General features: G+C 34.8%; 1 long non-coding RNA gene across 1 annotated transcript; it reads left to right on the top strand.

Moving 5' to 3' along the window:
* The first annotated feature begins 27,966 nt into the window (after positions 1-27,966).
* Positions 27,967-61,556, top strand: LOC127562140 (uncharacterized). Its single transcript, XR_007953616.1, has 4 exons — positions 27,967-28,450; positions 28,758-28,865; positions 31,290-31,391; positions 61,507-61,556. It is a non-coding gene; the product is annotated as an uncharacterized LOC127562140 (long non-coding RNA).
* Positions 61,557-72,089: the final 10,533 nt, after the last annotated feature.

Below are 72,089 nucleotides of genomic sequence, written 5' to 3'. Positions count from 1 at the left end.
GTTCTATTGCCCCAGGCTGAACCCTGCTCTGTGCAGATTAGAGGCTTCCTGGCTGTGCCCCGCTTCCCTGCAGAATTGTACCTGTCCCCACAAAAGCCCCGAACTGCAGGATGTGGCTGTAGGGCTGCGTTACAATCTACCTGAGTCATTTCTGGATTTGAGTGATTACAAACAAATCTTGTTAGATTCTGGCATTTTTTAGAGTACCCTCTGTTTTAGGCTTTAACTTCTCTGCCAGTTTACTGCTTTGTAATCAAGGCAGAGCAGTTAGCCTATAGCAGAATTGTCTCTATAACTTCTCTAGCCACAGAGATCACCCCCGCCCGTGGTCTGCTCAGGATGCTACTAGCCTTTCGCTGCCTACACTAGTCTGTTCCTGGCCCCTCAGAACAAACCTTTCCTGGCCATCTTCCAGATTATCTTCTGCTGGTAAATTGTATGCTTCTAATCTTCAGGAATTTTAGCAGTGAAGAGCTATTTTTGAGGCTGAATTAAATAGTTGGTTGAGGGATGAGAGGAGCTTAGAAAGTGGTGTATGCCTTCTCCGCCATCTTGGCTCTGCCTCCCTCCACCTCCCCCTTTCTCCCTTCCCCCTCCCTCCTTTTCTCCCCCGTCCCCCCATTATAGTTTTTAATGTATGATTTTCTTCAGTTAGCTTTTGCATCTCTTTCTACATTTTAAGGAATTGTTTTCTTCAGACAATTTTTTTCCTTCCCTTTCCAAGCTGTTGACTTTGTCATGGAGACCTCTCATTTCCTTTCTCATTTTTCTTTTATCTCTCTTATTTGCCTTTTAAAGTCTTTTATAAGCATTTCCAAGAAGCCTTTTGGGGTTTGAAACCAATTCATATCACTCTTTGAGATTTCTTCTGTGGACATTTTGTCCTTGTCTGAACTTGGTCTGCCCTGTCTCCATAGTAGCTTTCTATGGTTAAGGTTCTTTTCTGTTTCTTGCTCATTTTCTTTTCTTTCCTTTTGATATTTCCTCTTTCTTATGGTAAAGCTCTGCTGGGTAAAGGGGACACTATTTTAAGCTTCCTGTGTAGCTCTGAGCCTTGGCTTTGAGCACGAGGGCCTCTTGAGCTTGCAGGTACTAACTTTGCCTGCTCTTTTCAGGAAACAGTCTGGTTTCCCAGAGTTTGCCTTGTGAGGTAGGACTGGAACTTCTCCACTGATTTGCTCCTTTATTGAGCTGTGAGGATTTTAGTTGCTGATTTGCTGTGATTAAGACTCTTTCACTGGCTTTCCCAGAGTCTTTCTCAGATAGGCTGAATACCCCTTTCACCCTAGTGTGATTGACCTTTCATGAAGTTTTCCCAATCTATCTGAGTTGGGGAGTGGTTTCATTCCTTTTTAAAGTGCCTTTCCCATGCCTAGAATGCTCTTCATTTTTACTTCTACTTCATAACTTATTCCTCTTCCTTCAAGGTACAGCTCTTTCTATATTCTGGAATTCTTGATCCTAACACATGTTCCTTCTTGTATACAGTGTATTTATTTGCATTTATCCTCCTCCTCCTCCTCTTCCTTCTCTCTCTCTCTGTCTCTCTCTGTCTCTGTCTCTCTCTTTCTCTCCTCATCTTTCTCTGTATCTTTCTTTCTTTCTCTCTCTGTTTCCATCTCTCTTTCTTCCTATTCACTCATGTTCCTTCTCTTCTCCTCTCTTCTCCTCTTCTTTGCTCTTTTCTCTCTCTCTCTGTCTCTTTGTCTCTTTCTCTACACACACACACACACACACACACACACACACACAAATACGCATGCACACACGCATAAAAATGCACCCATGTGTTTGTAGGAATTGTTTCATCAGTTGCATTGGTATTACAGCACTAGCACTGAGCCTATCAATTAGTAGATATTTAATAAATACTTGCTTGCTAGTTTGATTCATATTACATGAGATTTGTATTATAGTGGAGGTGTAATGGTATTTTAAAGTATTTGAAAGTCTGTCATATGGGAGAGAGAATACATTTTTCTTTTTTGGCCAAAGAGAGAAAAACTAGGAACAATGATTGAGATTTGTAAAGAAGCAAATTTAGTTTTGATATCAAGAAAAATTCCTTAAAAATTAGCAGTAAAGTAGAAAGGGAAGCCTTGGGAAGTTATTGCTTCTTCTTTACTAGAAGTGGTCAAGTAGAGATGTAATGACTTCTGGTTGAGAAAATTATAGGGCAGAAACATGTTCAGGGAAAGAGTGTATTAAATGGCCTCTGAGATCTCTTCTAGCTCTGAGATTCCATGATTATATGCCATAAAACTATTTTCCTAGTAGTTTTTGATGAAAATTAATTTCTTTGAAAACTAGTTTTTGTATATTCAGTAAATGAAGTCTATTCCTTGTAAGATCAAAAATTTGCTTTGGTAGTAATCATCATATTTTAAAGAAAAAAACATATGCATGTGTATATATATGCATATGTATGCATAACTATTCAATCTATTAAAGTTCTACTCAGAAACCTCACTATGATATGGAGGTGACTCTGGATTCTTGAAGTTTTACTAGAAGAACACAAATTAGGAAGTCTTCTCAAGCTGACTATGGACTTGGTGACTGACTGTGTATTTTCTGAAGATTCATGGATTAGTTGTCCTTCTTTCTAAAAGAAGACCAAAATGGCATCACTATATTAGAGTCAAGTTAGTGTGTCTGACTGTGGCTGATCAGACAAATATGAGCTTGGAATGCTCTGCCACATAGTCCCTATGAACATTTGGGATGGTTTTTTTAACTTTGCTCATTTCACAAATTTTCTTAAAACAAGCCTAGCTAAATTCAGTGAGAATTATCACTAAAAGACTGGCCACCAGGAGGTGGAATGTTTAAAAAATTACAATAAACCATAAATCTAAAGACCAAGGTCTTAAGAAATTATCTATGCCTATGAAAGGTATTCTTGTGCTGATGAAATCATGTACATCTGGAAGTATAGAAGGTAAATAGAGACATAGTAAATGGAGATATAGATACATACATATATACTACAGAACAGGTTGAGAAAAGGGCTATGGAATTAATAGTCCAGGGTCCAAATGTTTGTTCTATCACTAACTACTTGTGTGACATTAGGCAAGTCACAACTTTTTTGGGTCTCAATTTCTACAAGTATAAAGTGAGCTTCTACCTCAAAATCTCTGGTCCTTCATATTTCCAAAAATCTTGGTGGATTTTTTCTGAGGTCTTCTTCAGATCTCTTGATAGTGTCTGGTTACTCAGGAACACATAGACTGTACCTTGGCCTACCCTTGCTCTATGACTTGCCCAACTCCCTAATCCAATTCTACATCTCTCTGATAATGTTCTTTGTATTGCTTTTCCTATACAATTATTCATCAATGATATGTTGCAGCTTACTTGTGTCCACCATGAGCTTCTTGGTTTTTCTTTGAAAAGAGCTGAGAGTGTTACTACTGGGCTTATATCCCAAAGAGATTTTAAAGGAGGGAAAGGGACCTGTTGTTGGGGGCCCTGGACCTGAACCTCCTGAAGTGAGTTGAGGACTCCTTTGTGCCAGGACCCACCCTGGCCCAGGATTCCTTGATTACCACGCTGAAGTGGTGGAACCTGGCCCGTGGCAGGGGAGGCACAGAAAGGATGGGCTCCTCCTTCGGGGAGGGATTGGGGAGGAGTCCCTGCCCCTCTAGATGAATTACAGGTGGAGGGAAAAGGACTATAAAAGGAATGGACTCGGGATGGCTTGCGGGAGACACTGCTGACTTGTAACACCAATAAACATCGTTGCGTCTATCCACCTCAGCTCCTCTGTCTGGTATTTCCCTCCTCCCATCTCCACGAGGAGGGCCGGAGACGTCCGAAGCCCTGTCCGGCTCGGGGAAGCTGGAAGAGGCAGTCTCTGTTAAGGTTCCCAGTGACTAGGTCTCGGCCCCTGACAACCTGTATGTGCAAGAATGTTTGTGGCAGCCCTCTTTGTAGTGGCCAGAAACTGGAAACTGAGTAGATGCCCATCAATTGGAGAATGGCTGAATAAATTGTGGTATATGAATATTATGGAATATTATTGTTTGGTAAGAAATGACCAACAGGATGATTTCAGAAAGGTCTGGAGAGACTTACATGAACTGATGCTGAGTAAAATGGACCAGGCGATCATTATGTACTTCAATACTATATGATGATCAATTCTGATAGACCTGGCCATCTTCAGCAATAAGATGAACCAAATCAGTTCCAATGGAGCAGTAATGAACTAAACCAGCTACACCCAGCAAAAGAACTCTGGGAGATGACTAAGAACCATTACATAGAATTCCCAATCCCTATATTTTTGCCCACCTGCATTTTTGATTTTCTTCACAGGCTAATTGTACAATATTTCAGAGTCCGATTCTTTTTGTACAGCAAAATAATGGTTTGGACATGTATATGTATTTTGTATTTAATTTATAACTTTAACATATTTAACATGTATTGGTCATCCTGCCATCTGGGGGAGTGAGAGTAGGGGGAAAGAGGGGAAAAATTGGAACAAAAGGTTTGGCAATTGTCAATGTTGTAAAATTGCCCATACATATAACTTGTAAATAAAAAGCTATTTTTAAAAAATGAAAAGAGCTGAGATCTGAAGAAGCTATAGAGAACCGTAAGAAAAATTTTGACATTAAAAAATGGGAGGAAAAAAAAGATGGGAGGAGCTTGGAATTATTAAAAGCACAATATAATTTCCCAAATATAATCCAATTCATCCTCTTCATCCTATTCAATTTTGGATTTAATTCATTTTCCCCCTTTGGGCAGTAATGACTTTCCCCTCACCATGAACCTTGGAAAATACCCTATTTGTTTTTCTTATACACTTAACAAATGATGTTACTTCGTGTCTAATTACTCATGCCTATGTTATGTTACCTTTTTAATCTGGAGGCTTCACAAAGACAGAGATCTTATTTTATTTGAACATCACATTTAGCTCAGTACCTGGCAAAGGCTGCCTTGCTAGGCATAAGGTGTATAATGAATATTTGCTGAATTGAATTGGATTGAATATCTCCATTGTCTCTTGAGTCTGGCCACCAGAACCCTAGAGGAGCAAACCTGTAACAGCTGCACTTTTTTGGCACAGGAATAGCATAACCCATCAGGCTTCTTCTGAGGCTGTGTTGAGAAAATAAAATCTCAAGCAGCAGTGCAGGAGTTCATTGTCTACCCACTCTTCTTCAAGCAAGAGGTTAAGAACTGTGTCTGTAGGTAGGCTTCCTAAATTTGTTCTTGTCAGATGAATTCCAGAAGATCCAGCTGAGGCTATGGAACTATAAAGATAATAGATCTCAGGAGTGCCTATAAGAATAGAAGTGTTATGGGATACCTATTTCCTAGTTTCCTTAAAGAGCATTTATGGGATGTTGTATTGGAAACAGTAGAAATCTCTAATCAGCTAAATGAAAAGACCCAATAGATCTGCTACTTCAGAAATCTTTGGGAATCTGAAGTTTTCCATGCTTTTTTGGTCTGAATAATTGACATAGTAGATAAAGAAACTGTTTCATAGTCAGGAATTCCAAACCGCACCTCTGATTCAAATAGGCTGTGTCATCCTGGGCAACTCTAAAACTGTAAGATGAGGAATAGTTGTCTAACTGAATTGGTAAAGGTGTTTCCTAAATGGGAGCTACTCCAATAATGAAATCCCCAGGTCTGGAAAAAAGAAAACAAAAGAAAAAACAAACAAACAAACAAACAAAACCCCGACAATTGATGACTCTAGGAAGAAAGATCCTTTCCATGTGGTGTGTCAAGTCCTTGATTGTGTATGTGAATATGTTTCTTATTTTAACAAAAATATATATACAAAACTAGAACATGTTGGAGGATGCATGATCTTCTATGAAACTAGTTCTAATTATAATCATTCCATTCTCTATTATGAAGGATTTAGGTGAAACAATATGGGGATTGAGATGATTCTAATGGAATAACAGGATTAGACTTTGTTTGTGAGCTTTCTTCTTCTGATAATTCTTCTTTGTATTATTTCTTCTTTACTCACCTGTCTCTATTTAATTAGCCACTAACATATGAACTCATTTTGGGGTATGGAATTCCTTCATGGGATAGACTCATTCTTCTATATTTACTGCACTAGTACAGTCACCTTCCTTTTTTTCCTTTTTTGTACCTTTTGTGGCCTATCCAGTGACCTATCCTGTTCCAAACTCCTGACTGGAACCTAGCTGCTTAGTTAAATTTCCTTACACTTTTCAGTCCATTATTATATGCTGGTGATCTACGAATTATCATTATGGTAAGTCCTCCATTATGGGGTTTTAAAGTCATACTTCCTCATATTTTCTATAGTTCTCATTTTGAAAAAAAAGTTACCTGAAGAATCCTCATAGCTTTTGATCCCATTTGTACACTAATAATATTTCACACATCAAGGAGAAAAGTATAATTTCTCATCCTATTCAAAGCCATTAACTATGTCAATGGAAAGGAATATCAATATTTTATTTATTAATATAAATGACTGATTATTTATCATATTAAAAAATGTAAATAGATAAGTTGGGTTCAAAATCAGCCTTTATAGTTGTTACTTGGTGGGCCTGAGGAAAAGTATTTAACCTATTGACGCTTTGATCTTCTTTTCTTAAAATGAAGGGAGTGGAATTAAGTCCTACACAATTATAAAAACAACTGGAAATAACATTTATATTAAATTTTATAACATTTATGCCTTGTACACATTACTTTACTTGGTCCTCACAGATGCTAAATCCTGTTAGTCACTTAAAATATATAGAAGTAGGAGTTATTACACATGATTCTTATATTCCATTCTAACTAGGTATTCTAAAATTCCTTTCTATTTTAAATTCTGATTTTATGAACTTAGGGAATGCAGAAAAAATAATACAGAGGTTGGGGTTCTAAGACAATTTCAATGAATGTAATAATAGAAAGGATCTAGGAAACTTAATTTAATTAATCAACAGATTTAACAGTTTTAAATATATAAGCAAGATGGTTTCTGTGATCCCTTTAAGAGATATGAATCCCTTTGATTAAGTTAAGAAGCAAACAGCTGATTGGCTAACAAAACAAGCTAACCATACCTCTGAGGACTTTAAATAGAAGGAAAAATTCTAGCAATTGTCCAGTTCAGCAGTTCACTGTATTTTAGGTTTAAATTAGAGCCAAATCTCCAAGAAGGAGAGAATTGCTTTTCTCTCTAAAATTTCTTACCCTCAACCAAGTCATTAGTAAGAAACAATCCATACAGCTGAAATCGCTGTGTCACATAGGAAGCAGAAAGATAATCACCTTAGAGGGAGGCAGCTTAAAAGAGTGTGACTCCATGTACCCAAGAATGTTGTCTATGGACTCAAGAAAGGAATTCCAAGCCATAAAGTGCATAAAGAATTACCCCTTTGGGAATTACCCCTTTGCCACAGGAACCTTTCTACCATTTTATTATAAGCTGGTGCCTACTCCTCTCATTCTTATATTCTACAATTCAGGGGTCCTCAAACTTTTTAAATAGGGGGCCAATTCACTGTCCCTCAGACTATTGGAGAGCCGGACTATAGTAAAAACAAAAACTTTGTTTAGTGGGCCTTTAAATAAAGAAACTTCATCGCCCTGGGTGAGGGGGATAAACGCCCTCAGTTGCTGCATCTGGCCCGCAGGCCATAGTTTGAGGACCCCTCCATAGTTGTTGATGAGTGTGCTCCAAGCTTTTATGGAGATGATGCTTTGCACATGGTATATCTTCTTAGCAAATACCTTTGTTTTCTTTTATAAAATTAAATTTTTTCAACTAATAAACATTTCTTTTACATTTTTACTAAATTTTATCCTCACAGAGAAAATTTAAAAAACAACAACATTGTAACACATATACAAAGTCAAACAAAATAAATTCCCATATTGATCAAGTCCAAATTTTGTTTTCTACTTTTCATTTTTAGTCCATCACTTCTCAATGAGAAAGCAAGTAGTAATCTTCATTATCAACCTTCTAGAACCATATTTGATCACTGAGTTCCTCAGAATTCTTAAGTCTTTTAAAGTATCTTTTTTTTTTTTTTTTTTAGCATTGCTATAGCATAAATTGTCCTCTTGGTTATCTCTTTTTCAGTTTCTACAAGTCTCCTCAGGTTTCTCTGAAACCACCTCCTTTATTGTTTCTCACTACATTTATATACCATAATTTGTTCAGTCATTCCCCAGTAAATAACTATCCCTTTAGATCCCAGTTCTTTAACACCACAAAAAGCTATTTTATTTGTGTGTGTGTGTGTGTGTGTGTGTGTGTGTGTGTGTGTGTGTGTGATGTTCTCCTCTTTTATCTCTTTAGGACATAAACCCAATAGTGGTATTTCTAAATCAAAGGTTGCAAAGTTTAATAACTTTGAGATATGGTTCCAAATTACTTTCTACTAGATCTGGACAAATTCACAGTTCTACCCACATTGCATTTTTATATATCTGTTCCCATAGTCCTTTTAACATTTGCTAATTTCCTTTTTTGTCAGTTTTGCCTGTTTTGCAGGCATGAGATGAAACCTAAATGTTGCTATAATTTACATTTCTCTAATTAATGATGATTTGGAGAAGTTTTTCACACATCTATAGATAGCTCAGATTTCTTCTTTTGAGAACTGCCTCCATATCCTTTGACTTTCATTGAGGGATGAGACAAAGGAAAAATTGTAAAGATTTTTCCACTTTACTATTTTCTTTCTTATCTTACCTCTATCAAGTTTATGCAAAACCATTTTGACTTTATCTAATCAAAATCTTTCATTTCATCCTTTGTGATCCTTTCTGTGCCATTTGGTCTTTAACTCTTTACTTATACATAATTCTGAAAAGTAACTTTTTTCTTGCTCCTCTATCATTCTTTACATCTAAATCACATATCCCACTTGGAGTTTATCTTAGTATGTGGTGTAAGGAATATATATAACTTTTTTCAAAAGCTATTTTCAATCTGGCTTGTTGAGTGTTAAAAAAAACTAATGAAGGTTTGTGACTACTAGTAGTAGAAACCCAACACCTCAATGTTATCATACAATCTTAAAAATAAGTGGGAATTAGCCTCTAGGGGCCTGAAACTACAAGTTGTTAGTTGGAGGGAGTAGCTGAGAGGGAGTCTTATCATAGGAATATGTAAACATTTACATTATTAAGCTTGAGCTAGTGGGCTACCTGCCACTGTTCGTATTCCATTAGAAATTAGTCAGCCACTTGTCTGGGATGTTATAGAATACTGACTACTTGGTTCATAAAGATCATAGCCTCATGGTAGGAGCAGCTTCAGATAGGTCTTAATAGTCATCCACTAAAATATTATGTCAATCAATTAATCAAGCATTTGTTGATTTAAAAACCTAAGGCACTGTACTAAATGCTTTACAAATATTTTATTTAGTCCTCACAATAACCCTCAGAGATATGTGCTATCTACAATTATTTCCTTCACGTTGTAAGGGTTAGGGTTATGGCATGGCAACTCTATGATCTAGAAAATCCTCATAAATTTTTTTTGACCTTTTCTTTATACCAGAGAAGTCTGAATTTTTTCTAGTTCTTTTATGGGATGTTTGCAGTATCTTATCATTAGTTTGGGCTAAGAATTAGGTCATGGGTTCTTTTTTTCTCTGTTAACCTTCATGTTTCCTGAAACTTCCACAAAGCTCCTCCTCAAAAAAATTCTCATTTAATTTCTTATGCCAACCTGATCTATCATCTATCAAATCATCTATCAAAATCGACATGGGAAAATTTGAGATGTGGAAGGGATATAGCTATATTATTAATCCCTATTTTGCATTGAAAAAAACAAGCAGAAATCAAGTTAAGTTTTGTGTCAGAAAGCTAGTAAATGAGTTTGGATTTGAACTCAAGTCTTCCTGCCTTTAGCCCAGTGTTCTATGCATTATGTCATCCAGCTGTCTCTAGATGTCACAGCAGACTAACCTTGAGTGACTCTATCTGTATCTGAACTTGGAGTAACAGTGCATTTCAAATAAAAGTATTTAAATATTCAAAGGTGAAACATCTATTCTCCTGACTAACTCTATGTATAGATAAGATGCAGAAAGGCATTTTAAAACAAGTGGATAAAGACAGTCTTTGGAGAATTCAACACCACTACAATTGAGATGCTCTGTTACAACTAAAGTCTCACCACCTTCACTGCACACTGATCACAACCATTCTGCCTTCTCTAAATGTGAATGCTTAGTTTTCAAACACAATATGTGAGAGTGCTGCCTCTTTTTTTATATGTATTGCCCCAAAACATCTCCAGAGCAAGTAAAAGGCTGGTGAAATCCTATGGGTCTATGAATCTTTGCTGATGCCTTTCCTGCTTTGCAACCCAATTTTCCTACTTGTAGCAATAGGATAACAAATAAAAGCCCTCTCCCCACCCCCCAACTTCTTGAGACAGAAGATTGTACTCAATGACCTTTAAGTCTCTCCTATCTACAAGGTTTATAGCATCCAAATTTTGGCAAGACATTATGCTACTCTATGTGAATAGACTTAGTTTTTGTCATTACAAATCTCCATTTCATTACATTCCACTCTGCTAGACATGCGTCCTTTGTGTATTGAAGAAGGGTTTCAAATAGATGAGGGAAAATATTGCCTGGATTGCTCAGAACTTGAAAAGTGAACAGCAGGTGGCTCTTTGATGTACAATCTTTGGCTTATCACACAGTGATTGCAGCAGTTGCCACCCCAATTGACCACAAGAAATATTTATGAGCTTGGGTGTATCCTTTAGCTAGCAGGAGAATTGCCAGCAATGATGGGGAAGGGAAAATGGAAGAAAGTTCAAGAAGGAAAGAGACCTTTAGTTGTTGTTGAGTTAAATTTGACATTGAGTATAACACCTTTACTTTCTGCAATAAATAATATTAAATTCTTCACATTTTCATTTCTGGCAAATTGCAGTTGAACTAGATGTCTCTTCCAACCCTAGAATTTTTTGAAATCAAGCAATATAAGCATTATTAATACCATTTTAGACATGGGATCATTGAAGCTGCAAGAGATTAGAAAACCATTCACACAGCTAATAAGTGATAGAACCAGGATTCAAACCCAGGTTTCTAGTATTCTTTCCACTATACTAATATTTCCTCTAAGGGTTCCTGTTACAAATCAGGAATCAGGTACTTGGAACTCTTGATACTTTAAGGTAATGTTCATATTTTTCTTTTATATTTTTAAGCATGTGGTCAGAAGCATATCACAATAATAACATCAATAAACAGCTACAAATAACATGTTTAAATAAAAGTTTACCAATCCAGATTGGTAATTCCATGGTAAATGCAATACCAATATTGCATCCAGAAGCCAAAGTATATAAGATAATCAAAACAATTTTCACAGATATTGTCTTTGATTCCTATAGCAACAGAGCAGCCATGCCTATGGATGGTTGAAGTGATTTTTTGCCTCTGATTAATAAAATTACTCATTAAGAGTGAACTAATTTACCAATATGATTATAAATACATGAGTCCTCAGAAAGCTCGGAAAGAGACATAAAAGAAAGTATTGATTTTCTTCCCTCTTTATGTTAGGAGGAAACTTGAATTACTATTATTACTACTTTTCTAAATATACCAAAATGCCAGCTTTTCCAGAATGTCAATCTTAATAAATAAATAGCTAGTTTGCCAATCCAGTGTATACCTCACATCTTACTACTTTTTAGAAATCTGGATTTGTATTTTCTTTTGTGTGTGTGTGGGAGAAATTTAATTATTTTATTAACAAAACCAACAGGTTATTAAATTTAAAAGGATGGTCCTTTGGTCATCTCTTTTAGATAAAAGATAATTAGACTAAAGAAAAACACTTCATCAATGGTTTCTTGGGACTTGTGAAGAGAGACAAAAAAAGGAAAAATGGATGGTGCTTGACAAAAATCAAAGGAGACAGTTCCCTTTGATAATATTGACAAAGGCAAAGAGAGCAATACTCTTTGTTATTATATGGTGATATGAAACTTCCCTGCTCTGCATTTTATAGTCTTCAAAAGTTTTAGGGAGTATTGAAAAGTCAAATAACTTGCCCAGGGTCACACAGACAATATGTGTCAGAGGTGTTTGACCAAACAGTTCTTCCTGATTCCAAAGCTATCTCTATATTCATTATACTAACAATAATCCTCTTAGGTTAGTAGACCAAATATATTATTAGCTCTATTTTACATATGGGGAAACTGAGTCTTGCTAGGGATTACATAGTTGGTAAATAACTGAGTTTGGATTTGAATTCAGATCTTTTACCTACAAATCCAATATTCTCTCATAATTTGCTTGGTGGAAGAGAAACAAAATAAACTATTGTATATCAGCTGCTGGAAAGAAGAAAAAAGTATTCAATGGAGGAAATGAACAGATGCTTTCAATCATGATATCTAGGAAATTTATAGTGCATTTTTATTTATTTCAAGAATACATTGAAAAGTAGCTATTGCAAACTATTATAAAGTAACAGCCAATGACTGCTAGCTTGAGTCACCAAGTGCTGTTCACACTAATGGATTATCATGCTAACAATTCAGCAAAACATTTCTCCAGCATGAACCCTTGATTCAAAAAGTTCAGGTCCTCTACAACTGCTGGAAGATTACATTACCACTTGTAGTAACTACTCATTTATGTTCTTCTAGTCTCATAACAAGGGCTTTCAAAACATTGTTACTTGACACATTCCATTTCTATATAAACAAGATAGTCTTTGAGTGACATGCCTTTCCAAGCTGGGTTAAATTTGAGACATAAGTGCACTTCAGAGTTTAAATGGAGTGGAATACAAATGTGAACAGAAGAAAGAGGCACCTTACATTGATCTACATTTTTGATGTAACCTGTAAGGTAGAAGATACATTGGGATCTTAGATATTGTTTATACTTAATCATAATCCCTACTATTTTGACCTTATAATTATTATTTACAATTTATTCTTCAGTTTGATTCTACAACTTAACAAAAGCATCTTACTTGTGAATTGAGTGGTCAAAAATGGAGTTTTACCAACAAGTTGGTAAAAAAATGTCTATTTCATTATTCTAGGTTCTGGTAATACTGAGGCAAAAATGAAAAGGCTTTTATCTTTAAGGATTTTATATTCTCCTGGGGAAAGATATATAATATATAATGGATACAGATAAGTAAATGAATACATACATATGTGTATACATATATATATGTATACACATACACACACATAAAGTAATTTTGATGGGATGATTAATAATGAAGGGTAAGTAGCCCTTGAAAGACTTAAAGGAAGCTACACATTCCAAGAGACAATAATGAAGAGGGAGAGCATTCCAGGCATGGGAAACTGCCTGAATAAAGACATGGAGGAGAGATATCCAGTGTCAAGTATGGGGAATATAAAGTATGCCAATTTGGCTGGGATGTAGCATACATGAAGGGAAAGTAATGTGAGATCAAAGTGGAAAGATCAGTCTGTCATAGAGTATTGAGAAGTAGAAGGAACTTTAGAAATCATATCTAGTTCTAGGGTCATTAATGTTTTTGGCAGCACAGATCCCTTTTTTGGTCTGCTGAAAGCTATGGACCCCTTAAGATAATATGGTTTAAAAATTCATAATTAAATGGGATATTAAATTTCAACTAAGGGCTAGCACACACACACAGACACACACACACACACACACACACACACAAACATTTTTCCGTTAAAATTCCTGGTTCCCTTGAAATCTATTTGCTAATGCTAATCTGGATCTTAGGTTAAAAAACCCTGATTTCTTATCTTGCATTTGTGAAAACTCCCAGAGAAATCAAATAATGATGTTCTCAAGGCTACACATAAGGATGAGAACAAGAATTGGAATTTGAACCCAGGCTTACTGGCCATAATACATTGTGCTTGGTCCCTTTTTTGAATGGCTTACTTCACTTCCTGGAGCTATACTTTCTTCTTCCATTTTTTAATAAAGAATTTCTCTTACTACCTCTCAAGGTCTGTATTTTGCCTGGATGTCTTATGCCAGAGAAAGGACTGAAGAAATAGGTTTGCACCTAAAATGTTATTCAGGAATCTGAAGAGAGTGCCCAGAGACTTGATGAGCACTAAAGACTAATGGTTATGTATTCTCTCATACTTTTAATATATTCCCTCATGACAGCCTGGAGTTTCTCTTCCAGGGCTGGGTAATGATTTCTTTGCCTGCCAGTGAATGGGGAGGGAGGGGAAAGAAGGGGAGTGTGTGTGTGTGTGTGTGTGTGTGTGTGTGTGTGTGTGTGTGTGTTGTCCAACTTACCAACAGAACACTTTCCTCTAATTGACTCTATAAAGTGATAGATGAGTAACAGATGCTTTCACCAGCCTCAGGCTCTTTTTCTCAGTTTGGGATCCCAGATGGAAATTCACTCAAGATTGCTCAACTCTTCAGCAGAGGACTCTCAGAAGAGGCAGGAAATCTTGGGCTTCCATAAATGTGCTGATTCTGAGTACTGGGGTCCTTAAGAGAAAAGAGTTCCTTTCCCTCCCCTTTCATCACTGTCCCATTGCCTGTAGTACTAGCATTTAGACTGACCATGATCTTTAAACCTAGGACCAAAACTACACAAAATCTGGTCTTTTAGAAATATGATCCTATATCATACATAATGTCAGTGAATCACTGAGATGTCCCATGACCAGGGGGGTTTCTCTCTGTCTCTCTTTGTCTCTGACCATTCTCCATTTCCATTCTCCACTTTCACTAGGAACATTGGGCAAAGCTCCCCTAACTTGTGCCTGACAAGTGACCCAGACACCTGTCTGCAACATTATCCATAGGTCAGTTCTGCCTTGTCTCCAAGAGACCTGACTCAAACCCTTTGCACTTTGTACAGCTTGGCTAGACAACACCCCTTGGCCTGGCTTGTTCTGGCATTGAAAAGTAGGCATGACTCTGCTAATGATCAATTTTCATAGCCTTAATCTAAGAGCAATGCCAAGACCCACCGAATACTTTAATTTAGGGTCAATTTGCACATGGTAGGGAGAAATGTTGGTGACTTGTCTCCCCCATACTTCTAGACTTAATCATGTCCAGGACTCCAAGTCCACTCTAGGTCTCTTTTCCTGAACAGCTGAACTGTTTTTGATGAGTTTCAGTCCTTATACTGAGTGAAGAAGGGAGAGTCTAGGACTGAGTGAACCATCTGCTGCCCATCCATCACCTCCCCCAGCCAGTTGAAGCAGGACATTTCAGTCTGTGGCCTGATACGGCCATCTCTCTTCCCAAGTGCTGACGGTAGCAAACGAAGAAATCATTACCCAGTGGTCAGTGTAAGACAAACACTGGGCTGTCAAGAGGGAATAGATTGACATATGTGAGGATGCATTACAATTAGTACTTCATTAGTCCAAATACCTTCTGAATGTAATGATGCTCCATTTGTTTAGAGGCCTGGGTGGAAAAATTTTAGTTGATCCATTTCAATCCAACAGAAAATTATTAAGTGTTAAGATACTGTGGTAGGTAATACAAAGAAAAAACAAAAAAAATATAATCCTCATCCTCAAAGAGTTTACATATTATGGAGTATATTACATATTACAAGATAATTTCAAAAGATATAGAACTCTAACAGGTAGGGGTATCAAGGAAAGAAGGAAGTGACAGCTGAGCTAAGTATGGAAGGAAACTTACTTCTAAAATATATTAAAATTCTAAAGGATTCTAAAATATATAAAAGTGAGGGAAAAGTGTTCCAGGTTTGGTGAACAACATTTACTCAAACACAGAAGCAGAAGATGGAATCCTTGTTCAACTAATCCAATGAACAGTAGGATACTTTGGCTAAAATGTAGAATATATGAAGAATAGTAATATGGTACAGCAGATAAAGTGCCAGGCTTGAAGCCAGAAGAACTTGAGTTCAAATACAGCCTTGGATACTTACTAGCTGTGTGACTGCCACTTAATCCTGTTGCCTCAGTTTCTCATCTGTAAAATGATCTGGAAAAGAAAATGGGAAATCAATCTAATATCTATCTTTGCCATGAAAATCCCAAATGGGATCACAAAGAGTTGGATACAACTGATTAAACAACAATGTGAAATAATTCTAAAAAGATAGGTGGAAGTTATTGTGTCTTTCAACATCTTTAGAATCATAGATTTGAACTGAGAGCTAGAAGGAAACTAATTTAAGTACCTATTATGAGCCACCTTGTATGTTAAGAAATATGTTAAGTGATTTGTGTTGCAGATATTGTCTCATTTAAGGCCATCTGGTCCAACATTCCTTCACATTATTAACTTATTAGCAGATTTCAGGGATATAGTTTTGAGGTTGTCATTCAACAGTGACAAACTTTAAGCAATGCTTAAAGGTACTGGGAGGGGGGGGAAGTATACTTTAAATATGAACATGAATTCTTTATGATAAGGAATGAATTACAAATTGTACCAAATAGAATCCTAAAGATGAAAACATAGTGTAGTTTATGAATTATTTATATGATGGCCTAACCATTTTTTCATTCAAAATAACATTTGTTAAGTGAGTACTCTATACCAAATATGTTATGCGTATATATGTAGGTATAATGATATATTTAGATCTAGTTATATGTCCTTAGATATCATGTCATTCACTTATCCCATAATCCCTAGAAAATGAATTGTGTTCTGCCTACTGTCACACAGGGTTAATTGGCACAATGAGTATTCAAACCTACATCTTTTAGCTAAAAATTAAAATTTCTTCTCACTCTGTACAGAGATAGTTTTAAAAAATATTTTAAATAGCAACTACTTCATTAATATTTTTGCTTTTTTAATGTTTCTTATTTTCAAAATATATGCAGATAGTTTTCAACATTTCAACATTCGCCCTGGCAAAACCTTGTGTTCAAAGCTTTATCTCCCTCTCTTCCCTCCTCTAGATAGCAAGTAATCCAATACATGTTAAACATGTGCAATTCTTCTATTTCCACAATTATCATGCTGCACAAGAAAAATTTGATCAAAAAGGAAAAAAAGAGAAAAAAGCAAGGAAACAACAACAAAAAGGGTGAAAATATTACATTGTGATCTACATTCAGTCCCCATAGTCCTCTTTCTGGATGCAGATGACTATCTCCATCACAAGTCTATAGAAATTGACCTGAATTCTCTCATTGTTGAAAAGAGCCACAGCTATCAGAATTGATCATCATAATCTTGTTGTTTCTGTGTTCTCTTGATTCTACTCACTTCACTTAGTACCAGTTCATGTATGTCTCTCCAGGAATTTCTGAAATCATCTACTGATCGTTCCTTATAGAAAAACAGTATTTCATAAAAAAGAATTGTACATGGATTACTTGCCATCTAGGAAAGGAGATGAGGGAAAGGAAGGGAAAAAAAATTGGAACACAAGGTTTTGCAAGGGTAAATGTTGAAAACTATCTATGCTTATGTTTTGAACATAAAAAGCTTCAAAATAAAAAAATAACAAAAATAATATTACATAACATGTATAGACTATAACTTATTCAGCCATTCTCCAACTGATGAGCATCCATTCAGTTCAAGATAGAGTTTTGAACAAGGCCATTTTTTTGCTCCCTTATATTAGTGACTTCAGTTTTTAGGACCTCAGAGCTTCTTCCTGCCCCTCCTAATTCTGCTCTGTTTGAATTCAACTCTTCTGTCATCTCTTGCACAGATTATTGCAATAGATTCCTAATTGATATCTCACTCTTCACTCTTTCTGGTCTCCAACCCATCCATTGCACGTTATCAAAATGGTGTTCTTAAAATACAAATCTGATTATGTCACCGCTTTCCACCTCCAATAAAATCACCAATGCCTCATGGTTGCCTCTAAGGAAAAAAATCTTTGGTCTGGCATTGAAAACTCTTCACAACGAATCCAACCATTCTGGAGAGCAATCTGGAATTATGCCCAAAAAGTTACCAAATTGTGCATACCCTTTGATCCAGCAGTGTTTCTATTGGGCTTATATCCCAAAGAAGTACTAAAGAAGGGAAAGGGACCTGTGTGTGCTAAAATGTTTGTGGCAGCCCTGTTTGTAGTGGCTAGAAACTGGAAATTGAATGGATGCCCATCAATTGGAGAATGGCTGGGTAAATTGTGGTATATGAATGTTATGGAATATTATTGTTCTGTAAGGAATGACCAGCAGGATGAATACAGAGAGGCTTGGAGAGACTTACATGAACTGATGCTAAGTGAAATGAGCAGAACCAGGAGATCACTTTACACTTCGACAACGATATTGTATGAGGATGTATTCTGATGGAAGTGGATTTCTTTGACAAAGACTCAATTTCAATTGATAAATGATGGACAGAAGCAGCTACACTCAAAGAAAGAACCCTGGGAAACGAATGTGAACTATTTGCATTTTTGTTTTTCTTTCCGAGTTGTTTTTTACCTTCTGAATCCAATTCTCCCTGTGCAACAAGAGAACTGCTCGGTTTTGCACACATATATTGTGTGCAACATATTTAACATATATAGAACTGCTTGCCATCTAGGGGAGGGGGTGGAGGGAGGGAGGGGAAAAATTGGAACAGAAGCGAGTGCAAGGGATAATGTTGTTAAAAAAAATTACCCTGGCATGGATTCTGCCAATATAAAGTTATTATGAAATAAAATAAAATATTATTTAAAAAAAAGAAAGAAAATTCTTCACAATGTGAGTCAGATCACCTTTCTGGTTTTAATTTCCTATCACTTCCTTTCACATAGTTTCTGTTTTACTCAAACTAGCTCTCTACAAACTACTCTAGTCAAACCACTAGCTGTTCCTCATCCCTAAGAGTCTATTACCTTTGTCTCTTTGTACAAATGATCTTTTGGTATGGTGTGAATTTTCCCCAGGAGATCTTATTAATTCTCCCAGTTATTAACATTTTTCTCTCTCTTAAAATTCTTATTTTTTCATATTAGTGAATATATCATGTCATATTATAGAGTATATGTAATGTTAATAATAATGATGATGACGACAATAACTATGATTTACATAGAGATTTAAGATTTACAAAGAGGTTATCAAATTTGATCCTCACCATAACACCTTTAGGTAAGTGCTATTATCATAATTTCCACTTTACAGCTGAGGAAACTAAGAGAAGCTAAATGACTTTCTTAGGCTTATACAGCTAATGTAATCTAAAGGAAGATTTGAAGTCAGGTTTTTCTGACTCCAAGCTCGGGCTCTATTCCTTGCACCTGACTTCAAATATGTACTGGAGAAGTGTCATTGCCTTTCAGTGAGATGTTCCCTTCCAAGGATGATCTCATATCAAATTATGTAATATGATATGTGGCATGGTATAGCATGCACATATCATATGACTGGTATAGCATAGTGACACAGCAACAACATAACTGCAATATGACAAATGACATTAACTTAATACAAGCTGCATAATACTATACACACTACCACCAAAATGTCAATATGCCATGTGAGATCCATATCAACACACCATCACATTATATCACATATATCAACATGCCACAATATGTGATACATAAATGATGCATGGCATATACAAAATATGTCATATAATGTGATGTCACAAAATATAGCAGTACAAAGGAAATTCAAGAAGAAGAAATAGCTAAGAAATGGGGACATAGGAAAGGTTTCATTGATGAATTGCAAGATCAATTAAATTGATATTGCAATAATGTTGGCAAAAGATGATAAAATCTTGAATTAGAGTGGTGGCCATATTATGGTGGCCAAAGTATGTCATTTATTTTCCAGTGGAATCTTCTTGAAGGTAATGACTACTTAATTGTTGTCTTTGTATCTCCATTGCCTAGTAGCAAGGTCTGATAAATAAGAGCGGCTTAATAAATGTAAGTGAGCATAGCTCACCTTTCTTGGAAAACCATAACATGTTGACTTTCTAGATCAGTACTTGGAAGGTAAAAGTTCATAAAAAACAGTGATACTATTCCCAGTACATTGTGGCTTTTCAGGTCATATTGTTGTAACAGATTGTAGTAGAAAGAGCATTCAATATGGAGTTAGAAGAACTAGGTTTGAGTGTAGTTCCACTACTTACTAGATATGATCACAAGAGTAAGTCTTAGAAAATTCTTTGAACCTTAATTTTCAACTCTGTAAAATTAAGGTGTTCCCACCCCACAATGTAACATTGAGCAAGTTAATTAATCTCTCAGAATGTCTCAGGTAATTCTTTAAGATTATAAATCCCGCAAAGTATTTGGTAGAGAATGTTTCCTCACAGCAAAATGACATTACAGGTCTAGAACAAAAAATAATTTATACCACAGGGTTGCTGTGATAGACAAATGAAACAATGCATTCAAAGCACTTATAAAAACCATAAAATAATATCAAAATATTGTTATTTTGTTTTTATTCATAATATTGTTAAACAATTTGTTTAGCACTTTGAAATTGGAGTCAGGAAGATCTGAATTCAAACCCTGCCTCATATACTTAGTGTGACTCTGGATAAGCCATTTAACCTTTATGAGTCTCAGTTTCTTAACTTATAAAATGGAATAATAATAGCATCTATTAATAGTATCTACTTTGCAGGGTTCCGGTGAGTATAAAATGAATGAATGAGATAATTGAGTTAATGAGTTGCTTACTAATGATAAATTAGTGATACTGTATTATTAGTATATTAAATCATAATTATAATGAATAATTCATAATAAAATTAATATACGCAAAATGCTTTGAAAACCTTGAAATGTTACATAAATGCCATTATTATGATATTGTTAATAGCAATTTAATTAATTAATGTCAATTAGTATGGATTTTATTATTACTTCTTTTAGTGAGAGGTATCTTATCATAGGGTAGAGAAAGTCGTTTGGGTTTAAGTTCCAATTTTGTCATGTGACCCTGAGTAAATCACTTGCCCTCTAAGTATCCCAGGCAACTCTGTAAGACTAAGTTATGGAGCATTCCTTTTTTTTTTTTTTTTAATAACTTTTTATTGACAGAACCCATGCCAGGGTAATTTTTTACAACATTATCCCTTGCACTCACTTTTGTTACAATTTTTACCCTTCCTTCCTCCACCCCCTCCCCCAAATGGCAAGCAGTCTTTTACATCTTAAATAGGTTACAGTATATCCTAGATACAATATATGTGTGCTGAACCGAACAGTTCTCTTGTTGCACAGGGAGAATTGGATTCAGAAGGTATGAATAACCCGGGAAGAAAAACAAAAATGCAAGCAGTTTATATTCATTTCCCAGTGTTCTTTCTTTGGGTGTAGCTGCTTCTATCCATCCTTGATCAATTGAAACTGAATTAGCTCTCTTTATCGAAAAGATCCACTTAGGAAGCATTCCTAAAGAGATTCCTCACTAAGGAATTACTTATATTTATGAAATCCCAGGTCTGGAGAAAACCAAAATGAATCCCACTAATAAACTTACTTTACATTGATAGCAAAAAGAAGAGATGAGCAAAATGTGGATCAGAGTAGAGAGATAGTCACTCTGGAGGGCAAGAGAGAAATGAGCTGAAATAAGATGGGGTGGAAGGATGTAGAAAAATGGAAAGGGGGAAGAAAAGGATGCTCATTATAAGATTTCACAAGATCTAGTGAAAAAAAGAGGAAGGACGCAAGGAAACATGGCTCTGGAAAATGTGCACTTTGAGGTAATCATATTTCTTCATTCTGCCTTTCCAGTATAATCCACCAGAAATCCTTTGATTCTACCTTCTTCTCTAGGTATCTTCAAATGTGGCCCCACTTTCTTGCCTGCCTAAGACCCATGCATGTCTCTCGATACTGTCCCGTCCTTCCCAGATATTGTCTTGCCAAGCTCTCTTCTAATCTCCTGCCTTCCAGCATCCTGCACACTTCACAGTCCACACATTCCAGGAGGTCAGGATACAGTTCCCAGGGCTCTTTCATCACTCAAAGAGCAGTCTACTGCTACAAAGCAGAGGATACTGGGCCAGGAAGCCCAATTAAAACTCATTCACACTATTTTCTGATTGGTTAAAGACTAGCTACTGGTAAGGTTTAAGATCATCCCATTTATTATAAAAGCTGCCATTGCTGGCCCCTGTCTTATGTGCCCTGGTAAACTGTCATTCAAAAATAGATTGGATTCCACGACTTAGATTTGATTGATATACCTATTAGAGAGAGGTGAGCAGAGTGGAAAGAGCACTAGACTTTGCATTTCATTGCATTTGTTTTCAGAGTGCCTAGTACAGTGTTTTGAAAGATTAGACTTGTTGATTATTTATTTTGTCATCTATACTCTGATTCACCATGTTTGCCTATTTGCATATGCATGTAGCATGTAGAACATCTTAACCAGTTCAACTCTGAGTATTCTGATTGTTTGCCCCAGTACATGTCTGACTGAAGGGGAAATAACTCAGTAGGTGTAAGGATTAATCTTTTATCACATTCATAAAAATTTTTATGTTTTATTTTTATGCACATCGATGATAATGGTAGAATTGAATTGAATGACTAAATTGAATTGAATGTGTTTTGTTTTGTTTCTTTAAATAACAGCTATTTGTTTCATAGGATTATTGCCAGGATCAAGTGCTATTATGTATGCAAAAATTCTCTGTTTCGCTTCAACATTCCTCATAAACTGCCTAGCCCCCTTTTCTAGTCTTTTTCTAATCTTACCCTTTCCCACCTTCTCTATGATCCAGTTGCATTATTTTTCTAGCTATTCCTCAAGGAAAATGCTTCTTTTTCTAATTCTTTACATTTTCTTTTCTTTGCTACATGCCAGGACATCTTAAATTTTTCCCACTCACAACTCCTTTTTGCCTGAGAAATTTTTACATGATCTTGAGTATATAAGTATATAAAATAGGGTATACAATCAAACTTTTACTGATAATAAATCAGAAACTTATCCTAAAATTATTCTTCAGTATATGTGTAATTTTGCCATTTATTAAAGATGAAAACATATTTATAAATTAATGAGATAGATGTGCTTGTTTAGTTTTACAGTCAGAATTAAATCTTGACTGATACATTTTACTATTGCCAATTTTTCATGACCCCCACATTCAGTTACATGATTGCAACTCACAGTTTAAGAAGTTTTGATATATGTTATGGCTACCATATTCTCCCTCCTTATCTCTGCCTCCTGTTTTTTTTTCACTTCCTTCCAAAGTCCCAGCTAAAATCCTACCTTCTACATGAAGCCTTTCCCAATCTCTCTTAATTCTAAGGCCCCCCTCTATTAATTTTTTTCCAATTTAATTTTTATTTGGCTCGTTACAGAGTTGCTTGCATAGTTGTCTCTCTCATTAGACTCTGATAAGGAACTGTCTTTTTTTACCTTTCTTCTTATTCCCAGAACTTAATATAGTACTTGACACATAATAGTTATTTTATAAAAGTTTATTGAGTGAATGACTTTAAAGCATGATAAAATAATAAAATTATTATTCATTCCTGACCATGTGACCAGACAGGAATTTTGCAGATATCTTTAAACTTGGGTAATAGTATCCTTTTCATTTTTTCAGGTGACATAAAACTTAGAGGGATGACAATGTCTGGATTCAAAAGAATCAGATTAAGCCAGTCTGTAATATTTGGTTGAATTATAGCATTATGGATTTTACTATTTATGCTTAGTACCCAAGTAACTTTTATGCCAAATTCTGATATTCATGAGTTCTTCTCTCACTTAGACTAACCCCTCTCCTTCTCATTGCCTCCATTCTTCTGTGAAGCTCCTGTGAATTTCAGTCATTACTATTTTTTTCCTTTGGTGTCTCCTTATGTACCAATTCCTTTCTAGCTACCTACAAATTGATAGAAACCTTCAAAGTCATCAAAAAGCATCCTCTACAGTACTCTCAATATGTGACCATTCATCATGATGAAGATCTTCAAACAATGGGGAGTTCACTACTTTGAAAGGTAGCCAATTTTATTTTTGGACAGCTTCAGGTTACTGGAAAGTTATCCTCTACATCAAACTAAGTTCTGCTTTTCTTTAACTTCTATCTATTGGTCTAGTTCTGTCCTCTGGGGAGAAAGAGAATAAAGCTAAATCCCATTCCACACATACAAATAAAATCTTCAAGTATTTTAAGTTAATGATTGTGTCCCCTCACAAATCTGTTCTATTGTCAAAATATTCACAAATCTTATAATGGCATTATTATATTTTTCCTCACTACCTCTTCACTACCAAGGTAATATGATTTGATCAAACAGTTAAAATATTTAATATGGTAACATGATAATAGCTGCATGGTGTAGTGGATAGACTACTCAGGAAGACTCATTTTCCCAAGTTCAAATCTAGCCTTTGTGATTCTGGACAAGTCACTTAACCTATTTTTTTTTTTTTTTGGTTTCCTCAACTGTAAAGTGATCTGGAGAAGGAAATGACAAACTACTCCAATATCTCTGCCAAGAAAACTCCAAATGGTGTCATAAAGAAGTCAAACATAACTGAAATGACTGAACAGCAACAATAATAATAACCAATAGTTACATAGCACATTAAGCTTTGCAAAGCATTGCTTCTGAGGGGTATGTAGAATACTGAAACTGGAACCAAAAGAAAATATGCTAACACTAAGAGTTATCAATTTATAGATTGATTGAAGATTTGCAAAAAGCTTTTCAGATTCACAATACTCTGGGAGCTAAATATGAGAATATGAGAAGGATACTATTGCCCAAGTTTAAAGATATCTGCAAAACTCCTGTCTGGTCACAATTAAATATAAACTCAATCAATCAATCAATAAATTAAATAAAGCAGATTAAAAAGCTTGTCCAAGGTTACAGAGCCAATAAGTGTCTAAGGAAAAATTAAAAATTTGAACTTGGAGTTTTTGACTTCACGTCTAGGAGGATGTCACCTAGTTGTCTAATTAAAAAGGGTATTGGACTCAATAATTGAACTAATGTCCTAATGAATTTAGTCAAGTTACTTAATTTTTCTGAGGTTCATTTTTTCTTCTGTAAAGTGAGAAAATTAGATTAGGCAGCTCTCACTTTCTGTGGTACTATTCAATGTGATAGATCACTAAATATGTTCCTGATCTCAAATGTATGGGTTCATGTCTTCCATTGATTAGAAGAGTAGCCCTAAGCTTTTTTGATTATTCACTCCTATTAGCAAAATATTTTCAATCATGTATCATAAATTCATTAAAAAGCTTTTTTATTGTTATATTGTATATTGTTATATATTAGTTCTATATTATGTTATAATGTATTATTACATATGAATCCATTATATATTATGCATATCATAAAACACAACCTAATTTTAAAAACAGGATAAAAATGAAATAATGTTTTAAAAATATTTTTATTTATTGACATTATGAAAAAAACTATTTGCTCTTAACTATAATGTGATTGTGCTTTATTATTTTTGTCTTGGAGGAATAGGAGAGACTTACAAATAATAATTGTTTCTTTGTAATTAAATATTCAGTTTATTTGTTCTCTGAAGTTAACCACACAGGTAAATTTCTTAAAAAAAGAAAACTTCTAACAATAAAATATATGGCATATTAATCAAATAATAGATTATAACAGCTAGTGATCATTACAGAGTTTTGGCAAGAATCTTGCTTCCCCCTATATAGCTATTTGCTAGCCAGTTGTCTTAGGCATTATTTGATTTCTTTGAACAGTGGCAAGTAAGTGGCCCAATGGCTAGAGGCTGGACCTAGAGTCAGGAAGATCTGACTTCTAATGCTGTCATAAACAACAAACTATATGAACTTGGGCAAGTTACTTATCCTGTCTGCTTCAGTTTTCTTATTTTTAAAATGGAGATATCAATAGCAAAAATGAGATAATACCTGTAAAGTGCTTTATAAATCTTAAAATGCCATATAATTGTGAGTAGTAGTAGTTGTAGTAGTAGTATCAGCAACAGTAGTAATAGTAATAGTAGTAGTAGTAGTAGTAGTAGTAGTAGTAGCAGTAGTAGTAGTTGTTGTTGTTGTTATGAGTCGATTGAGCTGTGTGGACTAAAGCAGATGTATAGCCTTTAATCAACGATACTTGGAATCAGGATATGCAAACTAAATTAAAGCCTGTTTTGGGAGGCAATCCCAGTGTAAAGGAGGACAACTAACTTGAAATTTGATAAACCATTTATTCTTGAGTGGACTGCCATAGTGATTTAGATGTATTTTATTCATCAAGGACTTGGAGAGCTACATCTGTATACCCTTGCTATTCATATTATGTAAAGTCACCTTAAAATTATTTTCCTCAATGCTCAGGCCACTGTTAAGAATGAAAAAAATAATATGCAAAAATGATTTCAACTCAGCAGCAACTTTTTCAAATCAATTCATTATGCTTTCTGTATGTGGTTTGCTTAATTGATGCTATTGTACTTTAAGTTTTTATTTGGGTTTGGATATTTTTGTTTTCTTTTTGTATGAGAGAGAGAGGAATAGAAAGACCAGTATGGTTGGACTTAAAAATATAGGAAGGGAAGTAATTTATAATAAAAGAAAAAAAATAGTTTGGGTCAGGTTATAATGAATTTTTTATATCTAATAAAGGAATTTATATTTGTTTTTAGAATAACTGTATGTGTGTGTATGTGTATGCTAGAGAAGAGAGAGAGAAAGAAAGAGAGGTCCCCTTAAGATATACATTTATTATTGTTAAGAGAAAACAGGGTTTTTTCATTTTTTGATAATGTATGAATATGAAGAGCACAGAACATTGACTCTTCTCTCAACCAAAGTGAAAAAGTAATGGTGCACAGTGGTTAGAGGACTGACTTTGGTCTGTGGAAGTCTAGAGTTCAAAGTTAGCCTTCGATATTTACTAAACTGCTAAACTTCTCTGGGTTTTAGTTTTCTCATCCATAAAATGGGAACAACAATAATATCTGCAGTAATTATTTCATATTAAATGTTCAATATTTCATAGTTGTGAAGTTTGAATGAGATAATATATTTGTAAAGATAATCTTAAAGTATTGATGCTAACACACCATCATTTTGGGTCAATTTCTTGTTTTCAGTGTCATGTGCCATGTTATATAATTCACAATGTTTTTTCAAATTCCAAAATTTTGCTGATAGAGACAAAGTGTGTTGTTTCAGTGACTTTTGCACTGGCCCCCTTATGTTGTCATTATAATAGTCTTCTAATAATTTCTTAAGTCTTTTCTCCCAGAGCAGTCTCAAAAGTGAGTTTCCTTCCATGACACTACAGCAAGACCATCCCCCTAATCTTTTCTGATTCTTGGGACCATCAAACTTGGGTATATCTCACAAGGACCCCACATCTCTCAATCTTCCCACTTCAGAGATCTTCAAAGCCCAAGTCTCATCTAAATATCCAGAATGAGATGACTAAAATATCTAAACAAATTTCCTCCCCAAACACCAGTGATATACAGAGAGACCTCAAGTTACATTAAGCTTTTTAATGAAATGGGGTAAGGTTCACCAAAAAATGGGGTGAACTAATATACATAGCAATGACAGATAATAATAACTCATGCAAGAGTGTTAGAGTAATTTTTAATACACTCATTCATACATTTTTCTCTTCCTACATTCTTACATTCTATATATTCATATACATCTTTCTCTTCCTTCCTTTCTCTCTCTCTCTTCTCTCTCTCTCTTTTTTCTCTCTCTCTCTCGCTCTTTCTCTCTCTTTTCTCTCTCTCTAGCTCTCTCTCTTTCTAACTCTCTCTGTCTCTCTCTGTGTATCTCTGTCTGTCTCTGTCTCTGTCTCTCTCTGTGTGTCTCTGTCTGTCTCTGTCCCTCTCTCTCTGTCTGTCTCTGTCTCTCTCTATGTGTCTCTGTCTGTCGCTGTCTTTCTCTCTCTCTCTGTCTCTCTGTCTCTGTCTCTCTCTGTCTCTGTGTCTCTGTCTCTCTCTCTCTGTCTGTCTCTGTGTCTCTGTCTCTCTCTCTCTCTCCCCCCACCCCTCCATGGGTATATAAATGTATAACAAAGAAAAGGTCTCTTTTTGATACACAAAGTGTATTTATAAGCTTGGAAATAACACACATGGTAAGTACTGCCCTTAAGAGAGACTCCATACATCTCTAGGAGGAGAAAGACAGTGTGGGAATAAATACTTAATAGGAAAGTAAAAATCAGTAGGGGGAAAGAAGGGAAGAGAAAGAACATGGCATTTCCCTCTGACAGGCAGAATTTTCACCATTATTTGTCATACGCTGAGGATGTCAAGGAATTTTAAGGCTGCACTCTCTGCATTTTTCGAGGTTATTAATGAAATAGCATAGCAAGGTGAATTACATTAAACTATTTTTTCGAGCCATTCCAGAAATCTTCGTCCAAGTTGGCACGAAGCTGGAAAGTCGTGAACTTTTGACCGGAGCTCGGATTGCTGGGAGACACATCCTCCTCGTTAGTTTCGGGTGACAGCTCACTGTACCAGAGACTCTCTGCAGAGGAGAGAGAGAAGAGGGGGAGGAAGGTATGTCACTTGCATTTTCACAGGGCAAGAAATTCCACCCAGCTCAAATGTGCGTTTGGCCTATTGCCCGCGGCCTCGCTGAGCACATGACTGTCACTCTTCTGCCTATTTCTGGCCCGGATTTGGGCCCTGGTGGCTAAGCAAACCCCAGCAGCGGCTAAAATTAGGCAGTCAGGTTGTGACAACACTTGCTCATCTCCAACGAAGGAGAGACGTCTATTTAAAAGAAAGAGAAAGAAGCTGGACTGACTCAAGGGTCGGTGTCAGTCACATGTAACTGACGAGTTTCTGTTTCCATTATTTGCAGAACAGCTGAGGCGCCTTTGAGATCAACCCACCTCAACCAAGCACTTCCTGCCAGCAACCATCTTGGAATGGCGGGTTATTGGCAAAACCTAGATTTGCACTTTCTGTAGTAAGTTACGTGGTCCAACTAGAGAAGAGCGATGGGAAGCCTTCCAAATATCATGAATTAGAGGGCTATTCAAATGGGAGAAATGAAAGTGTTGTTGTATGTATTCCATTTTTCATACCTGCCATTCACGTGTGTATGACATATGTAGATATGTACATAAACAAGCACATATGCATATATTTATGTTGGTGTGTTTATATGTCCATGTACACACAATAGGCATGCATGCACACATTTAGGCTATATTATATGCCCAGGTGCACACATGTATATGCATGTATGTACACACAACATACACATGTATATTTATGTTTATAAATATCATCAATATTTATGTATATCTATATATGTACACATACAAATGCACGTGCCTGCCTTTATGTTGGTATGTATATGTATGGTGCACACATACATGCATGTATATATGCATGCACAATATGTGCGTACACATTCATTTGTGTTAGTGTGCACATCCTGCTGGCATATACATGCATGCACATGTACACAAAAGTGTACATGTGCATTTATGCTGGTGTGCACAATGCACACATGCACAATATACGTTTATGCATTTGTGGTGACTCACATATGTGTGTATGCATGCAAGTCACAAACATGTGTGCGCGCATTGGTGGTCATACATGTGCATAGTCATACATGTACACATCTGAGTGTATGTGAGCAAGCATGTGAGTATATGTACATAGCATGCATGTAGGTGTGTATCTATACATGCTACATGCACACATACACATACACCTCAGCCTCTTGAGTTATTTTGCTTCTGCCTCTCAGAATATATTCAGTATTGGAGCTATTTTTCACCATTACATGAAAACTATACTTGAAGGCCATGAGGATCATTATGTAGACTCATAGATTTAGATCTGAAATGGATTTTTATAACCCAGTTAACTCATCTCCCTATATATTATGCTCCACTGATCTAAAAAGTGGTCATCTCAAGATCTGACATTTTCTAAAATTGAGACCGTGCAAATTCGTGTGCAACTCTATGGCTCCATCTGGGTTTTCTTGGCAGAGATACTGGAGTGGTTTGCTGTTTCTTTCTTTGGTTCATTTTACTGAAACTGAGACAGGATCCAGCAGCCAGGAAATGTTCGAGATTAGATTTGAACTCAGGTCTCTCTGACTCCAGACTTGGCATTCCAACAACTACACCACCTAAACTGTCCAATAGTGATATTTACTGTTTTAAGGTTTGCAAAGTATTTTATGATATTTTTTTCATTTTATCCTTCCCATAATCCTGGGAAATAAGTGATATTATTTTTCCTATTTTATAGATGAAGAAACTGAATCAGACAAAGGTCAAATTGGTCCAGGGTCCAGTTTAAGAGTCTGAGCCTTAATTTGAATTCACGTCTTTCTAACTTCAGATTCAGTGCTATATCCATTGATAAAAATGTCTTTTTTTGAAAAAAAAACTGACATCTTATTTGAGTTGTAACCATTGAATCTAGTGAATTACTGTTCAATATAAGTTAAGAATGTAAATTGTTTTTATTGGCTTAGGCTATCATAATATATGTCCATTTTTTTCATAGCAAAAATTCTTAGAAAGCATCTTATGTGCTAGTTATTTCAACTTCCTTATTTCCTGATCACTTTTCAGTTTTTTGTAGTCTGGTTTCCAGATCGCAAATAAAATTGCTCTGTCCAAAATCACAAATAATATCTTCACTACTAAATCTGACCACCTTTTCTCAGTCATTATTTTACTTCTGAACTTACTTCTGAAGTTTCTGACACTGTCATCTTGTCCTTTTTCATTTTTTTTCTAGTTTCAATTTTATTTTATTCCCAGTCACACATTCTCTCCCTCTCCCACCACTCCCCACCCCATTGAAAAACAAGGAAGAAATAAAACCCATTATAAATATGTATAGATGCAAAACAAATTTCCACAATTGCCATGTTCCAAGGAAAACAATCAAGAAATATAAGAAAATGTGGTTTAGTCTGTAGTCAGCCCATCAGTTCTTTCTGGAGGTAGAAACATGTTTCATCATGAGTCCTTTGGAAGTGTGATTGCTCATTGGTTCAGAATTACTGAATTCATGAGCTGATTATCTTTATAGTATTGCTGTTACTGTATAAAGTGTTTTCTTGGTTCTGCTCACTTCACTTTATATAGAGTCATACAAGTCTTAGGATTTTCTGAAACAATTGTCCTCCTATAGCACAGTAGTATCCCATAACATTTCTATACCATAACCATCAGCCATTCTCCAATTGATGGGTATTCCCTCAATTTCTAATTGTTATTTTAATTAAATGAAATCTCTCTTTCTCTTCTTACTAAGTTTTGTTGGTGATGCAAAAATGCTGATGATTTGTGTGGGTTTATTTTATGTCTTGCAAACTTTGCTAAAGTTGTTAATTATTTTGATTATTTTTAAGTTGAATCTCTAGGATTCTTTAAGTCAAAGCTTCTTAAACTGGATGTCATGTGGGATTGCACAACTGAATGGAAGATCCTCAAAAATTTGGAAACAGTAAAAGGTATCAATTGCTTCTATATTTATTATTTTAAGGAGAGCTCTTTTTATTCCTGTGCTTTTGTATGTGTGTGTGTATATATTTAAATAGGAATAGGTATATTTTATTAGAAGCTTTTTCTGTATTCTGTATTCTATTGAAATAATAATATGATTTAATTGTTTTTGTTGTTAATATAACCAATTATGCTTATTTTCCCTATTGCTGAACCAACCCTACTGCATTCCCAGTATAAATTCACCCTATCATATAGCATATGTCTTTGTGATATTATTGCAATAATCTTCTTGCTAATTATTTAAATTTTTTGCATCAACATTCATTAAGGAAATTAGGTTATAGTTTTCTCTCTGTTTTTGCTCTTTTGATTTAATAACAACACCATTTTTATTTATAAAATGTAGATAGGATTCTTTCTTTCCAAATAATTTGTGTAGTTTTAAAATTAATTTTTCTTTAAAGATCTGGTGGAATTTGTAAATTCATTTGGTGCTGGGAATTTTTTTGTTCCTTAGGGAGTTTATTTATGATTTATTTAATTTATTTTACTAAGACAGGTTTATTTAAGTGTTCTATTTCCTATTCTATTAACCTGGACATTTTTAAATTTTTTTTAATAAATATTCATTCATTTCATTAAGATTGTCAGTTTTATAGGCACATTGCTCTACTGAGTCACTACCATATATTGGCCACTATCTAGACAAGAAGAAATGCATTTTGTTTATTTGATAGTGGAATGTATAGACAGTGGAACATTTGTTTTCCTAAGTCACCCCAAGAAGCTAATGATGGCTATTACTAGAGACCCTGGAAATAGAACATGTATCATTCTCAAATGAGCTATTGATATATTCCACATTCTACATCTGAGCAATCATTTAAACAACTATGAAATTATATTTTGTAGAAGAAATTCAAAGCCATACACCACTTAGTTCTGTAAATTTCAAAGAGAAGACAACGTGACTTCCATGCAGGACAGATTATAATCTCTTCAGTTGTCCAAAAAGAACATTCACACAGAGATGCAAGTGTATTTCAAAAACTTTAACTTAACATGAGATCACATTCTCATATTTGTTTGTTGAGGACAAGCTTATTGAGGCAATGACTATATCATAAAGCTTTTTTGTTTTCCCAACAGTTCTTTGAATATGATATACTAAATTAATGCTTTATGTTCATGATGAGATGTTATTGGAAGCCTACATTTTTTAATGGAGATCACACTGAAGTTTAATCTGTTTGCCCCCTATAGAAAGACATATAACAGAGGATAAGTCACTTTCATCAACAAATATTTATTAGACACCTACTAAATGTACTGTAATGTGCCAGGTTCTATGGTTACAACTGCCATGGTAGCTTATGAATACTAAAAAATAGAGAAACTTATAGATAATAAGTTTATTTCTCCCACAAATGTTTATTAAGCACTTGCTATGTGTGATTGATTGTACTGGGATGTAAGGTTGTAGAGATAAAGCAGGATCAGAAGACAATTTGAAGATGGAACTGGAACTCCAGGATAGAGCTAAAGGGTTAGGGGGAATATTAACATGGAGATGCTAATTAAAACCATGCAAGTAGATGAACTCACTCAGGATAAGTGAAATTACTCATAGTGAGAAGAAAAGAAAAGAAGAGGACAAGAAACATGACTAAGGATGGAGCCTTAGGTACATTTGGGATTCTGTAGGATAAAAAAGAATTGGTAAAGAAACCCAGAAAAGGAGTGATCATTTGAATGTGGTATCAAAAAATCAGCATTATTTCTTATTTTCAAGATAAACTATAGGAATTATAGAGAATAATTATTTTTAGATTACTGCAATACTCCCTAACTCTTCCCTCTTAAATAATACTTAACTGTCAGGCTGATCCACATAAATAAAAAGTTTTATTCTATTTTATCATGATCAAGAGCCTATACTGGATCACCATTATCTTTAATGTGAAGTACAAAAATCTTTACCTTGTTTGGGTCTCCTAGGTATTCTTTGCTCTCACTGATTTGACTTCATGATGCAGGTTGCAAACCATTTATATCTCCCCAATCTATTTGTTTTACCCTTATTTTATAAATTCTTAGCAGGGAACTGAAAAAACATTCAAGAGCTATCTTGTCTTTTTCAACTTCACAAAGTCACCATTGAACATTCTGACTACTTTGTCATTCTACGTTCTTACCACATGAACAGCTCATCTTTTCTTCCTGTCATACATTCCTCTGATGGCATCTGCTATTCCAATTCTTCAAAGTTTCTCATTGGCTAAATATGGCATCTTCTTCACACCTACATATGCCTTTCTATTTTCTTCTTTGTGATATTTATTTTAAATTCTAGGATGATTATTATATCTCCTGTCTCGCTTCCCTAGAGTAAAAACAGTTGGTGCTGGTAGAATGCTGATTTTTTTTTAAATGGTCCTTGGTTTCTGGAGAAAGCATGGAGTCATTAAAAGGGCTTAACAATTTCTCAAAGGAAATCTATATTTCTGTTTTCTTTCTGTACTATTTTGGATCTGATTAGTTGTCCAAAAGGCATTTATTATATGACTTTTGTTGTTTAGGCTCCCTCAGGTATCTCATAGTTGATAGAGCAATCTTAGATACTTGCCTGGAAAAGGCACTTAACCTCTGTTTGACTCAATTTACTTAACTGTAAAATAGTAATAACAAAAGCATTTATCTCATAGGGTTGTGAGGACCAAATGATATAATATTTATAAATGTTTAGCATATTGCTTATACATAGTAGGCCCTATAAAATGCTCATTTCTTTCCCTTCCCAACTTTAGTTCTATCCCATCTTTTCCTATAACTGTATCGATGACAAAAGAGCAAATGTGGTAACTTCACTGTCCTTGATGGAGAAAAATAAAATAGTTTGTCACAATAATTTTTACAGTATGTTTCCATTTACATTTTTCTTCTTCCATTTTCATCTTATTGCCCATTAATAGCATATTGCTTAGATGGATTACATGCCAAACTTTCTTCTACTAGGTTTTTACCCTCCATTGTTTCTTTCCACTTTATGAAGTGATGCTGCTCATAACCATTCATCATCCTTCTTTGTAAGATATTAAAACAAGTTTATATTCTAAATAAGAGTTGCTATTGACTACTATCTATCTATATTAAACTAGTAAGTCAAACATTCATTGAGTAAAACATTTTCTGAATTCCTTTGGTCTTATTCAGTGATTTATGTTAGTTCAATATTTTCCTAAAATTAAAAGTGAATTTTATTACACATTTCCATTTTTTTCATTATCAGTCATTTGTTTAAATAGTTCTGAATTGAGTTTTGTCAACTGCACATCAAATTATTTTCTGAATATTATTCTTCTAGATTTTTATTAATTCTATTCATTGTTCTGAAAAGTTAATGGCTAGACCATATACAGAGTGATTCAGCAATGACTTCTATATCAATAACTAGTCTTCAACATTTTGTAAATTTCATTTTTATATTATAAGTGCCCAGAGAAAGTGATTAGTATTAGAGGAGGCAGAGGACAGTGGGAAAGATTGCAGAGACATTGCAAGTCAAATGTCTTTGTGTTAAACTTCCTAACCAAGAAATATAGCATTTTTTCCTTGTCAGGAAGTTTATCCAGAGAATTTAGGCTGTTTAAAAGAATTTAAAAATCAGTTACGAATGGGGGCAGGAGGTGAAATCAGGGAATCAACCCAGTTGTTTAGTTTACATGATGACAACTAACAGCTGATTTGACTAACCTTCACCCCTGTGACCACATACTTAGGAATTAAGAGAAAGAGGCCCAGTTAAAACTCAGAAACAATTTACCTGGCTACAATTTGACATTAAAATAAAATATACAATGAATACAATGAGGATACATGTGATACTTTGTGACAAAATCTCTTGCATTCCTTGATTGACTTTGAGGCTTGCCACAGAACACATCAGGAGCTGACCAGCTTTCCCAAGACTATACAGGGACTGATTTGCTCCTTAAGATTGTGGTTGACATGGTTTCATATGTAGTAGTAACACCAAGTCTTACAAATGCACGGTTGTAGAATAAGCAACCCACAAGCCCTTTTGAATGTTCTGGTGAAATTTAGCAAACATTTATTAAATATATGCTCTATGAAAAGCTGTGCTGAACACAGAAATAAAACGAAAAATACTTCCCCTTTCAATCAAGGAATATGATATATACAAATCTGCATATGTGGCATATGTGGTATTTATAATAATAATTAATCATCATAATTATATATTTATATGTAATTATATTATAAAATAAAATTATAATAGGAAAAGTTTCCTTAAGAGGAAGCATATGAACTAAACCTTGAAGGAAACCAGGGATTTTAAGAGGCAGGGGGTGGAGGAGATTGAGCATTGCAGGCAGGGATACTACCTGGATGAAGATGAAAAGGTAGGAGATAGAGGTATGAATTTGAGAGGTACCAACCAGATAATATAATTGGAATGCAGAGTTTGTTAAGGGGATTAATGTAAAAAATTAGAAAGGTGATTTGGAGTCATTATAAAAGACTGAGAAGTAAGCATTTCATTCTAAAGGCAACTAGCAATCAATCAAGTTTCTTGACCAGGAGAGTGATATGGGTAGTTTTGCTCTTTAGAAATATTATTTTTGCAAATAATTAGAATTGGAATTAATAAATTAGAATTAATAAAAAGGAATTGGATTAATTATCATTAATAAGCTAGAGATTCACGTGTGAGTTATCACAATTCTTTTGATTCATAGAGGACACACCTATAAATTTTCAGTTGCTTTGTATATTTCCTTCTCTATATTCCACATTTCACTCTGGGTGAAGGGATCAAATATGACCAGCTAGATGGTCATACTTAACTAGCTAGGTGGTGGAGCCCTTAATGGGCCAATTTCCTAATCTGAAAAATTGGGGTTTTGAACTAGATAGTCTCTTAAGGTCTTCTCCTACTGTAATCTTTGGTTCTATGAATTGATTTTGGCTTCACAGAACAAAATAAATTGACAAATTTTCATGGGGGAAAATTAGGATATTGATTCATTGTTGGTCGAATGTGAAGTGATCTTACTATTTTGAAGAGCAACTTGAAATTATGCCCCCAAAATTATTAAACTGCCTCTACCCTTTGACCTAGTAATACCACCATTAGGTCTATTTCCAAAGATGATTAGGAAAAGGAAAAGAACATATGTGTTCTAAAATATTTATAGTAGCTCTCTTTATGTTGACAAAGAACTGGAAATTGCAGGGATGCCCAACCATTGGGAAATATCTGAATATATGGTTGTGACAGAATGCTAATGTGCTATAAGAAATGATGAGTTCAGGGCAGCTAGTTGGTGTCGTAGATAGAGCACCACCCTTGAAGTCAGGAAGACCAGAGTTTAAATCTGATTTCAGACACTTAACACTTCGTGGCTGTGTGACCTTGGGCAAATCACTTAACCCCAATTGCCTCAGCAAAAAGGAACAAGAAAAAAAGAAATGATGAGTTCAATGATCTCAGAAAAACATGGATAGATTTCCATGAAATAATCAAGAGTGAAATGAGCAGAACCAAAAGAATTTGTATATAGTGATAGCAATATTCTTTTAAGAACAATTTTGAGTGAAGTCATTTTGACTATTATAAATACTCAAATTAACTACAAAGAACATGTGAAGGAGGATGCTAACTATACCCAGAGAAATGTCATAAATAGAAGTATGTGTAGGTTGATTTTTATACACACAGAGAGACACACATATATACACACATATATAAATACTTACATACACACATATTTGTGTGTCATAGTACCTCTCTCTAGGGTGAGGAGGAAGAAAAAGGGGGAAAGCAATTTACATGATAAATTTATTGTATATTTAAAAGGAACAGCAATTCATACATAATAGATTTGCAATTATCTGGAATTATGCCCCAAAAGTTATCAAATTGTGCATACCCTTGATCCAGCAGTGCTACTACTGGGCTTATACCCCAAAGAGATACTAAAGAAGGGAAAGGGACCTGTATGTGCCAAAATGTTTGTGGCAGCCCTGTTTGTAGAGGCTAGAAACTGGAAAATGAATGAATGCCCATCAATTGGAGAATGGTTGGGTAAACTGTGGTATATGAATGTTATGGAATATTATTGTCTGTAAGAAATGACCAGCAGGATGAATACAGAGAGGCTTGGAGAGACTTACATGAACTGATGTTAAGTGAAATGAGCAGAACCAGGAGATCATTATATACTTCAACAATGATACTGTATGAGGATGTATTCTGATGGAAGTGGATTTCTTTGACAAAGAGATCTAACTCAATTTTAATTGATCAGACAGAAGCAGCTACACCCAAAGAAAGAACACTGGGAAATGAATGTAAACTGTTTGCATTTTTGTTTTTCTTCCCGGATTATTTCTACCTTCTGTATCTAAGATATACTGTGACATATTTAACATGTATAGGACTGCTTGCCATTGGGGGGGAGAAAGGGAGGGGAAAAATCGGAACAGAAGTGAGTGCAAGGGATAATGTAAAAAATTACCCTGGTATGGGTTCTGTCAATAAAAAGTTATTTAAAAATAATAATAATAATAATAATAATAGATTTACAATTTCATATGCAATAATTTTTTATTATACTATGTTGTAGAAATGTTTGTTTTGTTCTATAAATTAAAAAGAAAATAAATTTTAAAAAGTGATCAAAATTATTCTGATATTCTTTGGGAACATTTCATGAAAGTATTCTGAATTTTTCAATCCATCATCAGCATCAATACCTCTATTTTCTTTATAGTAATTGGTCTGTTATGTATAAAAGGATTTACTGATAGACTTTAAAGAGAAAATAGAGACTAGATTCTGGTTAGACCATCTCATGACTTTTGAGAGCTGTTCTCTTGGCCACTGGACAAACAGAAAAATTAAGAAAACTCTGTAGGGAGAAAAAACTTTCTCCTCTAAGCAAAACAATGAAGGACAGCTGCTCCTGGGGAAAATCAGATGAACAAAGAAACAAGTGTATGAAACAGTGGTATTTGTACAAATACTGCACTGATTTCAGCATATCAGTCTGGTGGTGGTGACAGAACCATCTGTCTAATGCTTGTCTTTTTGCATTTTCCTGTCATTAATTTTCTAAAAAGTCCCTGAGTGACATCCTCTTCCCACTGGCCATACAAGGTGTGTGAGAGGTGTGAGGGAAATGACACTGATTTGTGGAAGCTCTCAGGTAGGCTGATAGATGATAGGAAATTATAGGAGGTTATGATTGGATAGAATAGGTGAAAACAGCTAGCATGATTTGGAGGCAATAGTAAAACAAATAATTATAGTATCAGTATTCCATTTTGTCTTGGAATTTGGTATAGAATAATAACACTTGATCATTATAGATTATAGACAATAAGTAGAAATATTTGAAGAAAATTGCCCATGTAAGTGGGAAAGAGGTTATTGTTGAATCACTTGCTACCTCTAGAGATCAGTGAAATGTAGATCCACCCACTTTCCTTTTTTCTAAGCAAGGCCATTTTCTTTTTACTTTCTAATATGCTCATTCACTGCTCCCCACTTACTCTTCTGAGGCAGCTCTTCTGCCTCATTAAAAAAAAAGATGTAGAAAATAAAGCTCCATAAAAATACTTCCATTTTTTTGATTTGGGTTTTGGCTGCACTGGTATTTTTCTGGTGACTAGTTGAGCTTGGTTTTATGGCACTGAGTTTCAGGAGGTCAGATTTCAAGGCTACATTTCAAATAATCTCCTTGAAATCTCATTTCTTAAAAAAGGACCAAATTGTTATTACTGCATGTTCAAGTTAGTGAATGTTTAAGAACCTACACAATAGTGAGGCACATAATGCCTTTATCCAAACAACCTGCCATTTTCTAAAAATGGATTGGAAAGAAAAAAAAAGTTATTTTGAGTATTATGGTTTTAGGCATCAACATTTCTCTGAGTGATGGGGGATATAAATATGTATTCTGCTTGTTGTCTTATATATAGTTTTATATATATAGTCATGTAAGGGCAGAGAAAACATCATTTGTTTCATCATTATATCAACAATATAATAAGTACAGTCATGTACCCAATGGCTCCTCTATAAGTATTTACTGAAAATGGTTTGAAAACAATAGAATTCTGCCTTCGAATCTCAAGAGATGTCCAATTTAGGAATGTGGTAGGACCATGGATATAGAGAAATCAGATTGATGCCTCAATTAACTACAATTCTATTCATTCTTTAGTGAGCTTCATAATGACATTGAATTGAAATTTACTATCTCTTTTTTTCAGATTAGAATAGCAAGTACTCTCATAGAATTTAGCATTACCAGGGATCTTGGAAACCAACTCCCTTGTTTGACAAATAAGGAAACTGATACAAAAAGAAAAGAAAGAACTTGCCAATAACCATTCTACTAGTTAGTGGCAAAGCAGGGGCTAGTTCAGGGATGTGCCAGAGCCAGTTCTAACTGGCTTCGAGAATAGATTGTTAAATTTTCAGTGAGACAATTTATACCTTAGAAGTTGTTAGTTTTTCTAGGAAAGAAATGATCAACAATGCAGATTAAACTTAAAAGTCAGTGTGCATACTTTTGTGGGATGTGAGGAGTTTGTTAAACATTTACCAACACCCCCCAATATTTCTCTGGAAGCTTTGGTTGAGCTCAACAAAAGTATAGTAGGTGGCTCAGAGAATGACATCATCACCAAACTGGAAGCCTTGTGACTGTATGTTAGAATAAAATAAGATGAACATTAATAACTGGCACTTACATGTTTGCAAAGTATTTTGCATCTTTTTTTTTCATTTGAGTCTCATAGTACCTGATGAGATTAGATTCAGGGAACCAAATGATGAGATTAGGGTTTCTGGTGGTCAGGGAATTAAATGATGAGATTAGTGAAAGCTCGGGGTTCAGGGAACCAAATGAAGAGGTTTGAATCCCCTAAATCCCCTTTGGATCCAGCACAGTGGTAGGGAGCTGTAGGAACCCTCTTTGGCGGCACAGAGGTCCTTTGTAAAGGAATTTACAAACACAAAAAGCTAGACTGATAAAAAGAAGTTTATTATTGGCGTTAGGAAGTCAGCCTTTGCTATGTATGAATAGAAAGACTAAATTCCTTAGTGCCAAGGTCCCGGCAGAGAAGTAAAGTTTCTAGTAGAGAGATCCAGACAGAGGGGTATAAAGTCTCGTTAGGGAAAGGTGAGGATAAATAGAGGGTAATGCTGAAAGAGAATATCATTTCAGCAGGCAGAGTTTACTGCTATTCCAAGAATGGCATATTAGGTCCTCTGCAAGTACTGAGTTTAAAACTGGCTCTTTTTATAATAGAAATCTTGGCTACATGCTGGGGTTTTTACTCTTCATGGGGGCTGGATTTCATCTTGAGCTGGAATTTGAATAGAATTGAATGAGTGTCTCTAGGCTTGATCTTTAATTCAATGGGAAGCTTAATCAGTAGTGAATATTACCAATGTGTGTGGTGTCCAGGATCTCAGGCCAGGATTCAAGGAGTTTTAGAGTTTCAGGGCTCCTCTCATCATACCCATAGAAAGAACCCAAATTTCCTTACTTCTAATCCATTCCACATCAGACCTTTGTCACTTAATCAGTTTACTTGTTATGAGAAATAGGCATTAAAATGTAACACTGTGAGAGTGTTTTGTGATGATGATAGGAAAGGTTGAGTAATTCGTTCTAGGTCAGGAAATGTAAAAAATAGTTATTTTGGTATCAAGGAAAGATTTCCAAACTAGGGGTAAGGAAATCTGGGGACTAGTGTTGACTAGGGCTATAAAGTAGATGTATATACCTCTGAGATGAGAGAGGTTCACTCTGCCAGCCCACATTCCTATGGATAGATCCCCAGAACGCAGGTCCTACTTTCCTCAGAGTTCTAAGGATTTGTTCATAGTGTTAAAGTTGTATCTCATAAGCTAACAACCAGTGTGTCCCCTACCAATATCATTAATTTGAATTGTCATCTCTTCAACATAATGGCTAACCAGTAATTGTCAATTAGAATTTACCAAAGAATATTTACTGACAAGCAATAGGAAAACCGGAAATACAAAAATCTCTGAAACTGGCAGTACTTTTCTCTACCACCTATCAAGGATTACTGGAGAAAATTACTGCTGTTGAACATCCTCTCATCAAGTTCACATCCAGCTGAGGTGTGGCTGATAGATGACTTGTTCTACTGCTGGTAGAAAAAAATATCCAGCAACTAGGTTGATTCATTGTTTGGCTGGGTCAAGAGAAAGTCACTCTTTAGTGCTAGCTTCACCATGGTGGTTATCTGCAGACACTATTCTAGACTTTAGTTGCTAGATCTTTGATGATTCTTCCAAACTTTCAATTATGACCCAAAATAGTTTTTTACTCTGTTTAGTTGAAAATCAGAAAGAAGAAACACATAAGAAACAGTATGAATGTGCTCACAATATGTATGACAGTCTCTCTTTCCTGGTAGCAATTATGGCAACTGTTATAAGCCTCCAAGTGGGGAGATTGATGACAGGTGCTTCTACCAAGCCATAAAATAAGTCCAATATAGCCCTGTTGTGGATTACCTTCCATGTGAACCATGCCAGAATAAATGTTATAGAACATTCTAGTAGGCCCAGAACAGCAATAAACATATAATAATATTGTTATGTGCAGAAACCCCTTTTTTTCTGTTGGAAAAAAGAACATAGTCTCATAAGTGGGCTGTTATATTCCTGACACTTACCTTAGTGGATTTGGGGCAAATTCTTTTTATTTTCTAATTTAATGTTTTGTTTTTTTCCTAATCACATGTAAAAACAATTTTAAAATGACTTGTGCAGTCATGCAAAAACACATTTCCATGTAAGTCATTCTGTGGGAGAAAAAACACAGACAATGACCCCTCCCCCCAAAAAAAAACAACAAAGAAAAAACATCTTCGATCTGCATTCTGGCTCTACAAATTCTTTCTCTGGAGATGGACGGATTGTTATGGGAATAACCTGCTAGTGTCTGCTGGGTGTTATAGGAGCCACCTGCTAGTGGTCGCTGGGGATCTAATCCTGACGAGCAGAATAGATCCCTTCATGTGAGAGGGTGATAACAATGCAAGGAGACTAAGAGGAAGTTGCATGCTCTGACTTCTCTCCCTCCTTGCTTCTGAATTATTTCACTCCCAATTCACAAGCAACTTCTGCATTAGTCAGCCTTTGCTGATTTGCAATTCCTTCAAGTGTGTTAAGATTCACAGCTGTAAGGGCCCTTGGAGAATCAACTTGTCCCTTCACACTTAGGCATGATCCTTAGCAAGCTAGTACCCTTCTTCATAAGTTCCACAGAATTGTCTTGGAGCATTGTATTGTTGAAAATAGCTAAGTTAGTAGATAATCATACTCTATTGCTGTTACTATGGTACAATGTTCTCCTGGTGCTGCTCACTTCACTTTGCATCAGTTCATGGAACTCTTTCCAAGTTTCCCTTAGAGCATCTTGTACATCATTTCTAAAAGCAAACAATGCAATTCTATCACAATTATATACAATAATTTGTTCAGCCATGGGCTAGTTAATTAACAGCTCTTCAATTTCCAATTCTTTGCCATCCCTAAAAGAGCTGCTATAAATAGTTTTGTTCACATAGGTCCTTTTACTTTTTGTTTTTGATTTCTCTGGGGTACAGACCTAGTAGTAGTATTGCTTGGTACATGGCTATTCACAGTTTTATAGCTCTCTGGGCATAGATTCAAATTGCTCTCCAGAATGTTTGAATCAGTATCCAACTTTACCAATAGTATATTAGTATTTAAATTTTTCTGCATTACCTTCAACATTTATCACTTTCCTTTTCTGTCATATTAGCCAATCTGACAGGTGTGAAGTAGTAACTCAGAGTTGTTTTAATATGGATTTCTTTCATCAATAGTGGTTTAAGAGTATTTTTATATGATTATAAATAGCTTTGATTACTTTGTCTGAAAATTGTTTCTTCATATCCTTTAACCATTTATCAACTGATGAATGGCTCTTATATCTATTTGACTCAGTTTTCAATATGTTTGAGTCTTTATTGGAGAAATGCTGTAAATTATTTTTCACAGTAATGATTACCAACTACATATTTCCCTCCATCCTATTTTCTCTGTTTATCCTATTCTTTCTTTCTCCTTTTACTCTGTCTATCTCTAGGATTTTGCTTCTGACTTTTATCTCATATAAATTACCTTCCTTTTTATCAGTTCCCTGCCCTCTCTCATCCCCTTCCCTTCTACTTTTTTATTATTGTAAGATAGATTTCCACACTCAACTAAGTGTGTATATTCCATCTTTGAAACAATTCTGATGACAGAAAGATTCATATCATCTTCTTCTCACTTCCTCTATTTTCTTTTCCATTGTAAATCTCTTTCAGGCTTCTTTTATTTCAGATAATTTATCCCATTCTACCTGTCACTTTTTCCTTTCTTCCATTTCATTCTTTTTTCTCATTCCTTAACTTTCTTTTTTAAGATAATCATACCATCATATTCAGCCCATACTTCTGCTTTCCATCTATATAGATTCCTTCTAATTGCACTAATAATGAGAAAGATTTTAAGAATTATAATTATCATTTTCCCATGCTGGAATATCAACATTTAACCTTATCAAATCCCTTATGATTTCTACTTCCTATTTACCTGTTTATGCTTCTTTTGCATCTTGTATTTGAAAATTAAAATTTCTACTCAGCTCTGATCTTTTCATCAGGCATTCTCGAAAGTATTCTATTTCAATGAAAATCTATTTTTTTCTCTAAAGGATTATATTCAATTTTTCTGGGTAGGTGATTGTTGGTTGCAGTCCTAACTCTTTTGAACTCCAGAATATCACTCCTATTCTTTAATTTAGAAATGTCAAAATCTTATGTTATCCTGACTGTGACTCCATGATATTTGAATTGTCTTTTTAGCTATTCTTGCAGCCTTGATCTGGGATGTCATGAATTTAGCTATAATATTTTGGGAAGTTTTCATTTTGGGATCTCTTTCAGGAATCGTTGAATTTCTATTTTACCATCTAGTTCTATAATATCAGGAAAGATCCTTGATTATTTCTTTAAAGATGAGATATAGGCTCTTTCTCTGATCATGACTTTCAAATATTTCAATTATTCTTAAGTTATTTCTCCTGGGTGTATTTTCTAGGTTAGTTGTTATTTCCAATGAGACACTTCATATTTCCTTCTATTTTTCAGTCTTTGGATTTTGTTTGAATTTTTTATGTCTCATAAAGTCATTATTTTATCCATTACTTTCTTCAATGAATTTTTGTACCTCCTTTTCCATTTGGGCAATTGCGCTTTTTAAGGGATTCTTCTCTTCATTGGATTTTGTGTCTCTTTTACCATTTGGCCTATACTGTTTTTAAGGTGCTATTTTCTTCATTATTTTTGCATGCCTCCTTTACCAAGTTGTTGACACTTTTTTTCATGATTACTTGTATCATTCTCATTATCCCCCCCCAATTTTTCCCTCTATCTCCCCTACTCCATTTTTGAAATGCTTTTTGAGCTCTTCCATGGCCTGAGACCAATTCATATTTTTCTTAGAATTTTGTTTGTAGGAATTTTCTTCTTCTGAGTGTGTTTTCATCTTCTTTGTCACCATATTCACTTCATATAGTCAGAATCTTTTCTATTCTTTGCTTAGTTTTCAACCTATATCTTGTCTTTTAATTCTATGATAAAGTGGGGCTCCCCTTCTCAACTGAAGGAGATAACTGTCCCAAGCTTCAGGGTTTTTGTGGAGTTGTTTTCAGAGGTAATTCTGAGGATCTATAAATTTTTAGCTTTTCCAAGGTGGTACTATTTAGAAAATAGGTATGTTTATCACTCTTCTGTACAATGCACTGGTTTGTGAGTAACCACAAGCCCTCTTTTCAATCCTGGAACTGTGACCTGGATCCCAGTTCCACTACTGCTACAAGTTCTGCTATATTAGTGCTCCTCCTTGCATTGGTACTAAAACCCAGGACTGCCATCTAAATCCAAGTATAGGCAATGCAACAGAGTCCTGCCTCTAGTGGCAGTAAATAGATCCCTTTAAATCTCTTTCTGGGACTTGTTATCTGATCCTCTTGCCATAGGTGGGCTAAGAGGTCTGGAAACCACCACAGCTACCACTGATTCAGTTATCCTAAGCCTTGTTCTTGGTTTACTGGGCCTTGGTCTGCACTGGGAAGTTCTGCACTGAACTGCACTCCTCTCTCACCTTGGTGCAATAGATCTTTCCTGCAAATCTTCTAAGTTATCTTGGGCTAGAAAATTGTTTCACTCCTTCTTTTTATGAGTTCTGCTGCTCTGGAATTTGTTAAGAGTCATTATTCAAAGGTATTTTGGACAATTCCTTTTTAGGACTAAGCCTGCTATAAGGTACTCTCTCCCACCTCATAGTGTCTTCTCTTTAAAGGCTTCTTGCTTCTGTTTAATTTTAAGTTCCACTAAAGACCTTATCTTTCCCCTTGTCAATTCACATAATAAATAGCAAAATTGTGTAACCTGTGGGAAAGAAAAGGTATTTAGAAGTGTTTGGGGAAAAGCTCAGGTGAGCCCCTGCCATCTTGGCTCTTCCAAGTAATTTTAAACATTTTTTTTAATTTATCATATAAAGAGCCAAACAGTGTTGCACCATTGGAATAAGTCTTCTATGGCCTTCTATGGAAGGCCAAATTACTCAAAGGTTGCTAAGAGAAATGCTTTGAAAAACCAATATGTTGTGAGCAAGAAAATGAGACCAAAGCAGGCACTGAATGATGGATTCTTTTTTAGTGTTTTTAAAAAGAAGTAAAACACATGTGATTATTTTCTTTTCTAATCTGAAATGACATTTGTAAATATGAACAATTCAAAGAATGGAAAAAGTAAATGATAAATATTGAACCAACATAATGATTTTTTGTTTTGCTTTTATTTGTTTTATAAATTAAAATGTTACTGAAAGAAGATTTCTTTAGATTCCACTTATTCAAAGAACCTTTTGAGAAGTCTTAAGTTAGGTGAAAACAGTTATGTTTTATGAACTAATACAAACAAACTTAGAAGCCTACTTTCTATACAGAGGAACTGATAGTCTGGGAGAAGGTTTTTTACATAAAAAGAAAATAAATCACCAATAGAACCTGAAATATGACTTAATTTAATTGTTGGTTCTTCCCTGAACTTTGGTCTTTCATTCAACATTTATTAAGTACCTTCTGTGGGCATAAGTAAGTAACTTGTACAAACATGACTATTGTTTTTATTTTATATTTTCTTATTCCCCAATTGCATGTTAAAACATTTCTTAATATTTTCTTTAAAAAAAGTTTTGAGTTCCAAATTTTCTCTCTTTTTCCACTCTAACTCACCTTAAGATAGGAAGGAATCTGAAATAGGTTATAAGTGTGCACTTGTCTAAAACACTTTCATATTAATCATTTTGTGCAAAAGCTTGAACAAAAAATGGAAGAAAGGAAGGAAGGGAAAGAGGAAGGAAGGAAGGAAGGAAGGAAGGAAGGAAGGAAGGAAGGAAGGAAGGAAGGAAGGAAAGAAGGAAAAAGGAAGGAAGGAAGGAAGGAAGGAAGGAAGGAAGGAAAATAAAGAGAAAAATAATATGCTTCAGTTTATATTCAGCCAATATTAGTTCTTTATCTAGAGGCAAATAATGTTTCATCTAAGACAATCCCAAAAGACATGATTACTTTTCATTTGATCACTGAATTTGAAAGTTGGAAGAAATTTTAGTAACTATCTAGTCCAAGCATTATTAGATATCAAGTCTAAATTCACTTCTTTCACATCTAAGACTACTGGTTCTTTTCTTTGAGATCAAAATAAAAACTTCAATCCCACTTCTATAAGAACAACTTTCAACTACGTTAAGAAGGCTAATCATACTCTGCTTAGCTCATGAGATCCATCTGTTAAACTCAAAGTGTTAGTAATTATACCTCGAAAATCAGCAAATGCTCTTAATCAGTACTTGATTTTATTTTATTTTTTGTTGGTTGTCACCTAAAGAAGTGATGGAGAAAATGTTAATGCAGATTATACTTAATGCAGGTATACAGGGAGAGAGAGAGAGAGAGAGAGAGAGAGAGAGAGAGAGAGAGGAGAGAGAGAGAGAGAGAGAGAGAGAGAGAGAGAGAGAGAGAAAAGGAGAGAGGGAGAGAGGGGGAGAGAGAGAGAGAGAGAGACAAAAGGAGGGAGAGAGAGAGAGACAAAAAGAGGGAGAGAGAGAGAGAGAGAGAGAGAGAGAGAGAGAGAGAGAGAGAGAGACAGAGAGAGAAAGAGAGACAGAGAGAGAGCGCGCCAATTGTTGAACATTTTTTTTAAATCAGAACATCTCTTTTTGTTTATCAGAATGTCTCTCTTTTAGGAGAAACAGCACCTGATCTTGATATGGCCTTAAGGCATTCTACTATCCTGATTGTACTCCTCTGGATACTTTCCATCTTATCTGTGTCCTTTGTAAACTGTGACATCCTGGTCTGAACACAATGCTTTAATGTACTCTGATTAGGACAGAACTATGACTAACTTCAGGTAGCCCAAGATCATGTTAGCTTTTTGTTTTGTTTTGTTTTTTTACTGCAATGTTGTACTGTTGATTCATAATGGGCTTGTAATCTATTAAAAGCCTCAGATCCATTTCAGTCAAATTTATCTCTTACCATATGTCCTCTAGTGTGTATGTGTGAAGCCAATTTTTTTGAACCCAAGGGAAGACTTTATATTTGTACATTTACATTTCATCTTGTTTGATTTGATATAATATCCAGGCATGCAAGATATTTTGAGATCCCATCATCCATTATTTTAGCTGGAACCCCTTAACTTTGTGTCATTGGTAAATTTAATAGATACATCATCAATTTCTTTAGTCAAGTCATTGCTAAAACTGCCTCAGAGAGAGTTACATCTTTCAATATAATACTCGACTATTATAATCTGGCCATTCATTTAGTTATGAATCTAAAACTATTTTTGTCTTCCTGAATCTCACCATCATTTCCATAAGAATAGAATGATATTCTTCATGGGTAAACTATATCTGTAATGTTTCCAGTCTATTAGTTAAATATCACAAAATGAAATCAAGATAGTTTTGTCAAAATTTATTCTTTAAATAGATTTTTATTGATATCTTTTGTTTCTATATTGTTTATATTTCTCCATTTATTTCTTCTCTCCATTAACTCCTGAAAAATCTTCCATTATGATAAGGATTTTTTTTTAAATAGAAAGAAATAAAAATTTAGCAAAATCAATCAACATATCAAAAAAATCTGATGTTATATGCAATATTCTACATCTACTGACTCTCAAATCTTCAAAATAATAGGGGTAGGTATTTTCTTGTATCTCTTCTTTGGAATCAAACTTGGTTTTTATAATTGCATGACCTTCTCTTGATGAAGTCATGCTGGTTCTTTGTGATCATTGTTTGGCTTACTAGAAATTCAGTAACTAACTTTAACAATCATTCCATATTCCCAGGAATAGAAGTCAAGTTAGTTATATTTACAAATTTTATTTTCTTCCTTTTTAAAAAATGAAGACATAATTTATTTTTCTCCAATCTTGTGATGCTATTTTTATTCTCCACAATTCTTCAGACATTGCTGACATTGGTTTAGCAATCACAATGACAAGTTTTTTTCCATGCATCAGGATGTAGTTCATTAATAGAATTAAATTCATCAAAGATGGCAACATACTCATTTACTATATCCTTATTTATTATTGACATCAGCATTCTGTTTTCAACTTTTTTTCTAGGCCTTCTAGTCCAAACAAAATGTCCAAAGGCAAGTTAACCTTGAGTAGTTATGTCTCCATTTTTAAACAATCGATTATCATCATTTTATTCATCTTGAACACCAGTCCTGTCTTTTCTTAGGTATTCCTTTTCTGCCTCTTCAGCAACAACAAAATCCCATTTTTTTGTTTTTAGATTTTCATTCAACTTCAGTTCATTCTGAGTTTTGGCATTCTAGACACAGTTTTCATAGGACCAAACCGCCTTCATTCTACTCAACCTCTATTATTTACTCTTGCTTCCACCTTCTTAATTTTCTATTTTAAAAAATCTAAGTTGTTAGGTTGTCTCTGCAATTCACATTTATACCTTTAGACAACTCCTATTTTTTTCATTTTTCTCTGAATTCATTCTCTTTGTGTCTGCTGAAACTCATTCTTGAAATGTTCACAGCTTACCTAGCTTTACTTCCATTGTATAATTTCAGTTTACAGGATCCTATCAATCCTTCCGAATCTGTTGAAATTTGCTCCCTCAAAATCTTGGAAACACATAAGATGATATACCTGGCTAACTTCTACTCCATCACAAACTTTTAGATGCAATTATCATTTTTCCCAAAGTCTGTATCATCTCTATCCTAATAAATTATTATTCCTTTTAGTGAAGAGTAGACTTAGAAAGAGGAAAAAAACTTGAAGTGCAGATTTCCTTTTTCTTGTCTTTTCAATGAGTGGGAGAGGGGGAAGTGGGATGGAGAGAATTCAGAACTGAAAATTAGATAAGATTTTTTAAAATAATGAAAGGTATGAATTCTAATCTTGAATTTACCACTGTTCTATCACTCTTCTCAGTCTCCTTAATTTTTAAGGGGATAGATTTAGATGATCTCTACGGTCCTTTCCAGATCTAAAACCTCTGTCTATGTTCCTCTAAGAAGTCAAATGTTTATATAGGAATTTTTCTCATGTTATTTCCCAACTTGTCTTATAATTTCTTTTTGATTTCTTCTTTTTCTTTACATAAATCTTTACCTAGCCCACATACTGGAAGTAATAGAAATCTATATAAGTGCCATTGTGGCTTTTGTATCTGAGGTTATTTGTATATTGTTAAAGATAATGCTTGCATTTTTATAATTAGCCACGCGAGGGAGCTAAAATTTAAAGAGGTCAAGACTACTTTCTAAAATGAAATAGTATCCACTCTTTTCCAGAGTAGCTTGGTACATTTGATAACAAACTGTCTCTGGAGTTAGAGGGTATGAGTTCAAAACCTACCACTAATTATTACCATATACATTACTCTGGGCAGGTCAATTAATCTTCTTGTGTCTCTGCTTTGTGTGTGAAATGAGCACATTAGTCCTTGAAGTCTCTATTAAGCCTAGATTTATGATGCTATGATTCTGAGAATCTCAAAGGCAATGATCAATATAGCTCTAGAAATAACTTTGAAAAGGATCGTTTAAAAAATCCCATTAAATGAATTGAGAAAGAATATGATATACAAGAGTATATCTGGTATTTGAAAATTCAAATGAGCTCAAATCTGTTTCTCTGAGCAATTTGGAACAAAGCCCAAAGGATTGTCAAATTGTGCATACCCATTCAGCACTGAGCTGTCAAACTGTGCATATGCATACCCAGCAGTGTCTCTATGGGTTTGGATCCCAGAGAAATCATAAAAAAGGGGAAAGGACCATATGTGCAAAAATGTTTGCAGCAGCCCTTTTTGGAGAGGCAAGGAACTAGAAACTGAGTCCCCATCGGTTAGGGAGTGATTAATTCAATTAATGTTATGGAATATTATTGTTCTATAAGAAACAATCAGCAGGATAATTTCAGAAAGACCTGGAGAGACTTACATGAACTGATGCTAAGTGAAGTAAGTAGAACCAAGAGAATGTTGTACACAGTAACAAGATTATGTGATGATCAACTGTGATGGACTTGTCTATTTTCAACAATGAGATGCCTTAGGACTAAACAATAGATTTTTGATGGAGAGATGGCTTCTGAGGAGAAAAGAGATTTTTGATGGAGAAGAATGGCTTCTGAGGATTTTGCTAAAGGTGGGTGACTTGGATCTTCCTCATGATGTCATATTTTATCACTCTTCAAAGTAGAAAAACAGCCTCAAAAAGTAAGCAGCCTAACTATATAACAACTGGAGCTTTACTGTAATTGTTACTAATACCTTTAAATTTTTTCAAAAATTTCTGAGTTTTTAATAACATATATAGATCAATGACAACACACTCCCAAAAGAAGTTAACAAAGCCTTATTCTAGTGAATTAGGCTATAATGGGTATATTTCTGTGGTTGTTGGGAAGAGAGAGTCATTGAGAAAGTTAGGCAGAGTCAGAAAAGAAACTTAAATATTCCTTTATCAGTGATTGATCAGTGATCTCTGATCTCTGAAATAATCTGAAATAATCAGAGACCTTGATTATTTGATAGATTAAGGTATTTCAACTATGGAATTCCTCTATCAAGTTGGTTTAAATTTGTTTAACCTCTGTAAGTTCAAAAATGTCTTTAAGTAGGAAGGCTTAAAACCTGGGAAACTTATTCCTGGCCATGTATGCTTAATAAAAATAGGGAATAGGAACCAAGGATTGTCTCCACATGCTCTCTTTTGTTCTTTGCCTAACTCGCCACATTTCATTTACATGGGAGACTAAAGGTTTTTGGAGGGTTAAAAAAAAAAACCCAACAACTACAGGACCTTAAAATCTCTGAGGAGTTTATTTGTTTTTCAAGAGCTCTGAAACAATATTTGAGGATATAGAATCTCTATGAGGGATTGAATGTGAGGTACGATGAATTTTTAACACTAAATCAAATAGTTGTCTGAAACAAAGATTAAGATTCAGGTCCAGACACAGTAGTTTTTATGACTGTGGGCTCTGTTTAACTAATTTTCTTTTCTACGTTATAAGACAACTTAGCCAGATGTTCCTTCTGAACAGAAAAGTTGCTAACATCCAAGTCTCTGGGAGCTTTCAGAACTTCTTCTTGTTGGGAAGAAAAAATATGAGGGTTCTTTTCTGATCTAATATTGAGACTTCACCATATCCTGGGAAGCTTATTATTGGGAAAACCTCATCGTTGTACATCAGGTTTGGTATACTACCTCATCAATATCTTCTGCCCCTCTGATTAGAGGGTAGGGCCACAAATTCCCAAAACTCCATTTATATTAGGGAGCTCAACTCAACACTAAATTTCTTCATTTCTCAATTGACTGCTCTGCTTTGGGACTTCTCTGACTTCTCCACTATTAGGTCCTCAGGTTGGGCACTTTTCTTTCATTCTTTCTCCTTTCAGCTTTCTTTTGGATGTCATCTTCCCCATTAGATTGTAAATTCTTTGAAAACAAGGATTGTCTTTTTTTCTTTTTTCTTTTTTGTATTCCCAGAACTTAGCACAGTTCTTGACACATGATATATAGTTAATAAATGTTTACTGACTATTAATTATTGATTTTGAGAAGCATCTCATAAAATTTAATTTCCCCACTTCTTCAAAAACATTTTGGGAAATAGGAAAGTAGTAAATAGCACACATATTAATTTTTTTGTTAGATCTATAGTTTCATTGGCTTAGGGAATATCTGGTTAAAAAAATCTAGCAATGCTACAAGTCATTTTCAAGGCACTTGTTTATTTTGATCCTTAAAAAACCCTAGGTATAGAAAGTCTCCATCATAGCTTAGGTTATGGTACCAATTTTGATAATGGATTGTCTATCTGTTTAATTAAACACTAAACAGATAGACAATTCATTATCCTGCTTAATTATAAACCCTTTCAGGGTAGAGATTATGGCTTATTCATCTTTGTTTTCCCCTTGGTGACGAGGGCAACATATCACAAAGAAAGTGCTTAATAAATATTTATCAGATGTTCGAACATCTCCCTTTTCATTTTTATGCAGATATAGCCTCTCTGCTCTCTTCCTGCAGAAAGGAAAAACATTTGAATTTATTCTTAGATATAGAACCACCCTTCATGGATATAGCTTATATTTCAGAAAGAAAGTTGGCATGTGTGCAAGGGAGGTAAAAACAATCTTGACCATGTTTTTCCAAGCTTTTATTGAGTGCTGACAGTGCATCAGAAGCTCTGCGAAAGAGTTATGATCTCTTCCTGGTGGGCCAGCCATTTAATCAGTCTGAAAAAGTAATGAAGACATCATAGTCAGGGGAAAGAATGGGCAGTTAACACCAAAGAAGAGCAAGCCAGTCATTAACCACAGGCTCTAGTTTCACTCTGTTTGTCTTTGCCCTTCACCTTCAACCACTGCCACATTAGAAAAGTGAATGAGTCCAAGAAAACTTTGCATTTTATTTTTAAAAAAAGTTTCTCCCAATTACATGTCAAGACAACTTTTAACATTCATTTTTATAAGATTTTGAGTTTCAAGTTTTTCTTCCTTCCTCCTCACCTCTCCCTTTCCTAAAATGATAAGCAATTTGATACAGGTTATGAACATTCTATCATATAAAAAAATTCCTTATTAGTCATAGTTGGGAAAGAAGTAACAGATCAAAAGGAAAAAACCTAAAAAAGAATAAAGTTTTGAAAAAAGTATGCTTCTATCTGCATTCAAAATCCATCACTTCTTTATCTAGATGTGGATACCATTTTTCTTCATGAGTCTTTTCTACTTGTCTTAGATCATTGTTGCTGAGAAGAGCTGAATTATTCATAGTTGATCATCCCAAAATATTGCTTATATTATATACAATGTTTTCCTGGTCCTGCTCATTTCATTCAGCATCCCTTCATGTAGGGCTCTTCAGGATTTTCTGAAATCTGACTTTTCATTATTTATGATTGCACAATGTATTCCATTAAATTGATATTCCACAGCATGTTCAGCCATTCCCCAATTGATGGGCATCCCATAAATCTCCAATATTTTGACACCATGAAAAGGACTGCTATTAAAATTTTTGCACATGTAAATCTCTTTCTTTTTTTTAATGATCTCTTTGGAATGTAGACCTAATAGAAGTATTGCCAGATCAAAATGTTAATCATAGTTTGGTTGCTCTTTGGGCATAGTTCCAAATTGCCTTCCAGAATATTGAATCAGTTTGCAACTCTGCCAACAATGCATTAGTATCCCGATTTTCCACATGCTCTCCAACATTTATCATTTTTCTTTTCTGTGTGTCATATAAGCTAGCCAATCTGATAGGTGTGAGGTGGTACTTCAGATCTGTTTTTATTTGCATTTCTCTAATCAAAAGTGTTTTACAGCACTTCTTCATATGCCTGTAGATAGCTTTTTTTCTTCATCTGAAAGTGCCTGTGCATATCTTTTGATCATGTATAAATTGGGGGATGACAAATTGGGGATCTGACAAATTTGACTCAGTTCTCTATATATTTGAGAAATGAGGCCTTTATCAGAGACACCTGCTATAAACATTATTTCCCAGCTTTCTGCTTTCCTTCTAATATTGGTTGAATTTTGTTTTGTGGAGAAGTTTTTTTTTTTATTTAATATAATGAAAATTAACTATTTTATATCATAATGGTCTCTATCTCTTGTTTGGTCATGAACTTATAACTCACTTCTATTTTAAGCATTTGGATGTTGTACCACTTGGTTTGTGTATATATGTATATATCTTTTATTTAGGTCTATTTTTTGCTTTTCCTTTGGTGTGAGGTGAGGATTACTACTTTTAAAAAATATTCAGCTGAAGCATATTAAATTCTACTCCAGCTCCCTGTTTTTACTCTGTGTATGTTTCTTTCTTTTTTTAAATAATTATAACTTTTTATTGACAGAGCCCATACCTGGGTGATTTTTTACTACATTATCCCTTGCACTCACTTCTGTTCCGACTTTTCCCCTCCCTCCCTCCACCGCCTCCCCCAGATGGCAAGCAGTCCTATACATGTTAAATCCTTTAATATTGCAACTGTGCAATATCCTGTGCAATCCTGATTTTGACTCTCTGATATTTGACTTGTTTCTTTCTGGCCACTTATGGTATTTTTTTCCCCCTTGATCTGATAGTTCTGCAATTTGACTATAATTTCATTGGAGTTCTTAATCTTAGGATCTTTCCTGAGGTGTTCAGTGCATTCTTTCAGTTCTTATTTTGCCCTCTATTTCAAGACGTCAGGGCATTTTTCCTCAGTAATTTCTGGAAAGAAGCTGATTCCCTTTTTGATTATGGCTTTCAGGTAGTCCAATGACTCTGACATTGACTCTCCTGGATCTATTTTTCTAGATCCATTATTTTCCCACTGAGGTATTTTACATTGCCTTCTATTTTTTTTTCATTCTTTTGAATTTGTTTTATTGATTCTTGATGTCTCATAGAGTCATTAGCTTCCACTTGTATAATTTTAACTTTTAAGGAGTGTTTTCCCCAGTTAGCTTTTGTACTTTATTTTTCATTTGGCTGTGGATTTTTATATCTTCTTTTCTATTTTACCAGTTTTACTTTTTAAAGCAGTTTTTTTCCCATGATGTTGACTCTTTTTTCATAATCTCTTGCATTACTTTCATTTCTTTTCCCAATTTTTCTTCTACCTTTCTTATATGATTTTTAAATTCATTTTTGAGCTTTTCCATGGTTTTTTTCCTGGGCTTGAGATCACTTCCCATTTTTCTTTGGGGTTTTGCCTATAGGTGTTTTGACTTTGTTGTTCTTTTTTGAGTTTGTATCTTGGTCTTCCTTGTTACCACAATAACTTTCTAAGGTCAAATTATTTTGTTGTTTTGTTGATTTGAGGGTTTTTTTTAAACTCATCTTTTTTTTTTTTGGCTTTTTGCTCTATTTTAAAATTTGACCTCTTCTCCCAGGTGGAAAGGGTACTCTTTCAGGCTTCTTGTGCCATTATCTGTAGACCCTACCTGTTTACCTGATGTTGTCCTAAGGCTCACAGAGGACCATCATGTCTGGTGTGGTCCTGAAGGGATGAGATGGGGGTGACTGGTCCTGCTGGGGATTGTAGGGGTCTGACAGCTTACCTGGGGCTGACTGGGATTCCAGTGTTGGTGTCTGGCTTGTGCTAATGCTAGTGGGGTGTTTCTGTGTTTCCTCAGGGGTACACTGAAGTACATGATATTCTTGGCCTCTGGAAGCTGCCTCTTTGCCCACAACTAAGCTGTTTGTTTAGGTTCCCATGGGATTAGTGACTATCTGTTTGCCCAAAGCTATGCTGAACACATGGTGGTTCTTGGAGCTGGAGTGATGAGGCACAAGGGGATCCTGGATTCATCTGACATCAGACTTTTACTGATTTACTATACTAGAGTTCAGGATCCCCTACTGGTTTGCTGAGCTAGGGCTTGTTGTTGGTTTTCTGGAATGCTTTTTGTCCTGAACTGTGCTCCTCTTTTATTTGCGTGAGAGAGACTTCTTTTTATTGATCTTCCAAGTTTCTTGAGCTCAAACATGGTTTCATCCCATCTTTTTGCTATTTCTGCTTTTTCAGGATTTGTTTTGGGGAACTATTTCATGGAAGTTTGGAGGTAAATATGGGAGAGTTTCCAGAATGTACTCCTTGCTCCACTATCTTGGCTCCTGGAAGTCCAAGTCTTGTCATTTGCATTTTAAAATAAGGACTATTAATTCTTTACCTATTGTATAATGGGGGAATGGGGAAGGTGGGAAGGGGGGAGGGTGTTGAAGCACCAGGATCCAGTTTCATGTCTTCAGCTACTTAGATGTGTGATTTTAGGAATATTCTTTCATTCCTTGGGGTGTTAGTTTTTTCCTTTGTAAAATAAGGTTAGTTAGTCAATAAATATTTTAAAATGAAAAGTAGACTACTACAATAAGTAAAGCAATATCAGATAATGAATTAACACAAGCAAAGAAAAATGATCATAGTTTGCATCCTTCTGTAAAGCCATACTTTAGTAACATTTTAACAGAGGAAAATTGAAAATATAATCAATAGCTGACCTTTGCATAACATTTTAAAATTTATAATGCAATGAAAAACAATTGAGATGAAACCACTAATATTAAGAGCAATTGGGAATGGCCTCTTGTAAAAAGTGGGACTTTAGTTGAGATTTGAAATCAAGGAACTTCAGGAGGTAGAAATTAAGAGGGAGACCAATGAAGTCATGGTATAATAGCCAGTAAAATTCTCAGTGAAGAGATAGAGTGTCTTGTTTGAGGAACTGCAAGGATGCCAGAGTCACTGGATCAAGGTATATGAAGGGAAGTGAGAAAACTGGAAATGTAGAAGGGACAGGTCAAAAAGGGTTTTAAATGCTATTCAAAGGATTTTATATTAGATCTTGGAGATGACAGGTAGACAGGAGTTTATTGAAGGGAAGTGGAAATGAGAAAAACGCATTCTAGGAGAATGATTTTGACTCTTGAATAGAGAATAAATTGAATGGGAGAGATTTTATGCAAGAGAGATCAACCATATGGTTATTTCAATAATCTAAATGTGAGGGTCAGAGGATCTGCACTAGAATGGTGATTGCATCAGAAGAGAGAAGGATTAGATTTGTTTTCATCTGGCAATAGATTAGGAGGAAAGATTGAGGAATGAGGAGTCAAGAATGAATCCCAGTTTTCAAGTTTGAGTAACTGGGAAAATAGTGGTGTCCTCCACAAAAATAGAAAAGTCAGGGAGAGGGGAGCATTTTGGGGGATAGATAAAATTCTATTTTGTACATATTGAGTTTAAGATGTCTGCAATATAACTAGTTTGAAATGTCCAATAGTCTATTGGAAATGCAAGATTAGAGGTCATTAGAATAGTTAGATCTGCATAAAAAAATTAGAAAATCATCACAAAAATAATAGAATTCATGATAGTGAATAAGATCACTAATGGTATAAAGGTAGAAGAGGACCCAGCAACTATAGAGTATCCATTGTTGGCAAGAGAGATCTGGACAAAAATTCAGCAAAGAAGACTGAGAGGGAGTTGATAGATAAATAGGAGGAAAACAAGAGGAGATTATTGTAATAAAAACCTCGAGAGTATCAAAAAGAAAAGGATCAAAGATTTTAGAGATGTCAAGAATAATGAAGACTGAGATATAGTCACTAAGTTTAGTGATTAAAATATCACTGGCAAGTTTGGAATAAGAGTTTTGATTGAATGATAAGGTTAAAAGCCAAAAAAACATAGAACATTAAGATATGAAAGGAAAGGAATTGAAGAAATCTCTTATATGAGGTAATAGCTAGCAGAGTTAGAATGATCAAGTGAAAGTTTTTGAGGATTAAAGAGACATGTTTTGTTTTTTTCTTGAGCTTTATTTGACTCTATATGAGTAGAAAGTAGTGGATGATGGAAATAATCCAGGACTGAAACTTGACCATGTCATATAATAAATAGGAAAAGAGGACAAGGGATTCAGGAGAAGAGACCAGTGTAAAGTTGAACTGATTCACAATGATAACACAAATTTATCTCTGCAGTGGTTATATTTCAAGGAAAGACAAACAAATATACCAAATAAATTCTAGGGAATCTCTTGGCAACTTACTTTTTCTTGAAAGATGGACAGGTAAAAGGGATGAACAATGAATAAGTTCCCCATGTTCCTTCCCTGTAATTTCCTATTTTTATTTCTCTTCAGGGTATAGAGACTAGACTCTTGTCTCAGACTGTAATCAGAGATTCTATAACCAAGAGACATAGTACGAGATGGGACAGATGATTCTAGAGCCTATTTTTAAAGGCTACATGGAAGAAGATACTGTCATTTAGGTCAGCCACCTAGTCCAGGAACTTTTTATTAGCCAGAAGTAGATTATTCTTAGTGAGCTGGGATGCCTTCTTTTCCCCATATGTCAGCTGAGTATTGAGGCCCACAAACTAGTTAGTAGTTAGCAGTAAATTATAAGTACAGGACTAGGGGCTAAGACTAAGGAAGCTGAAAACAATGTCTGAGGGCTGAGACAGGTATAGAAATCAGAGCAAGTCTAAGAAACAGAATCAGGTCGGGAAGCTGGAATTAAGACACCCCCAAAAAATACAAGGGTTAGGACAAGTGGCAGATAGGCCCCTAAAAAATAAAAAATAAAAAATAGTAAGGAGGGGTCAAGTCTCAGATGAATAATCAGAAACCAAGATTAACTGAAAAAAATAGGGTAAAGAAAGCAGAATGAAACTAATTCACTAGTAACAAATTGAGAGGTAATATTAAAGATTACAAGAGTAATAGAATTTATGGAAATCTTAAAAAAACACCTCACACAGGGCTTCCATCCTGATGCTTCTAAGGCAAAAATCTGATTGTCATAAATACTGAAGAAGCTTCATTAGCAGCTGATTGTCTTTAGCATAAAATGAAAACTCCTTTGGGGCATTTAAAACCTTCTACCATCTAGCTTGCCTCTCTTCTTAAACAATTGTCTGATCCCTCCCTACAACAAACTATACCCTTCTGTCAAAATTATAGAACAAAGACAACATTGTATATAGTAACAGGGATATTGCTTTAAGAACAACTTTGAGCGAATAAGTCTTTTTGACTATTATAAATACCTAAAATTACTACAAAGGATATATGAAGAAAGACATTGTCTGAATCCGGAGAATGAATTGATACAGAATGATTTTACACATACATACACCACACACACACACACACACATATTTGTGTTTAATGGTACCCATCTCTAGGATGGAAAGGCTGGAAAGAGAAAGAAAGAAGGAAAAAAGGAAATTTACATGAAAACTTTAATATATATATATATATATATATATATATATATATATATATATAAATGGAATCACAAGTGGTACATAATAGATTTGTAATTTCATGTGTAACCTTTTTATCATACTGTTATAGAAATGCTTGTTTTATCCCATAATGTAAGATAAAATAAAATGAAATGAATTTTAAATTGGCTTTTTATTTGTCCTCCTACACATTATTTTATCTTCCATTTCCTTGTTTTCCATCTGTCATTCCTTGAATGATTTTTTTTTAACCTTCCCATGTTGGAACTCCTTAACTGCTTTCACAGCTCTCAGCTTCGACCTCTTTCAACAATTCTTTCCTAATTTCTGCAGTTAGTTGTTAGTTGACCCTCCCCCACTAATCCTGCTGTCTACATCATGTATTCTTATCTGTAGATCTATTATATTCCCCAAAAGAATATGTTTCTTGAGGTAAGAAATTGCCTCACTTTTGTCATTGTATTTCCTAGTGCCTAGTGCTAGGCATCCAGTAAGATGAGAAGGCATGTAGCCATTCCCTAAATCCAGTTAAACTGGGTACAACCATAGGTTCTAATAAAGATATTTCCTTATTGACTTTCTTTTTAAAATTTCCAATTAAAATTTTTAACATTAATTTTTAAAATTTTGAGTTCCAAATTTTCTTTTCCTCTCCAGCCCTTCTCCTACTCATTGAGAAGACAAACAATGTGATGCCCATTATACATGTGAAGTTATGCAAAACATTCTCATATTAGCAATGTTTTTAAAAATAGCAAGAGAAAATATGCTTCTATGTGCACTCAGAATTCATAAGTTCTGTCTCTGAAGGTAGATCCACTTTTTATCATGAGTTCTTTGGAATTGTCATGGATCATGGTATTGATTAGAGTGACTAAGCCTTTCACAGTTGATCATTGTTCCTCTCACTGACTTTATATTAGTCTGATATAAACCTTTCCTCTTCAGGTCCCTTACTCTATTTCCTCATGATGGACCTCATTTCATATTTTAGAGAAGCTATCATGAATTCTCTCTTCTCCCCTCTTCAACATTTCAAAACCTCTTAAAAATCATTTCCATATTGTATCCTTGATCAATTTCCTCTAATCATCTTCAACACCTTCCCTTCTCAATCTTTTCAAACTCTTTGTAGCTACTGACTCTGTGATGCTTACAAAAGTGCCCAACTTTTCATCATCATAAAAAATCTCTCTTTGATCCTGTGATCCCCTTACCCTACTGTTTTTAGCTCTTCTTTCACTGACAAACTTCTTGAAAGAATCCATTTGAGTTTGTTGTTTCCATGTCCTTTCTTCCCTCAAACTTCTCTATTACTTGCAATCTTGCTTCTGATCTCATCACACAAGTTGAAACTGTTCTACTCAGTCAATTATCTCTTAATGCTTTAATATCATGACCCATTCTTAGCTCTTGTTTTTCTTGACTGTCCTACTTTATTCAATACTGTTCACCAAAATTTCCTCCTATATTTTTTTTTATCCTCCTTGGGAGTTCATGACTGTGATCATATTCTCTTCTTGTTCTCCTTCTCTCTAACTGGTCCTTATCAATCTCTTTTGCTATAGTATGATCCCAAACTCTAAATATCCCCAAACTCTGTCCTGAATTCCCTTTTTTTCCTTTTTATAGTCTACTTGATGATGATGAAGAAGAGGAAGGAGAAGAAGAAGAAGAAGAAGAAGAAGAAGAAGAAGAATCTTCCCCACAAATACACACAGCACCTATGGGAGGAGCAGGTTTAAACTTAGATCATGATAATAGTGAGATACACATGTAAGAAATATGTGACAAGATGTGTGATACATCTGCTCTGGAAGTCCTTCTCTCTATGTAGATACCTCACACAAAAACTTTGTTGTTTGTGATCATCCTTTATTTTCAAAGAGCACCAATGTGAATCAGTAGGATTTAGGTATCTGGAGAGAAGGGCTCATGTTTCTGGTAAACAGAATAATTTGAAGCATGGAAACAGGAAGTTAAATGTGTTGCTGTTCAGGTATTTTTCAGTTATGTCTGTGACCCCATTTGGCATTTTCTTAGCAAAAATGCTAGTGTTTTGCCACTTCCTTCTCCAGCTCATTTTGCAGATGAGGAAACTAAGACAAACAGGACTTGCTCAGGGTCATACAACCAGTAAATGTCTGAGGCTGGATTTAAACTCAGGTCTCTCTGACTCCAAGTGTTGCATTCTCTCCACTGTACCAGCTGGATGCCCAAGATGTATGATCTTATTTTGAACTGAGGGTTTATTTTGCCAATAAGTGAGAGGAAGGTTAGGGCCAAATTTTGGAGAGTTTTAAATGGCAAGCTATAATGTGCAAGTTTTGGTTTTTAATGAAAAACCATAAAAAATTGTTTAGCAAGAGAATAAAATGCTGAAAGTCATGTGCTAGAAAGCTTCATCTGATGAAAGTGTGTAGAATGGATGAGAGAGTAGAGATGGGGATACTAGTGAAAAGGGTGTTGTGATAACTCAGGGGAAGAATTTGCAAAGGAAATGATGACACAAATAAAAGACACTTTTGGAGGGGGGGAAGAGTCAATATGACTTAGTCACTGACTGGAGGGAAGAGGGAAGGAGAAGGAGAAGTCAGGGGTGGCCAGATCAAATGTCTTCGGTCACAAGTCCAAATTTCATCACTCTTTTCTACTGGATAATCTCCCTTTCATGGACATATCTTGCTCATTTTTACTTTTGTCTCTACTAATCTCAGGATCAATGGGTCTATTTTCCTATTAGTTATTTTCTTATGGCCTCTGAGTAGTTTTCTAAGTTATACCATACATAAACTCCTTTCCTTCACTAGACCTCTTAATCTTTACACAATATTTATTCAAATGTCTCCTAAAATTTGGCATTATTAATGAAACTATCACTAATAATTATGACATGGCAAATTTCTCTTTATCCTACTCTAAATGTATAACTTTTAAGATTCTCCTTTGGTGTATTATTTTTTCCTTTATTCTTTATCTCCTTATTTAATCTTATACTCCCTAGAATGTGCCCCATACCATGCTAAGTTCCCTTCTTCCCTTCTTTCTCACTCCCCTTTTTCTCTCTCCTTTTCTCTGTCTCTTTGTCTATCTTTCTGTCTGTCTCTATCTCTCTCTCTGTGTCTCTTTTTTCTGTCTCTCTCTCCAAATATTACCTCCTTTGATCTTTTTTTTCTTTTTCTCCAAATAGTATCTCATTTGACCCTAATAGAAACACTAAGGTAGCTGCTATTCTGATTTTTCCAATTGAAGATAGCTGAGGCAGACAGAGTTTCAAGTGATTTGCCATAGGTCACACAGATGATGTGGCTAACAACCAGATTTGAATGCAGCTACTCTGGAATCTAGGCCTGACATTACATTGTACCTCCAGTCAATATTAAATAATCAAAGAAATAGGCTAATGCATATAGTGAGTTGGCAATTATTCATTCATTCACAAACATTTACTTTTTATTTTAATAGCTTTTTATTTTTCCAAATACATACAAGGATAGTTTTCAGCATTCACCTTTGCAAAACTTTATGTTCCAAATTTTTTCCCTCCCTTTCCTCCATCCCCTCTCATAAACAGCAAGCAATCCAATATAAGTTAAACATGTGCGATTCTTCTAAACATATTTCCTTATTTGTCATGTTGTGCAAGAAAAATTAGATCAAAAGAAAAAAAAACATGAGAATAAAACAAGTAAACAAACAATAATAACAATAACAAAAAGGTGAAAATACTATGATTTAATTCATATTCAATCTCCATAATTCTTTCTGCATGCAGATGGTTCTTTCTATCACAAATCTATTGGAATTGTCTTAAATCACCTCATTGTTCACATTGGTCACAAACAGTAATTAATGAGAAAGGACATAAGAATTAATATAAAATCTTAGAATTAAGTTAAAAGAAACCTCACCTTCCAAAATACAAGATTGGGAGGCATGGCAAGGTCATAGTTTGAATAAGTTCTTTTAATGTTGATGAGCTGCAAACTAAGTTTGAGTCAGCAGTCAAAAAAAGCTAACGAGATCTAAGGCTGAATTAACAGAGGATTAGTGCCCTGGAATATTAAAATGATAGTCTTGCTGTACTTGACCATGGTCAGATCACATACGGAATGTGCTATATTTTTGGAAAGATACTATTTGGAAGACCAAGAGGAGTTGGGCATGACTGAAATCACTGAACAACCACAAAAAGAGACACAGCATATACCATGAAAGAGACTCTATAGATAATTGAACTATAACAATATATATGTGAAAGTCCTGATTTTCTGTATAGAGATATTTTGAAAACTTACAAAAAGATAGAGCAGAAATCAAAATTAATGCTTGTTTGTTTTTCAACAAATTATTACATAAATATATTTATACAACATATACATACATATGTTATACAGAAATATGTTTATCAAGTTCATGTTTTGCAAAGGTTTCATTTAAAAACAAAACAAAATTCCAGATTAGATGCAAATATATTTATATACTAGAAAGCTGTAAAATTAATTTGTACTTGAATAACTGATCAATCAATCAATAAACAATAAGTGCTTATGCAGTGCTATATATCAGGAAAGCTGAGCAGAGTGCTGTATATGAACATAGTGTACAATAATTTAGAGAGAATTAATTTAGAGAACATTTTAAAAAATCATGTCATGATTTTTCTTGTTCAAGTCCTTAATGTGGAATCCACAAATAAGAGTGGATGGAAAAAACTTAACATTTTCATTTTTGCTAACTTCTAACTGAAATTTTACAAATTCTCCAATTATGAATTTTAAAAAATTAGTCTGAGAAATCCATAAACTTCACCAGGCTGCCAAATAGGCCAATGACACACAAACAGGGAAAGAATCCCCATCATAGTGTGATTAAACACTTGGAACAGCATTCTTTTTTGCACTTATTTCTGTACATTTTAGACAAATAATTTCACCCTAGGCAATGCTGTATTTGTCACTGTGAGTAAATAGTCTTTCTAGAAGCATTAAGAGAGACAATTACCCCAATTTTCAGGGAAGCTGGGCTGAGAGAATGATTTTCTTCACTCCACAGACTCCAACAATCAACAGTGGTTGCTAATCTGTCTCTCAGCAGAAAGAGCCAAGGAGAAAAAAATGCACAAATGAAAACATAAAAAGGGACTCTCATCATTTGCATAGCTGGCATGTCTGCCCATAAATCACCCTGAATGCCTAAGAGCCATCAGCCTGAACTTGAGCACACTTTAGCTCTGAAAATTGTCTAGTCCTTTTCCACTGAGACACTCTATTATCCTTATTAATTGATTAAACATTTTCATCACTCCCTGAGCAAACCAGCATGCCATCTATTTCCACCTTGGGCTCTGTTTATGGTCTAAGTGTGCCAAGCATCCAGACTAAATGAAAATATACCCTCCGGCAACCACGCATGGCATCTCACATAACAAGCTGTAGAAACTTTCAAAGGCATGGCTGCTATGTAGTGGGGAATCTTGAGAATCTTTAGCTTAACTCCCTGCGTCTCCCTAGTCTTTAGCAGGACAGAAAGTTAAGGTGGGGGAAATAATAAGTGTCAGTGATTAGCACACTTACACCTGTCATTTTGAGGGAAAAGGAGAGGTCTTTCACGTAACAAATTAGTGGTGGCTGGGAATTGTGTATGAGCCAATTTGGTAATGGGAATTCCAGTAGGCTCACAGAAGTGCACAAAAACCTTCTGTAGCTAAACGAGTTCAGAACATTGACAAGCCCAGTAAAATCCATTTTAAAAGGAAAAAAAAAAAACACAAGTTCTTTGATTCTTTAATAAAGAATCCTATGGACAGAAGCAGCTACACCCAAAGAAAGAACACTGGGAAATGGATATAAACTGCTTGCATTTTTGTTTTTCTTCCCGGGTTATTTATACCTTCTGAATCCAATTCTCCCTGTGCAACAAAAAAACTGTTCGGTTCTGCACACATATATTGTATCTAGGATATACTGTAATCTATTCAACATGTAAAGGACTGCTTGCCATCTGGGGGAGGGGGTGGAGGGAGGGAGAGGAAAAATCGGAAGAGAAGTGAATGCAAGGAATAATGCTGTAAAAAATTACCCTGGCATGGGTTCTATCAATAAAAAGTTATAATTTAAAAAAAAAGAAAGAAAGAAAACAGAAAAAAAATAAAGAAAGAATCCTAATATCCAAGAAGGAAAATGGTCCTTTTCTCCTTTGAAATCTCATAGCATTTTGTATTTCACATTTTTATCTTACTTTGACTCTCTCAAATTATATATTTAAATGTAGACATGCCTTATCTTACCTACTCAAATATAAACTACTTGAGACAAGGACCATTCCATATTTGTCTTTGTATCCCACCATAGCATACAACACTATGCTTCATTCAACACACACACAAAATCCATACACATACATACACAAAAATATACATATATTGCTGAACTGAATTGAAAGATCTTGCTTTTACTGCCCTAAAATCCATATTTCTATAAATCTTTTACAGATGCATTTTAAATGATTATTATTTTGAGGAAAAATGTCATGGATTAAAATATATCATTTGATAACATCATATTTGTTGACAACATATCATCATATGTGATATATGACATGAAAAATTTAACTATCATGAAAGCAGGCATTTTATATAACACTTCAAGGTTTGCAAAGCACTAAGTATATGTCATATATTTAATGTACAATTAATCCTAATAATATCCCTGTGCACTGCGCATACTATAAATTCCTATTATCTTCATTTTATGTATAGGACAAGTAAGTATCAAGAGATTAAGTGACTTGCCCATGTCCCATAGCTAGCAAGTGTTGGAGATGGGATTCGAACTCAAGTCTCTCCAAATATATATCATTTGCCAAGGATCAAACAAAATAACGATTTCCTATTGAAGGTAAATTTCTCCAAATGCTTCTAATCCCAGGGAACATAATAATCATTTCCTTGATTTCTAGAATACTACAAAAGCTCTTTAGAAACATCCACAGAAATATAAAAGAAATGGGCTTAACCATCTACGATGGAAAACAAAGTATATGAAAAATATATATTGCACAGAGTATAATATACAATTGGATGGACAACCTATTGAGTTAAATTGTTACTATAGATGTAGATATATGAGTATATATGGATGGGTACACACACACACATACACATGTATATTCCCATATATCCACTCATATAGTGAGCATGTCTATTTATCCATACTAATGTGTGAAACACATATATAAATACATATATACATAAATACACATGCACAGTATATAATATTCATGTGCATAGAATGATATATAATAATATGTATATAACCAGGAAAATATTGTGTGTATATATATAGATAGATAGATAGATGATCTACATACATATAACTAAATATACATATATATATGAAACCATAAGCATAGTGCATATTTATAAATGCAAAATGATTTGGGTTCAAAATTGAAAAGAAAATCTTAGATCAAATGGAGCTACAAAGGACTTTAGAGGTCTTCTAATTCAGTCTTCTAATTTTATATATGAGGAATCTCAAGGCTAAGGGAAGTGAAATGATTTACCAAGTTATCACAGGTAGTCAGTAAGAGAGCTAAATAGACTGGTCTTCTAATTATAAATACCACATTTTTTCTAGTATTTTTGGATGGACCCCATTTGCAAAATTTCTTTATTATCAATATCTTTCTAATTGTCCACTATTACAAGATGGGGAGGAAAGTATATACATATATTTTAAAGTTTAAGCTGCATTATTAATACATTTTTTTCAATCTAGACAATCAAAAAATAATAAATCAAACCAGTTAATTGCTGAAGTATAAAAGCTCAAGGCTAAAAAAATTAATAATAGAGCCAGTTAGAACTGTCTCCAGCATATCTCTGGATGGAAGGAAGGTTTTGTATTATAAAAACCAATCATGACTTGTTTGCAAGAGGTAGAATAAAAGCTATTGTTAATATGTATGATTGGAAAAGAAGGCGAGTTACTCATGTAGCAAGACTGAGAGATGACAAGATAACTCATATTACGTTAATATTTATAAGAAAAGGAAAGCCTCCAATGCATTGTTTTGAATTTTAGACTTGATTATTCACCACATAGATATTCTTCATAAGAACTAGTGATTTTATAGGAATTATTATTACTGAAAATTATTATTCTTAATATTTGTTAAGATCCCATACCAAGAGCAATGATCTTAAGCATGTGATAAGATAAGGAAAAAGCTTCTCTCTGTTTTATTGATGAGGAAACTGGAGCAGAAAAGAATTTAAGCAAATTGCTTCAAGTTCCTGAATTGGAATATAAACTCATGTCCTGATTAAGTGCTAATTGAATTGAATTAAGAATCAGGAATAAGTAGGTTAACCATGGAAGCTAAATAAGAGGTGTTAAAAGTGATGTATAAATTCTGGTTAATAGAGTAGATTGTTAGCAAAATCAGGAAGGCAAGGCAACTAAGCTGTGGTATAGTCAAAAACCCCTGCAGACATCTCTCTTTTTGTGATTCTGTCTGCCATTTTATCAAAGTAAAAATTAGCTCAAGCTGTTGGTCTGCATTATCTAAGTTGTACTTTTATTTTTTTGGCCTCAAAGCTGTCTGTGCTTTATAATGAAAAGAGCAAGAGAGACAAAAAATAGATAATACTGCAACGTGATAGAACAATGTGATTTTGGGCAGCTTTTCCAGTGCTGTGTATTTTGGGGAAGAGCTTAGTACACTAGGATATACTGCAGGCTGCTGGATGATTCATATAAAGCACAACATAAATTCAAAGACTTGAGCCATTTTATTTTCTGTGTTAGAATTGAGAATTTCATGGGGAAAGCAGACAATTGTGTAAAGATCCATGATTATTACAGACATTTAGGATGACCAGTTCTCTCTCCAAATCTCAGGCATAAACAAGATAGAAACAAGAAGTTCTTCTGGATGGGCATGATATCTTATTCCTGAGTGTGTTAGAGATGGCAGTTTGAGTGTGTATAGTCTAAAGAAATTGTGAATTTTGTGATTGAATTAAAGATGGAAGAGAATGAATTGAGAACAAAAGAACTATTTCAAAACCAAGAGCGTGTGAATCAATACATATTAACACAAGGAACAATTTGTATGGATTTAGAATCTCCACAGAAGGCCTTAGATTCACCATTAGAATTATCTTAGATTCTGTCAACATAGAAAAAAACGTTTCAAGCCCTCAAACTGAGTGCACATCAGTTTGTGATGGTGATCTTAATGGAGAGACTAGTTTTGGGAATGATGATTACTAATGAATGATTAAAAAAAAATAGCAATAGGTGTAAGGACTGACATGATTTCATTGGTGTAAGGAGCTTCTGGATGAGAAATCTGCCTTTACTAATGTAAATAAGCACCTTCTCCACAACTTAAATATTTGCCTAGATATTTGCCCTTAGATATTTGCCTAGGACTTTGAGAACCTGAGTGACTTGATCAGAATTACACAATTAGTATATGCTCGAAGCAGAATTTGAACTCAATTCTTCCTGGTTTCATGACCACCTCTCTAATCACTATCCCATGCTTCTTCTCAATCATAGTAACAATAATAAGAGTTCCAAATAATCCTTGACAGATGTGGCTAGATGGCCTATTATTTCTCTCTCTTTTTTTTTTTTTTTTTTTTTTTTTTTTTTTGCTGTGGAGATTTATTAAAATGAAAAACAAGAGTTTAAAGAAACAATTGAAAACCAACAGAATTTCACATTATGGTGTCAAGTATCTGATCTCAGTGCCCTGGCCATGTTCTGTAAAGCACCGGGCTGCTCCAGGCCACGGCTGTCGCAGGGATGATTCCGGAGGCTGTCAGACAGGGAAGAACCGTCAGTCAACAGGATGAGAAGGCATTGTAGGGCTGAAAGGAAGGGACAAGATGGCAGCAGCCACCGTGGCCCCTCGGACCAGAAGCGAGAGTGCGAACGATTAAGGGAACAGCGTCAGCAGAAACGGGCCCGCAATGATGGCCTATTATTTCCAGAAAGAGACTTTTCTGTTCCAGATGCTTTAAGAATCAATCAATAAATAAGTAAATATTGATTAGGCAGCTATATTGTGCAAGGAATTGTGGTAGGTGCTGGAAATAAAGAATAGGATATTCTTAGCTATGTGGCTAGTGGTCTAAGACTTAAGTCTGTCATTTTGAACTGAACTTTGTGATCATGGCCTTGAGCAAACTAACTCTAGTTTATGGTGAGCATTCTGCACATCTCTTTAATTTAATTTCAAAAGATTAGATTGTAGCTGGCCTTTACATATTTTACAGTTACTCTCTCATCCAGAATGTCAAAGGCTCTGGGGTTTGGAAGGTCTTCAGTTTCTCTATTCTAAAACTCTTTTACCTTTCCATGTGAATGAATGGGCAAGAAAAAGGCATAGAGATAAAGCTAAGTTCATGGGCAAGATATATCTACTCTAGACACACTTTTGAGTCATCTAGTTATACATTTTCATGTATCTGAATCTTAATAATATTCCTTATAAGATGTCAATGGTTTCAAAGATTCTAGTGATTTCTATAATATATTTCATCTGTGGAGATAATTATTTATTTCTCCTATATGATTATATGTGGGAGATGCAATGGGCTACAATGGATGGAGCACTAACTCAGGAGCCAGAAGACCCGTGTTCAAATTCTGCTACTGATAATTATTATCTGTGTGAATTTTTACAAATCATTCAGTCTTCCTGGATCTTGACTTCCTCATCTGTAAAATAAAAGGGTTGGGCTAGGTGGTCTCTAAGGCCCCTTTCATCTCTAGAGTCATGACTCTTTTTATTGTTAAGTGTATTTGAAAGCCTCCACTTAAGACTGATAGTGCCTGGATGAATACAGAGAGGACTGGCGAGACTTACATGAACTGATGCTAAGTGAAACGAGCAGAACCAGGAGATCATTATATACCTCAACAACGATCATTATATACCTCTGTTTGAGGATGTATTCTGATGGAAGTGGATCTCTTCGATAAAGAGAGTTTTAATTGATCAAAGATGGACAGAAGCATCTACACCCAAAGAAAGAACACTGGGAAATGAATACAAACTGCTTGCATTTTTGTTTTTCTTCCCGGGTTATTTATACCTTCTGAATCCAATTCTCCCTGTGCAACAAGAGAACTGTTTGGTTCTGCACACATATATTGTATCTAGGATATACTGTAACCTATTCAATATGTAAAGGACTGCTTGCCATCTAGGGGAGGAGGTGGAGGGAGGGAGGGGAAAAATCGGAACATAAGTGAGTGCAAGGAATAATGCTGTAAAAAACTACCCTGGCATGGATTCTATCAATAAAAAGTTATTAAAAAAAAAAGACTGATAGTGCCTGCCTTCACCAATACTGTCTAATCCCTGCTGTCCATTGACAATATTGCTTGTATTCTTCAGGACTGGACACATGACTCCATTCTTCTTCTTTACTATTATATCTTCAGAAATTCTGATCTGTGCCAATTCTAAGGGAGACATCTATCCACTAGGCACTGAATGGAGATGCTCAACCACAGAAAAGGCTTTGATACTACTTTGATACTACTGAGCCAGGACTGGCCTGATTAGAACCAGTGACTTAGAGGTGAAAAGCTCTGGATCTTGTTACCAGACCATTGAGTGATTCAGTGCCTGTCTCACACTGTGAATTTGACTGTGTGTAACTAAAAGCTTGGGTCTAATTTGATTTATTAGTGAAATTAAATTCTACACTTCCACAATGATGTCAGTGCTTCCTGGGTCTTAAAGAAGGGGGCAGAGCAGCAACTGCAAGCTTAACTGGTTAATCCAAAAGTCGTCCAGGACCAGTTGCTCTCTAGCTTTCAGAATCGTACAGTACAACCCCAGAGATTTCCACATTCTTCTGCAGTGCAAAGGGGGGACATTTCATCTCCTCAAGGTTTTCATTGATTTTAAAGTTTAATTTAAAGTTTTTTAAAAGTTTAATTAAATCAAAATACTAAATGATTCCAAACTGGACATGAGGAAAGTTAATGAATGGAAACAAAATTATTATTAGAAATAAAAACTTACTTTCCACTTTCTCACATTATAACCTAAGATGACTTAACCAATGGTTAAGTCAATGTTTGAATCAATGTTCTTATAATTTTTGTTATTATTCTGAATGTTGTGAATGATTCAGGTAATTTGTAAAATGTTCTTAGTTTTAGAGAAACCAGAATGTAGTT

This window comes from Antechinus flavipes, chromosome 4, assembly GCF_016432865.1.
Source record: "Antechinus flavipes isolate AdamAnt ecotype Samford, QLD, Australia chromosome 4, AdamAnt_v2, whole genome shotgun sequence".
Classification (NCBI taxonomy): Eukaryota; Metazoa; Chordata; class Mammalia; order Dasyuromorphia; family Dasyuridae; genus Antechinus; species Antechinus flavipes.
This window is presented reverse-complemented; position numbering and strand designations above follow the sequence as displayed.